The sequence below is a fragment of the Stegodyphus dumicola genome, chromosome 11 (genome assembly GCF_044657685.1).
Source record: "Stegodyphus dumicola isolate Sdum_Otavi_A_Nest chromosome 11, ASM4465768v1".
Classification (NCBI taxonomy): Eukaryota; Metazoa; Arthropoda; class Arachnida; order Araneae; family Eresidae; genus Stegodyphus; species Stegodyphus dumicola.
Window position 1 is genome coordinate 129,336,719 of NC_140778.1, and position 72,089 is coordinate 129,408,807.

Genomic DNA, 72,089 nt, shown 5'->3' on the forward strand with positions numbered 1-72,089 from the left:
CGTCTTTTTAGAGGTGCTATGGGTCCGCAGTTCCTTTTCATGGACAACAATGCACCATGTCATCGCACAGTAGCTGCCGAATAGCTCTTAGAGAGCGAGGATATTGAACGTATGGATTGGCCGGCATGATCTCCGGAACTCAATCCCATCGAGCATGTATGGGATTTTCTAGGCAGACACTTGGCAGCTCGTACCTTACCACCAGTAACGATTCCGGAGCTTCGATTGGCGCTGCAAGACGAATGGGCAGCAGTGCCTCAACAACTCATTGACACCCTCATTCTCAGCATGGGCAGATGCTGTGAAACCTGCCTAGCAGTCAGGGGAGATCATATCCCCTATTAAAGACCGGATGTTTCTTGCTGGACACCCATCACAGTGATGTTTTGGCTTTCAGTCGCATTGCGTTCCATGCTACTTTTCCAATAAAGCTTCTTTTTATCCCTCTGATTTCTCTTTTAGTAAGTGTTGCTTACATTACTCATGTCCTTACGTATTGGGGATCTTACAGTGTTGATTTGGAAAGCTTTTGTACAAAGTCATATTGAAAAAACCGTCTCGTCCTTAATTTTTGCACACCAGTGTAAGTTAAAATTCTTATTAGTAACAACTTGATAAGATGAAATTGAGACAAATAATATAATAGAAATCAAGATGCTTTTATTAACTTTATTTGCAAGTACAAACAGAGTGATACGACTAGATAAGTTGCAAATTCAGACTAAAGCAAGATACTCAGCATACAAGAGCTTAACGACATACATTTGCAGAACCTGAAATTTATATTAAAAGGACACATGAATGTTCAATTTTATAAATAATATGACAATGAAAATGATTATAAAAAATACAGCATATTTTTAAGTACCCACAATGTGCAGCAATCCCAATCATTTCCTATTAAATTTAATTACCACAATCAATCACATAAGAATCGAGACTGCTGATTCTTGCTTCTGGAGTATTTATTACTACTAAAAAACAGCATCAAGTAACTCTAAAACATGAGTAACAAATAGATAACTAACTTTTAAGATGTAATGGTATAAGATAATAGAATTAATATGTTACTTTTACATTATGAAAACAGCTCTTCACGAATAGAAGCCACCCCGTGTGCACATACCTACTTTTTCTGTGATATTTATACAGAGTATCTGAAACAGTTAACAGTGTGAAATCCTACTGTAAATGCTGTTGATGGATTAAAAAGAATAACAAAACTTAAAGGAAAAAAAACTGTTCCACATCACAATAGCAACAGATCTATTCCAAGATCTTAAATAATTCTTTAAAGCATATGTTATTTTTCACATAAGGAAAAAAAAAAAATTAACAAGTCTGACATTTCTGCACAAAAAAATGACTGATAAATAGTTTTTGTATATGAAATCATCTCTACAGTGGCATGCAGTTAAGCAAAGCAAAATATACTACATTTATTTATCACCTGAAGATACCTTTTTTAAAATTAAGAATGCATAAGTAAACACATTTTGGGTTTCCATTAAATACTTACAATCAAGCACCTGTGCATTCATGAAGCAATAAAGTACGAACTTCAGTGATACAGCTTTGTTTAAAGATCCCACATATATAAAATATCAGGCAACTAAACTTTGTTAAAAAGTATATTCACAATATTCACAATTTAAAATAAGAACAACATAATTCAATCTTTTTTAAAGCAAAAAATGGAAAAAAAAAAAAAAAAAAAAAAAAAAAAAAAGCTTACTGAGCTGAGTAACAGGGTGGGCGGACGTATATATATACATACAAATTTATATACTTTTGGTGTGGCCGATTGCAACCAAAAAGGGAGGTGCATAACTACATATTAAAACAATCCTATATACAAAATTTCAATGTTCTGAGGCTACTCGTTTTTGAGTTATGTGAGATGCGTACATATGTACCTACAGATGCCACAAAATATTCTCTTCCATTTTAAATCAGTTTTATAATTCGTTCGTTCGTACAAGAAAGTAAAAATACTATTTCTGAAATAGCATGATTTAAAACCAGATGCAGTACATATTAATAGGAAATTAAAACAAAATAAATTGCTAACTTCATCTTATTGAACTGAACACTCTATTATTTTATGAACACAGTTACTTTTCACAAATGCATGTAAGTGGTTCTTAGTTCATTTATACATTTTAAAATTTCATCAAGAACAAAGTTATAAACTTTAAACACGGTATTTTGTTTGCACAATCCTAAATTATTCTAAATTGTAAAGCTGGTGCATGATTACTAGAATTCTGGCTGATAATGAAAACCTCACTCTTTCTGAATAGCTTTTTTAGAACTATTTGCGAGAAATAAAGTTATTTTACCGAAATATTTGTTTCAAAAGTAATTAATAACTCAGAACACATCTGTTTTTATCTCATTTATGGAAAAACAAGCTAAAATAAAACATAAAACTTTTCTTTTTACACAAATAAAAAAATTCAAATAAAATATTTAACATATAACTGTCACCTTAAACTCTACTTCTAATTATATTTTACTTACCACATGCCACTGCAGTTCTATATATATACATATATATGGCATTTATTTTCACAACTTGCACAACATATTAAAATCAAAATATCACTTTATATTTCACACACATGATAAATTTTTTGTTTGTAACAATGTATAAGAATAAGCTTTGTTATAATTTTTAAAGATTCACCTTAGTGGTGCAATGAAGGCACTATTTCCAAGTGGGAGGTAGGGAACATTAAAACAGAAGTATATACATAAAATACTTATATAATGCCTATCACAAAAGAAATAAAAATTAATTTCAAAGGAACCAGTGTTGAAAATAATTTCTTCAAAGCACTTTTCTTTCCTCACACAATTAATAGATTCTTATGCTGTTCAATCTTCATGGAGGATACAGAAAAATTTCAATTTATGAAAATTAGATGGAATATATTTCCTAAACTTACAATTTGTCTATAAATTAAGCTAAACTATTTTTATACATACAGATATATACATATATAAAAAGTCTACAAATTGTAAAACATTTAAAAGAAATAAAACTAAACATAATTATCATGACAATTTACTTTACTATAATACTCATAAGAAGAGCTTGCAGGACAATATCTGTAATTATCTGAAAATACACAGATCTGAAAATATTCAGATAATGAAGAACAGACATGTAAATCTTAGATAAACCTAGGCCAAAATCTTTAGCATACAATGTTGTCTAATACTGAACATGAAAACAAACAAATAATGTTCTCAAATAATTAAGTATTGGCAAAATATGAATACCACTGCAAAAGTTTCAATATTCCTAAATCTTTCACTCTTAAAGGGGGGGGGAGAAGAAATAAATTTCATACATTCTTTGGGAATCAAAATCCCATAATATTTCTCATGCTTAATATTAGAGATAAAATATTTTCTCCATTGGTTCCCTTAAAATAGTCATCTTCTTTATGTAACAAGCAGACTTCAAGTAAGCACTTTAGTCGAATTAAATTCTCAGAATAGGCGAGAAGTTGAGGATGAGTGAGATCCCAGCCAGAAACAAGTTTAGATATAAAAGTGTCTTAAACATAATATCTAACAAAGCAGCACAACAATACATACAGACAAATTTAAAAATTACATTCATACTTTGGAAAACATGAAATAAGGCACAAAATTGAAATTTAAATCTGAATTGCAAAATAAAAAACATACTGAAACAATAATAAGGAAAATAAAGGCAGGGAGCAAAATACACATACCAGAAATAGTTGATTATTAAAAACAAAGAAAGATAGCAATCTTAAAATATTATTACAGTATTTCAATGCCTTTAATCATTTTTGTCAGGTCTTAAAATTACACATAATTTTACAATACTGCATAATTTATTATCAAAAAAATTTTCAGAAAGGAGGGAGGTAAAAAGTCATAGATAACAATAAGAAACAATGATTTCCAGAAGATATATATTCCACATAACTTTTTAATTTATTTTAAAATTGGTTTAAACTTGATTAAAAAAAATTTGGATACAATGATAAAAATACAATGAAACTTGCTTATAAACTTAAAAATTTTTATAGATTGGCATTTAAAAATTATATCTTACAGATACTGTTTTCTATTCACTGAAAGAAAGAAAAATTTCATTTATATAAACCTACATTTTTTTTTTCCTCTGATGATGTATATATCCATAATATGGAATAAATTTAATGAAACAAACTTAAAAAGATCAGATGTACTTTCATTAATACATACATACTTACTTTAGCACTGGAAAAAAAAAAATTGCTCTTTAATGGAATTAATACAGATTAATTCATTAGCATCTTCAAAGTTATGATGTGTTATAAATGACTTTTCCCACATTTGTAAAATTTATATGTAATTTAATTATTCAAAACATTTCAAAGTTAGTAAGTTTTATAATTAAAATGTTAAAGAATGATATAACACAGCACATACTGTAAAACAAAATGTTATAATGAACTTGTTTACTTACAAACACAATGCTTGGCAATTTATTTGAGAAAGGCATACATGAAATTGTTTGTATTACAAACTGTACACATTACAAACATAAAATTTAAATAACTTCATGCATGAAACATGAAAACACTTTTTAATCACAGATCACTTTAACCTTATTTGAAATAAACGACTGAAAAATATTTCAAGAATTTCATTTCACAGAAAGACAACATATTCTTTCTAAACTTAAATTATGAACATTCTGTTATTAACAACAAACAAACAAAAATACATAACAAAATTATTTCTCATGAGTATTACATTAATAAAATCACACTAAGCAAAATAATGTTTCTCTGAACTGCAAATTTTATATAAAACTTGGATATGAGAATTTTCTTCCATGTAAAGTCCCCCCCCCAAAAAAAAACTTTTAACAGTCATTACCAAAAAAACACCAAAAATTACTTCAATTCACATGTAAATTGTTAAATCTGAATACAGAAGGAATTAGAATTTCACATGGGCTCAAGAAATGTTTAATAATTGTGGATATAAAGAACTACATAAGTATTGGCTAACTATAAAAAGTAATAGCTATACAAATATTGGCTTGTTACATAAATACCTAGTCTATGGCAAGTGCTTTTTCAATTTTTTTTCAGAGCAAAATAATTCCCAAACTTTATGAGTTTTGAGAATTATTTTGCTATTTTATGAGTTGACTTTTATGAGATTCATAAAGCTAATTTTAAATAAGCATTACCTGTTCTTCAGAATGCTTTTTTCTTTAGACAAACTCCCTCCCCCTCAAAAAAAAAAAAAAAAAAAAAAAAAAAAAAAAAAAAAAAAATTAAAAAGACATATGGCTGAAAAAATTTGAATTGTAAAGGTTATCTTGAGAGGGTAATCTTGCAATGATAGAAAAGCATATTTAGGTATACAGATTTGAATTTAGAGAATGTGTGAAGAGGAAAATTGCATATTATTACTGTTGAGATTTTGATTAGGTTACTTAAAACTAATCTCTCAACAACAGTTGACTGAAGGACTCAAAACAAACCATTATATTTAGAAGATGTCATACCCATGACCAACAATATGCTATACATGCCTGAAACATACATGGGAGTTTACGACAAAAAAAAGCATTTCTATAGTTTTTCAGTTCATAATAAAAAGATTTTACTTTGCTGTAAAATGGCAACAAATATGCAACAATTTTTTTAATTGTTAAAAAAAAAGGGGGGGGGGAATAATGATCAAGTGCTTGTGAAATTTTAATTCATTCTAAAAGAAGGATAAAAAACACTGATTCTTACTGCAGCATGAAAAAAATCACAGCAAAGGAATCAAATAGATGATAAAATTTATACAAAAATGAACTTCAATAGAGTGAACGTAAAAACTGAACCAATTTAGCTGCATCATTGCATTCAATATCATATGAGTACATTCACACTCTAAAGCACTTGCACTCCATCCTGTTAGATATTCTATTCTTATAACATTTTTTTCAGGAACTCTGATCTTTGCAATAAAATAATCTGAAATACAGTACTTTTCTTTCTGCCAATTTTTATGGCACACTAGAGGCATTTTTTCAAGTTTTTTCCCCACTGGTTGACTATTTTACAAAGTAATTAAAAAGCAAATAAATATTATTTTAATGAATAAAAATAATTGTATAAACTGAAACACCACAAATAAAATCAAGCAAAAAATGAAAAACAAAATTTTAATTCTTCAAGGAAATGTGTTGGATAATTATTTGATGCACCTGAACAGAACTTTACACATGAAGTTCCACTGTGGAATATTTTAAAAGTTTAAAATAATTTGTACAGAATTTTTCAAAAATATACTTCTTTTAATATTTAAAAACAAAAGTCTTAATAAAGATATTTGCTTTAGTCCATTTATTAATTATCTCAACATAATAGCTCTGCTATGATTTCCTTTTAAATATCCACACTTTAAAAACTGGTTCTTTGATGAAAAATGCATTATAAAATGAGGCAATATGGCAGACATTAAATAGCTAGGAACAGCATTTTAAAGATACTTTCTCAAATTTTGATAAAAGTCTTATAATCTGCTATATTAAATATATGCATCAAATTACTTTTCAAGAAAGCTAACAGCAAAAGTATAAAAGGAAGTATTTATGCACATACTCATCTTGAACAATAATAATGCCATATTTGTTAAAAAAATAGCATTAAAATACACTCAGTGTACACTTTATAAACCATTTTCCTCCTCCTAAAATTCAACAAAGCAAACTATATAGATAATTTAAACAGTTTTTTTTTTTTTTTTTTAATATGGGGGGAGTTACTGGAAATTAAAGATAATTTAAGATAACAGAAAATTTAAAAACCAGAAAATTTTTTAAATTTTTATAACATATTTTGTAATATGTTATCAAGCAATTACACTGAAACAAAATGAAGCCACTTTCAAAAACATGTTTATGACATTTACTGAAGTGCCTTAAATGTGTCATTATTTAAAAAGATATTATTTCTTATATGAGAATATCTTTGATATTTATCCGCAGTTTACATTACACATTTTTATTACATAGTTTTTTTTTTTTTGGGTTAAATCTGAGAGAGAGAGGCAAGGAAAAAGAAAAGAAAACCATTTTTGAAATAAACATAACTATATGACAAGAATAACAAAAAATATAACTTTTTCATAAATTGTACAAAATAATTTTTTTTAAAAAAAGGATACCTTGTACATCTACTTATTTAATGCATATCACTACAAATATCAAAATAATCTTCAGAGTATGTAAGTAACACAGCTTTGTCTGGCTGATTCTCACTTATTTCTCATATATTACTTCTATTTTCTCAATCAGTTTCAGACAATTATGCTATTACAATTATTTATTCTCAGTAAGCTTCCAGAACAAAGAACTTGCCTACATTCCATTTAATTCTACTCAGAATCTATATTAAATAAATAAAGATTATGTTTAATTTTTCCACTGAAAGTTACTTATCTTTTTTTCAGTACTTCTCCCCTTTTTGCTGAACATTTACACATTATTCTAATTTCTTCACCACACATTATAAAATTTTACTTTATAATTATTTGTTGTTTACTTATTTTACTTCTAAATATCTGCATTAATTTTTGTTCAGTTTAGTAGCATAACTACCAATGTTCACAAATTATTTGCACATAACCATTTACACATTACTTTTGTGAAAACTTTTTGCACATAATGATTTTAAAAATTTCCTTGTTCATTTTCTCATAAATTATTAAAAAAATAAAAACCACTGCAGAAAAGATGGGAACAGTCCCATTAGGAGATCAAAACTAGCAGAATCCTGATATGTCATATCACAATTACACACCATTTTTTACAACTTGAAAATTAAAAGAACAATGCCTTTAAAAGCACAAAATATAGATGCACATGGTATCTATTTTTAGTTCCACACTATTAATACTTTAACGATCTGGATATTTTAGATTTTAACTTTTTCACATATAATTTTATTGAATATACAGTAGTACCCTATAACTGCTTATTATACTTTCTAGGTGTAATATGGTGTAATGCTAGGTAAAGCAAATTATGACAAATATTAAAAGTTAAAAAAATAATTTCTTACACATGGAAAGCAAACATTTAAGATTTATATATTTTAACACAACCCCCAGAAGATGAGAGAAAAATAAAGAAATGCAGTACCTGTATTGTGCAGTGTAATATACTGTTCAAGACGGTCAGAAGCAAAAACCATTCTTGGGTCAGTTTATGTGGGTATTGAAAAAATAGATAAATAAAATATTTTTAAATTCTCCATTTTTTTAAAAAAACTTTTTCTTCAAATTTCCATTTGTAAATTAAATTTTATGATGTTAAGAATATAATCTGCATATTCCAAATCTTTATTCTCTTTTAACAGTAGGGGGATTCATTTCTAACAGCAGGTAATGAATCAGTGAATACTAGGGCATAACTGTATTCCAGACACACTTTGGCTAAACATAAATTATACAATTAAAAAAAACTTTACAATAATTAAACTATAATTAACAGATAAAATTATTTGAAAAGAAGTCAGCAAAAATGCAAGTTAGGAATGAATCATACACTAAATATTTTAGTTGGTTCACAAGCGAAATTAATGAGGTAAAATAAGGGAAAAAGTGCACAATATCATAAATCTGAACTAAAACATAAATTTTCCTGAAGTTCATACAATAAAAACATAAAAGGAATGACAACAATAAAAATATAGTAGTAATAAGATAGCATCTTTCCTAATACAGACAAGTTTATAAAATGCAAAGCTGCAGGGCAGTTAATTTAATTTGTTTGCAAAAATTATGCTTCACAAAAGGCAACTTTTTGTTACTTTCAGTTTCAGTATCTCCTGACAAATATCTCTGCATGATAATGCACTAAGAATAATTTATTATAATTTAATTATAATAAATTATGCTATCTCATCCATATATTCCATTATGCATATTATGGAAACTATATTTGGAACTTAGGACAAAGTTAAATGTTTCAAATACAACCTTGATTTTTATGCTGAAGAGGGTAAAGGGTACAAGAGAGTTTCCTTATAAAGTTTGGAAAATAAATCTATGAACATTTAAATATTTTTATGCTCACATAAAAAAAGGGGGGAGGATTAAAAATATCTAATTCATTCTTTCAGTTTTCAAATACGATATGGAATGCAAAATAAAACCTGAATAAGGTTCAGAAGATTTATTTATCTGAAGAACTACATTTAAACAAAAAGGCATTGTGAATTTAAGTAGTAATGTAAAACTATAGCACAAAATAAGTACAAAACAAAAACAAACTTAAAAAATGCTCAAATCAGTCAAAATATATGTAACTATGAGTATTAAAAAATCTTTGTGGCATGTGAGATGTTTAACATAAACTTCATTTTACAAGCAGTAAAAATATTTTTTAAATTTGACAAACAGATGCAAATCTAATATTCGGTGAATAACAAAGAGATCAGATATAGTGCGCATCAGAAAAACAATTGTTTTTCAAAGCAATGGGAATATTTTTCCTTTTTTTTAAAATTTTTTTACACCGGCAAAATAATTATTCACACAATTTATTAATATTATAACAGTTCCCATACCACGTGCTAACGTAGATGAACATGTTTCACAGCAATGCTCATGAATTCTTTGGAATAAAATTTAGGCTGTTACTATGAACAGCGGAATGAACTAGACAAAAACTGCAACATTTCAAAGTCAGGATGTCCTTTGGGTGGTACTGTTTTCTTGACTAGAAGTACCTTTGGCAGTATCTTCAGATTCACTGCTGCTTCCTTGTTCACTGTCACTACGCAAATCTTTAACCTAGTTAAAATTTGGAGAAACATATATATATAGAGAAATCAAAAACTAAATTTTACCAATAACTGAAAAAAAAAAAAAAAAAAAAAAAAGAGAGAGAGAGAGAGACTGCTTAATACATATTACTTACCCCAGGATTTTTTGATGAGATAGCACGTAAAGCAATTTTAACAATCATCCATGTCCACACAATGTGCAAAATTTGCAAAGCACACAGCAATGAATTGAATACATAATAAGCTGGAAACATTGGCACAATAAGAAGTGCCTCATACATAGTGCTATAAATTATCCTAAAAATATAAAAAATTATTTTACACTTTTAACCAAACTTGCATAATTTATAAAGATGACAGATTCAACTGCAGTACATAGGAAGGGAAAAAAATATTCATATTAACTAGTAGTGCATTTAATTGCAGTTTTCATTCACATGAAGAATATTTTTTGAGGAGTATTAAAATTCACTATTTCTAATAAACAAAAAGCTTTAAAAAATGAAGTTTATTACAAAATATTTTCTCTCCCGTGATATACAGATTAGCAAAGACACATTTCTAAATTTAGATATGAAAGAAAACCAAATTTTAAAATACATGCATATGATTTATTTAATAATATTTCAAGGTATTTCTTACTTATATGGATAGAGACCAAGACGAGAAATAATCCAAGCAACAGTGAAGACAGCAAAACAAATATCAGCAACTCGTTGATTTTCCACATATTTTGCCATTTTTGCTGCCTGCATGAAGAAAAAGTTTAATATCATCTGATACTTCATATATGTCTCTGACACACAGTAAAGTTCAGTCAAAGTGATAAAATAATTAGTAAGAAATACAAAATTAGACATTTATATTTCTCGTACAATATCAACATACCTCAAGAGGAACATCAGCAAAATCATGTATCACAAGAACTAAGCTGCCAATGCGAAAAAGATTTGATGTCCATGAGAAACTTAGAAGCATTATAGTTACAATGTGATGAACAAACATTTGCATAAAATCCTATGAAGGGAGAAAAAAAATCTAAGCATTTAAAACATACATGTAAACTATACACAAAAAGTAATAAATAATGTATTACATGAAAATTAATCTATCAAGCACACATGAAACGAAAAGTACTTAAAACATAATTTTAGTTTTTCATACACTCTGATGCAATATATTTCAGAAAAATTATCTTTTATCTTTATCAATACATAATGAAGAATCTACATGAATATATATTCTTTTCACTGTAAAAAATAGGCAGCATTTGCAGCTATCAAGTTTTGAACACACTTAATGTTCCACTAGAAGATATGAACTTAAAAGCCCCAACACTGAATATAGATTTTTTGTAAATTTCAAATTTTATATAATTTTAATGAATTTTCGATTAAAAAATTTGGTGATTTTAAAGCAATGTGTTGTCACTCAACAAAGCACCAGATACTTATGATCAAAATTTAATCAGAAAACAATTTCAAAGAAATGTAGCGAGTAGTAGTAAATTTCTTTCAAATTTAATCAACAACTTCAGCAATTTCAAAGAAAAGTGTTGCCACTGTAAAAAAGTATTTTTATCTTTCAAATATCAGTATATTGCCATTTGGCATAGCATAAGATTAAATTTTTCTTTAAAATTTAATTTGTTGAGTTAAAATAACAGCTGAATGCAATTACTCGAGGAGTTAAAGCAACAAGAATCGGCATAATATTCACAAATTTGTATGACTTGTTTCAGAGGTTTAAGTTTAGAACCTTCGAAACAAGTCCTGCTGATTTATGAATATTACACTCATTCTTGTTGCTGTAATTCCTCCAATAACTGTATTACTGTTTAACAAACTAAGCGATTTAAAAGCAATAAATGCCGTTCTTCATGTCTGTTACTAATAATTACCAGCTGGACTTAAACCATATATACAGTGGTGGCCAAAATTGTGGACACTTGGAAATTTTTATGTTTTTGAACTTTGTATGCTTATAAAAAATGTTACGTTTCGCAAAATGCAAACTTGTATATATAATTTTAAAGAGAATTTATAACTAAATTCAATTCAAAACACAAAATTCAATTATTTGCAATACAAAAAAGTTATATGTACTTTAATATAAATAAAAAACACAGTTATGAAGTGGTTTGTAATGTCTAGCTTTCCTGGCCAATCACTGTTCTTGTTCTGAGCACGAATCAAATGTTAGTAACTGCCAGTAGAAGCAGACATCATGTTTACACTTGAAACAATTCATTATTTTGCTTTGTTCTGTAGAAGGAGGACCTGTTTCTTATACACTGCAATTACAAGTAGGAATTTTTATAAAAATTTTTAATATTTAGTCAAGAAGCAATGACATTGAATAAAAGAGTAGATTCGACACCTAGAAAGAGATGTAATATTATTGTGTTACGAGAAAGTGGTCTTTCCTATGCTGAAATTGCAAGACAGGTGGGTGGTTCAGTGACTACAGCTGGAGTCTGAAAGTTTTGTTTACGATATCAGGAGACAAATTCAATAAAAAATAAAGAAGGAAAAGGCCGAAAAAGGTGCACCACATTTACTGATGACAGAAGAATAAAAAGACTATGTCTCCAAGATAGAAAATGTCATCAGCGGCCATCAGAAGTGATCTGAATGATGCTGGTGTTTCTGTCAGTTCAAGAACAATCAGGAGAAGATTAACAGATGTTGGACTGAGAATCAGAATTCCACGAAAAAGGCCTTATCTTAATTTTCAGCAATGGAAAAAAAAAAAAAGAGACTACAGTGGGCAAAGAAACACGTTAATTGGACAGATTTTTTTGATTTTTATATTGATTTTTTTGTGTGTTTCACTCTCAAGAGTACGGAAAGCATGCAGGGGAAACTCAGAGGCAAATGTGAGACTCTCTGTGATCTTCTTCTTTTTCTTTTTTTTTTTAAAGGAAATTTATTTAAAATGGTTTAGTTTCAAAGTGCCCACAATAACGAAACATGTTATTTGGCACTCATTAATCGTTTGGTGTTTCATAAATTTACCCCTTGACAAGTTTTTTTTAAACATGAAATAGGGGAGATTAATATTTTGATTTTATCATTTTTTAGACCAAAGAGGCAACTTGCCTAGAAGAGCTATTAATTTCATTTTGGCATTTTGCGTTAATTCACTATAAATGGTGAATCACTTTTAAAATTTTTGCTACCAAATATTAGAGCAATGTATTATATTTAAAGAAATTAAATAATGAAGAATCTGCATAAATGTATGTATGTTTCTCGCATTGTGATAAAACAACAGTACCTAGAGCCATTAAATTTTGAATAATGTACATCTCCAGCCGAATACAGGATTCTGGAAGTTATTTTATTATCTATCTCATATTTTGTAAAACATTTCTGAGTTTTTGATTAAGAAACTAAACGATTTCGAAGCGAGCAATGGAACTACTGTACCGGGGGTTGAGGGGGGGGGGGACATTTTAATCTCCAGCGCGCAATACCTTTCGTCTTTTTACCATTTTTCAAATTACATTGCTTCTTATACTAACTTTTTCAGTGCTTTTAATTTTAAAGACTACACTATTGTTCTAAGTTTCAACTTCCTGTACAAAAAGATTAACTTGATAATTTGGTCAACTTTAAAATTTCACACCATAAATATTTACCATACACCTTTTTCTTCAGCTAGAATAATCAGGATTTCTTTTTCTAATTTCGCAAACTTTATATATATATATATATATATTCTTTTTTACAATAACTATTTTGAGTAACTGGTTATGCAAACAGTTAGTTATTATTAATAATAATGATAATAAATTTATAACAAAGTTCTTCATTTTGAAACAAAGAAACAATTCACCACTAATTTTTAACAACACTAACTTTAATAATAAATCAATATTAAAATATTTCTCTGAAAGAAAAACCAACTTTATGGGGAATGTTAATTGAAAATAGATATAATTACCTCCAACATAACTGAAGGTAAGCAAGTCATTCTCATTACCAAAAATACATACATTAATGAATTTTGTTGAACTTTTAAACATAGCTTTATCCTGAAAGGTAGTACTTTAGTTTCTAATCTATCTGAAGTTAAAACCATTGGTAAACCACTTCTCATTCTTCTAACAATAAAAAAAAATTTCATTATAACTATACATACTGCTAACAATTTTAGATTTCACATTTTTACTGACAAACATAAATACCATATTTCGATTTTGCCCATAATTTCTAATTCAGAAATTCATTCATAAGCCTTACATGTATAGCCAAATATTTAATTATGAAGTTTTTTTCCCATTACCTTTCAATAGCATTTATATTACCAAGAATTTTAGATAAAGAATAAAAACTCAGCATTTTCCTCTATAATTCAAAGATATTTCTTAAGAGTAAACAACTATTTACCAGCATTCATATATGAAAGAACACTGAAATATCTTAAAATAATTATTATATAATTCTTTTTCTCACATGCTGAAACTGGAGAACAGATCTATCTTGCTCTAACTAGAAATCAGGCAAAATGTGACTTCTTGAAAGAGGTAAAACCTATGTCAGACTCCCACAACATGGATACTTTTTTCTAAAATTCTTTATTTTCAACTGTCTTAGCATTTTTTGTCATGTGCACTAACTGCTGAAAGTGCTCACTTTCAATATTTCCCTGTTACTAACAGCTAAATAGAAAGGAGAAAATTTATCTATTCTGGGTTTAATAGGGATGTAACAGAAGTGATGGCCATAACCTTACGGAATAATTAAAAGATGGAAAAAGTAACACTTTTTGCAATATAAGCAATATGAGGCGGAATGTGAAATGCCAACAAGGAAACACACACATAACAGAAAATAAAAAGTTGTTTTGATAATGGATATTTACAAGAAATAATGTTTGATATTAAAAAATAAATAAATAAAACAGCTGAAATGAATAATGACCATTAACAGCATATACATACTACAATGACAATGAAATGATCAGCATACATTTTGGACATGTCATGAACTTCTGCAGCAATGATACTAATTTTGGTGACAAGGTCATTAGGAAAGTCAGTCTGTGTCATAAACAAGATTCATCACTGTTGTTATGCATATATTGCAGTCAGTTGTTTGAAAAATTCTTGTAAGTTAAACCATTATTTCTTGAAAATATCTGTGATTAAAATGACTTTCATTATCTATATTCTTCATACTTATTGTGAACACAGCAAATTATGAAAACTGTCATTCTTTCTATATGCTACTGGCTCTTGAGTTTGTGACAATCAATTCTGATATATTTTGTATCTATTTTCAAATTTTATTCTTAGGTTATATTCACAGCTAGCTGAATTGCCGATGAAAAATTACACACTCTCATATTTACTTCGAGTGACCTAAGCAATCATTATTCAGATAAATTAATTAAAAAAATAGCAGAATATGAATCAAAATCAGAATGAGCAGCTATTTAAAATAATACATAACAAATCTAGGTAGACTGATAAAAATGTTACAATCTTGTCACCCTGTTGACATGATGATACAGAGCCAAACCTTGGACCCATGTTTGAACACCAAAGAAGGCATAAAAGAATGTCAAATATAGTGTTTCTTCCGCATAATACTGTTAAGACCACTTGAAAGTTTAATGGCAGGGAGAAAAGGACACAAGTAGAAGTGAGTGGAACACCAGAGTTTCATCACTGGTCTTACAGTATAATCCTGTCTCACTAATTGTGCAGCTGAATCTCAGTTTCGATGGAGAATAACCTCAGGGACAGATCTCACGGCACCTCATCGCTGTACCCTACCACCAAGTCATTTGAGATGGCTTTTGGTTTACTAGTATTATGAAGTGCACACCATACCACAGAGGCACTATACATTTTCAAATGTCTATGCTTTCTCCAGGAGTTGAACAGGCTCCAGTGATGCAGCAGGCAACATTATTTAACACTATTCGATCAGGATGGCATGGGAAAAAGAGAGGAAATCTCCAAATCCATATTTGGAGGTGTTTTCAATCATAACTGGGACAGAACTGGCCAAATTCATACTCTCACCTATAAGGTGTCCAATACAATATAAGATGTTCAACAACAGGCACAATCCTATCCTTATTGGTCTCTAAATTCAGATTAAGATAATGAGACACAATATAACCTAGTGATAGAATATATGTATTCTTTAGCAGAAATACATAAATGCTTTTGTTAGAAAACAAATTCTAGCTCAAAAATGCTCAATAATAATAAATCATCAGAGGATACATAGTTTAGCCACTGCTGAAGTCTCAGTGATTAATAGAGTAAGAGTTATCTAATTTTTTGCTAATTCTAATCTCTCTGTATATAGTACAACAGATAATTACACTAATTACAAATGTTCCACACAATAAAACGATAACACAGGCTAAGATTACATCTCACCCACAATTATCATTAGGCTGCTTAGATTCGTAATCTGAAAAGTTTTGAATCTAGTTATTATAAATAAGCTATAATGGATCACAGTCTTTTATTAGTGACTTAATAAATACTCTGAGTGCAACCAAAAAGTAAATACTTTTAAAAAATAATAATTTCATAAATTCAATGGTAAAAATCAAAATTTGATTTCTGCAAATTTATTGTAGCCATTAAATCAAATCTGGTTGCCAGTCCGATGGAAGGAAGTAGGATAAGAATTTTTTTTTTTAAAGAAAATGTACTGATTTTGGCAATGCTAAAATTGCAACTGGGTTGGATTGTATTGCAAGATCAACTGACACGAACAATCTACTGTCATATTACTTATAGAATAATCCCTTTAACCATATTTATATACACTACAATACAAAGATATAAAAGCACATTAGCTGCATTTCTTACATAATAATATGAGATAATAGTTGTGGTTTTTAACTACACAAAAATCTGAGATCTTATTCCTTCAATTAAGGTATAGATTAGTTAACCTAAGTTTCAAGATCCTTTAGAAAAGCTTTTGAATCTTTACGATTTCTTACAGAACAGCATAATATAATTACTATATATTTATAGAATTCCAAAACCATATTACAATTAACAATGTGCATTTCTAATATAAAAAATTATGTAACTTTCCTTTCCCTTGAATATTTGTGACATGAATTTCTTAACTACCTTATTTCCAACAAACAACATTATATCCCCTCCACTATGTCTTTTTTACATGCTTCAGCTATTAATGCTATAAAAATTTCTGATGACAGAAAGTACAACATTGCCTGGGCATAAGATACTCTGAACAGTTTGTGAAATAACTGTTTAAACTCAATTAACTGCATAATCTATTACCTTTCAACAAGGGAAATGAGATTTCATAACTTACATGGAAATTAATGATAAAACAAACAAATGAGTAAAATTTAAGGGGGGAAGGGGCAGGGAGGTGGGAATTTTATGCACAATATTTGAATTACTGTAAAATACATAAATTTCCTTGTAATGATCAGTTTAATAAAATATAAACTGATTACTACAAGAAAAAATTAAGTACTTATGTACACTCACGTTTGTGAAAATTGCAACACCATGAAGGACTTACGCGAGTGAGCTGAAATTTTCAGGAAATGCAAAGTAGCGCATGATATGCAAATGATTAGAATTGCAAATCCGTAGCGCATGCGTATGCTGAGCAGCGCCCTCTGAACGGCTGATGGATCCGAATAAATAGACGGCTGTAGCGAGGCGTGTATGGTTATCGGTGTTTATCTGCTAGTGGTAAACGTTAACTCAATCTGTACTTATGCCTCGTTGACGAAAGAGAGCGAGATTTGAACAACTTACAGAGTTTGAACGAGGGAGAATCATCGGCCTTTGTGAAGCTGGATTGTCATATCGTGCAGTAGCCTCTCGTGTGCAGCGTAACAGCAGCACAGTGATGCGCGTTTGGAAGCAGTGGACGGACGAGTGTCGGACAACTCGGAAATCCGGGAGTGGACCCCGAAATGTGACGTCAGCTCGCGATGATAGACACCTGGTCCGCATGGCGCGGACGGACCGTACAGCTTCCTCTAGACAATTGGCAGCACTGTGGTCAATAGCTACAGGTGTTTCATTGTGTGCTTCATCAATTCGTAGACGTCTGCTGCAGTGTGGACTGCGCGCACGGACTCCTTTATACAGGATCACCCTAATGCACGACCATCGCCGCCTGCGGCTACAATGGGCCAATCAGCATAGAGACTGGCGTGCTGATTGGCAGCATGTCGTGTTTTCTGACGAATCCTGCTTTAATTTGTGGTACCATGATGGCCGCATTCGTGTCAGACGCTATGCCGGTGAACGCCACCTTCCGGAGTGCGTTATCGAACGCCACAGTGGACGAACACCCGGAGTTATGGTCTGAGGCGCCATAGCATATCATAGACGATCTCAATTGCTACGAATTGTGGGCAATCTGACAGCAACAGGTATATCCGTGAAGTTCTACAGCCCGAAGCTGTTCCCTTCCTTCAAAGCTTGCCAGGCGCTGTATTTCAACAGGACAATGCCCGCCCTCATACTGCTCGGATTGTTAAATCCTTCTTTGCAGCGCAGCAGGTACAGCTTCTTCCTTGGCCTGCGTGTTCCCCGGATATGTCGCCAATTGAACATGTGTGGGATGTCATTGGTCGGCGTCTTGCTCGTGATCCTCGTCCTGTTGCGTCTGCAGACGAACTTTGGGTACGCGTACAAACGATATGGAATGCTCTTGCTCAGTCAGACATTCAAACTTTGTTTGACTCCATGCCACGTCGTGTAGCAGCACTTATTGCGGCGCGTGGTGGCCACACAAAATACTGATTCTGATCTCTTGTTCTTGTTTGTTTGCTTTGAACATTTAATCATTTATTTATACCACTACCACTCAACTGTGTATTAAATTGCATTCAATTATGACGATTCCTTCTTGGTGTTGCAATTTTCACAAACGTGAGTGTATTAATGGTATGGTTTGTTGACTTTTTATAGAAGGAAAAAAAAAAGTTATGATTAAAAATGCCCCACCCCAGAAAAAACTGCTTGTTATAAGCACATATATTTTTATGTTTTAACTGAATATTTATTCCTAAAATTTACTGATTTGATGTATAAATACTCAATTAATTAATTAATTTCAGTTAATTACTAACCGGAACATAAACTAACTAAAAAAAAAACAAGCTGGCTTTTATTTCATTTGTACTGGTGGAAATTTCATGTCAATTATTTTAAGAACAGATTCACAGCAATTGTTCCTTCAGTGATTCTGTGGCAAAATATTTTATTTTTGCAGACATATTACTACAATTTCTTCCAGTGCAAGCTAATCCTGCAAGTGCATCTTTTAAAATATCACACGTTATCAAGGAAAAAGTACTAGAACTTGTAACATAAAGAATGCTCATGGAATGGCATCTTTGTTTGCTAAAATTAAAGAATTGTAATGTGCACGATTACTTGAAGAACTGTTGCATGATTGCCAGAGTATGGTGTATTTTGAATATTTGGCAACTTCTACAAGGTGGTTGAGCTAATATAAGCACAAAGAAATATTTTAATAAAACTGAAATACTTTATATACACAAATAATCAACTAAACATAACAAAACCAATTACCTTCCTTTTAGTATCCATAAATTGTGACATGGTAAGAGACCAATAAAATCCTAATTCCAGCATATAATACCACCAAACATCATTAGTTACACTCTAGATTAAAAGGAAAAATATAGTATAAAAGCAAAACTACAAGTCAAAACAGGAATATGTTTTGCAACTTACCACGCTTGGTTTATACAAAACTTTGCAGTTAAGCAGCAAGTACAACAGCAATTATTTTTAAGGACAATATATTAAACACGACATGCAGTGTATTCCAGCTGTTTAACATGGACCTTCACATAAATGACCAGTAATATGGAAATTCTATGATTAGACTGATAAATGTAAAAACTTTTAAGGTCACATATTTACACTAGAAACCTGCATATTTCTTGTATGAACCAGTGGCATTGTTCAAGATAGACTCACATCCAAAATTAACTTTACATACATGAAATCAAAGACTTCGCAGAAACTGTTAACTATAATTTTATGAATTTATGTGAAAAGATACATAACGCGTAGGATATAAATAGAATGGCAAAACTTTATGAGCAAAACATAAGATATAAAACTGTCGCAAGAAATAATAAAAATGGTAATAATATGTCCTTTGATTTATATACACATATAACAAAGTGTTTTTATCAGTCTCACTTTCAAAGAATTTGTCAATGAGATTTGCTTGATGTGAACAAGTTTTATCATCCATAAACCAAATGTCAGACCTAATGCATCTTTGAAAAATCTTACACAACGTTCTAAGACTTCATCCGATACCTCTGGTTGGTCACAAATCTGCTGCTGAAAAACATGAAGGGGTATCCATCCATCCATCATTATTCCTCCCCATACCATAACACCTGCATCACCAAAATGTTTACGATTCACACTATTTTTGAAGAAAAATTTTGCATTATCCTAGGGATGTAAACATGTTCAGAATCAGACTGGGAATTCACACACAGCTGCACAACCAAACATTTAAAAAATACATTAAAATAATTTACCCCTAATCCTTTCATATTAAAAAGACAAAGCATATTTTTCAGTGCCTTCAACAGATCAAGCTTGTATGTATGAAGCCATCTTAAATGTAATTCCCCCCCTTCCTTCAGCAAAAAAGTAAAAATTTTGGTAATCATGTGTATAAGGACATTTCATATTTGAATCATTACAGTACAAATCTTTAATACCACAAAATGTATAGGCTACTGTGAAAGACCGAAACTGGTGAATGTCAACACATACCAAATACGTCGGTGAAAGACCAAATATTTCATTATATTCTTGTACATTCAGACCATTACCGGTGTATGCTGACAATCATAGATTTACTGTGGTGGGGAACAAAAAGAGAAGTTGAGGTCAAAAGAGGGGCGACAGTCTGTCACCAAGATATGTATTTGTTATACTCTGGAATACTGTTTGTCAGTCTTACACACGGTTTGACGGTACAAGCAACATTTTCTTAAATTTTGTTTTTTTTATCCGATACCCTAATTTATGTTGAATAGATACTGCAAATAATCGTGAACTTTTCTTTGAAATGTTAAATGCATTAATTGTGAGTAAATAAGAAGAAAATTGTCTTTATTTTTCACAAGAAAAGTACTCTAAAATACTTTCTGAAGTGAAATAAATGCAGCACACCTTTGGATTACAGATAATTAAAACGTTTTGATGATTTAAAAATTAATGATGAAGAAAAATTAATTGTACCTTTAAAACCAGAAGAAAACGAATATCCAGTGTTATGTTACTAATGATAAATTGCTCAGCATACTATTTGAAATTCGCACTAGAATAGGCCATGGAGGAAGAACATGTATGCTTAAAGATTTTCAAGGTAAATACAAAAACATTACATATTACATTGCATTTTAATTTATGTAAACGATGTCAAATGAAGCATAGTGCACCTAAGGGATTGTTGTAAAATCAATGGTCAATTCTGAGTTAAACTCAAGATGTCAAGTTGATCTGATAGACCTGCAGTCACACAGGGATGGCGAACGTACGTACATAATTGTGAATCAAGATAATTTAACTAAGTTTGTCCAGATACCATTGAAAGTTAAGACAGCTGAAGAAGTAGCGTATCATTTTCTTAAAATATTAACATTTGGCGCTCCAGCTATATTGAATTCAGATAATGGTAGGTAACTGAGTAATCAAGTCATATCCAAACTATGTGCCATTTCGAAAGATGTTAAGGATAGATAGCTCATAGAAAGCCTTGTCCTAGTCAAACACAAGAGTCAATTGAAAGGGCTAATCAGGATATACAGAATATATTAACTGCATGGATGAATGATAACGATACAAATAAGTGGTCACATGGTTTTGTTCAATTTGCCAAGAATCATGAAGGAATACACCAAAGTCCTTACGAAGCCATGTTTGGCATTAAACCAAGAAGAGGTATAGTATCATCTTTTTTGCCTGGCGAACAAATAACAAATATTGAAAAGGAAGAACAAGTTGAAGAAACTGTTAATACTTTTGAAAATTTGAGCAGTGGCCATACCAAAAACCATATTCCAAAGAAAAATATTGAAGAGCATCTACCACGTCTTCATATCAAGCCCTGACTGAATAACATGAGTTAATTTTTATAAAAATATTGGACGCAAAAGAGAATCTTCTACTGTAAGGAACGAAAATTTTATGAACCTCAAAAACAAAATTTCCCCCTGCTCAAATTTATGAGACTGTATGCATACAAGTCCCAGATGTCAACTGTGGTCATACAGATGGCCGAAGTGTGCTACCAGTTGTTGTTGGAATAAAAGACTTAAACTAGCAAATAAATACTATAAACTAGCAAATAAAAATGGCATATTTAAGAGCTTTATACCCATAATCAGTTCATAGTTTGTAAAGAAAAGTTACTTTCCATAAATGAGATTTCTTCTCAAGAAATGTTAATTCAAGAAGTGGACGGCAAGGCCATACATGCTGTCATTGCAAAATGAAGTATTCCACAACTAAATGCAGTTTTAAAAGTAAGGGACTCTTGTGCAATTCAAAATGTCATAAAAGTTTAAAGTTGTTGCAATAAATAAGATTTCAATCCCGTATTATTATTATTATTTTTTTTTGTATTATTTTCTTTTCTCATTTAGAATGTACTGTTTAAATTCCAAAGTCTATTTACATGTGCTGTTACTTAAGCTTTTTCATATTTTGCTATACAGTCAAAAGTCGTTAATTCAGACACCCATAATCCGGATCTCAAAGCTACAAACTTTCTGTGCATGCGTAAGACCTTTATGGCTGCGAATATGCGTTAAATTATCTGATTCAGTTAATGTTGCAGATTGCGTTGTTCCTTAATCTTCTAATTGGATCCGGCTTATTATTTTTTGCAGACTGTTAGAGCAATTTTATAAAAGTAAGCTTGAACTTTCGATTACGTCAAATAGAATTTCCGATATATATTTACTAATATGTAAAGGATCTACAAAGTGAAAGTATGTTTCGAAGTCCATTAAACAAAAAGTGGAATTGCTGCAAAAAATAGATAAAGGCATAATCCTTTGTTTATCTAACCATTCCAAAATCTGTTTATCAATTTCACGCTGCTCTGCGGCCGGGGGGGGGACGCCGTAGTGTGCAATGAATTGGAAGTTGATCTGTCAGCACTATTCTTATCTTCAGGGCAGATGTTTTTATTTTATTTGGCTTATAATTCCTTACTAAATGTAGTATTTTACCTTGATGTACTCCGTCTTTGATATGATTTAAATCAAATTCCTCGTCATTATAATTCACTTCCTATAGTGAAGAAAGTGACACAGAGGTTATTGAAAACGAAAAAATTTCGATTGACAAATTAGTCGGTATTCACGACACCACAATTATAGGACTTCAACAGTAGAACTTTGTAACTGAAGAAGAACTTATGTCTGTTTATAGAATTAAAGAGAAAGTATTATCATATAAAATGAAGCAACTTAAACAACTTACATTGAAAGAAATGTTTAATAAAGTAAACAAATAAATATTAAGCTTTTTTTTTTTTGTAAATTTTGATACCCTTTAGATCATAATTGTTCTTAATTTCATAAATTACGGTTTCATATTTTTAATTTTATAATTTCTGCATGCCATCTTACAAGATTTAAACTGATGATCTATAATAAGGAAAAATCGATAATCCGTAATCGCTGAAGCCCCAACGAGTCCGGATTAATGACTTTTGACTATATATAATATCAATGCAAAAGTTTAAAATAAAATAGAAGAAAGAAAGAAAGAAACGAAGTGACTATGTGAATGTCTACATTCTCCATATTTCGGGCTTTCACAGTAACATATACATAAGTAATGCACATTACAGCCACCATTAAATATCCTAGTAAAATGGATTTAAATTTTTTCCCACCAATTATTGTTGCTAAAACAAGCAGTTGTTATAGTCAGCGTAGACTGCATATATTTTCTACACGTTACAATCCAATAACACTTCTTTTCACAAACTCGGCTGTTTTTTCTCTCATTGTACACATTTAAAAATAAAAGCCATCATGCACATGACCCATTTTATGCTCAGAACCTAATAATATTACTATACAGGATTATACAATTCATACATTACTATAAATTTAATGCAACATTTTTTTTTTTTTTTTTTCCATACACAACATATTCATTCTTCTTTACACTTACAATCTATACAGTTCATGCTCATGATAATATGCCTTATATACGATAGATAAAGGGGATTATAACAAATGGTTGAATGGTTGCTGTAGGAAAAATTAATGGAAAATGGATTTAATATACATTTCATCAAGTAGGAAATTTTTACACCAATCATTTTAACCAATAAGCATTTAAACTAATCATATTCATTTCAAATACAATTACAGCAATCAATTTAAAAACCATAAAAAAGCTTAATAATGTCATCTTGGCTAATCCCTGCCACCATAATTGTTACAAGCAACGCGTTTGTTGATTTCTCATTAAATAATTATTTCATCTAAGCACAAAAAAATTGACAATTTACAAGAATTCCCAACAGAAAAGGAAAGAGCTCAAGGAGACTGTGGATATTAAATCATTCCTCCTTGGCACCTAGGAATCAATTTACAAAATCACTTGCAGACTAAATGCTAAATCACAATTCAACCAACAACTACATCTCTCAGCTGATTAAAACTTTACTCACACCAAGCTCTCTGAGCTGCATTTATACAATGTAGCAGAGGCTTCTGTAAGAATCAGCCATAGGACTTTGAAAATGTGTTTTCTCGAATTTTCCAGACCATCACACAGTTGGAAAAAAAATCAACAATTGTCGCCAAGGCCCATTAGTGGCATATTTGCTCATGTCACTTGTTTTGCTTCAGCTAATTTTACTATTTAAATATTGCACACATAATTGAAAGATATATAGTTTTATGCAAAAAAATAAACACTTAAGTATAGAACATGCAGCCACAAATTTGATTGAATAATATTATCATAATACCCTAATATTATCACCCTATAAGCAACAAATAAATTTAAAAAACTGAGTAAAACAATGCACATTATTATAACAATATAGAAAAACAACAACACAATGAAAATAATTTATATACACTCCAAGACAAAAAAAAAAAAAAAAAAAAAAAAAAAAAAAAAAAAAAAAAGATGCACCAAGAAGAAGTAATGCAAATTGGACACAACACGTTGGACAACAGAACGTGACGACAGATCAGTCCTAACTGGTACTTCAGTGACAGCAACGATCATTAATAGGCAGCTCAGACAAAGAGAGCGAGATCATGCACCCCTTGCATGGACTACCATTGATCCCTGTACACCAATAAGCCCATTTGAATTGGTATCAGGCACATTTGACCTGAAATGTCACTGACTGGAGTAGAATTGTCTTCAGAGGTTAATCCCACTTCAAACTGAGACACGATGACCAGGGAAAACATGTCTGGAGACCCCCGTACAGCGGTGGGATACCAACCTGCCTATCGCTCGCCAATCAGAAGTGATGGTCTGGTGTGCCATTTCAATGAATAGCAGGACCCCCTTCGATTATCATCTGCGACACCCTTACAGCATAGCGGAACGTCGACAATATTCTTTGCCTTGTTGTGTTGCCTTCATATCACAACATCCTGGGCTTACATTTCAGCAAGATAATGCCCGCCCACACATGGCGATAGTCCCTAGTGTTTGTCTTCATGCTTGCCTAACACTATCTTGGCCAGCAAGGTTGCCAGATCTCTCCTCCATTGAGAATGTTTAGAGCATTATGGACAGGACTCTCCAAGCAGCTCGGGATTTTGCCAATTTAACAGAATTTGGCAAAATATCTCACAGAAGGACATCCACCAACTCTATCAATGAATGCCAAGCTGAAAGCAGCTTGCATAAGGGCCAGAGATGAACCAAGCATTACTGACTTGCTCAATTTGTGAAGCTCTTTCTCTTGAATAAATCAAACAATTTTTCTGAAATTGTAATCACTTGTTTTTCTGCACATGTACATCACATCTACCAATTTTCATCCCATTTCGATAACTCATTCTTTGTGCTTCTTTCTTTCTTTTTTTGTCTTAGTGTATTTACAACAATATGGAATTAAATCGGGTGAAATAAGCAAAACCAATCTTTGGATGACATATGCTGGCAACTTTTTGCAAAATATTTGCTTGGTGATGACTAATGATATGTGTTAGTTTGCTTCAATATTGAAAGAACAAGTTTATCTCCAATACTGCCTAAATGTTGCCAATATTTGCCAAAGACAATCTGTACCCCCAACAGAAAATAATCAAAAATATACAAATCTTTTCATACATAACACACTAAATTACTGGAATAGTTATGATAGTACAAAAAAAAATTGGAAAAACAGAATTGTGGCTGATTTTGGCACGAGTTTTATGGATCACATTTTAGAAGCCTCAGTAACACTTTTTTTTTACTGAAGGTATTTAAATATTTTGACATAATTGTAACATCTAATAATCCATGTAATAAACAACTCATTTTCATCAAACTAACAAAATTTTATATGCACAAGCCATTTATGAAAATCATGCTATTTGACTGGAAAAACTTAAGGTCACCTACCGAAATTCATTTTTTAAGCCTTTAAAACATCCATGAAAAACTTTAAAAAACGGTTATGTAAAAACATAAAATACTTACATGATGTGGGTAATCATACCAACAATAATTGGTAATCCATAACCAAGGTTTCTGAAATATTTAATAACATAATGCTTATAAAAGAAACTCCATACACCAACAGTAAATAACAGAGCATTATTAATTTTTTTCAAAAAAAAAGTTAAAAACACATACTATATTTATTATACAAATGATAAACTTTTAAATTCGTATTAAAATGCATCAGAGCACATGTTGGTTGCTACATTTCTACATGCTATAGTTCTTTTTCACTCAATGTGCACCGTCTAACTTTGAAATTTTCATCTCTTCAAAAATTATTTGAACATGCATTAAATTGAAGATAATTGAAACCACACATATAAAGATTAAAGCAAAATTAATATTCATAAGTAAATTAAGATGACGAAAATTTTCCTAATGCAAGAAATCTTACAACTATCACTACATAAATATTTTGCTAGATATTATTAAACTTGCACCTATAAATGAAGAATAAGCTAGTGTTATATTAACTAAACCAGACTGCAATAACTAGAATTTTAGTAGCCTTCAATTATACAGCAGCCAAAATGTGTGCAGCATATCAAATACATGGGTAACTCTGAAATTTTTTAAGATAGGCTCAAGCAATGTGCGCTACAAGAAAATTACCTGTTAGATGCATAAATTTACACTATAAAACCTTATTTTTCATAGATTCTTACAAAAGGGGGGAGTGGCTTGAAGCATTTAATCTTTGGAAAATTTGCTTTCAAAAGTGCACTGATATTGGAAAGAACACTCCTAAGATTCAGTAATTTTAACTTATACCATTTAACTGTATTAAAAAATTTCAGAGTGACTTTCATATAACAATATTACATCCTGAATCACATCAAATATTGTAACTCAATATATTTTGACATATAGTGGTGGCCAAAATTGTGGACACTTTTGGAAAATTTATGTTTTTGAAATTTGTATGCTTATAGAAAATGTTTCGTTTCGCAAATTGCAAACTTGTATATATCATTTTTAAAGAGAATTTATTACTGAATTCAATACAAAACACAAAATTCAATTATTTGCAATACAAAAAAAGTTATATGTACTTTAAATAAAAAACACAAAGAGGTTTGTAATGTCTAGCTTTCCTGGCTAATCACTGTTCTTGTTCTGAGAACCAATCAAATGTTAGTAACTGCCAGTAGAAGCTGACATCATGTTTACACTTGAAACAATTCATTATTTTGCTTTGTTCTGTAGAAGGAGGACCTGTTTCTTATACACTGCAATTACAAGTAGGAATTTTTGTAAAAATTTTTAATATTTAGTCAAGAAGCAATGACATCAAATAAAAGAGTAGATTCGACACCTAGAAAGAGATGTAATATTAATGTGTTACGAGAAAGTGGTCTTTCCTATGCTGAAATTGCAAGACAGGTGGGTGGTTCAGTGACTACATCTGGAGTCCGAAAGTTTTGTTTACGATATCAAGAGACAAATTCAATAAAAAACAAAGGAGGAAAAGGTCGAAAAAGGTGTACCACATCAATTGATGACAGAAGAATAAAAGGACTACGTCTCCAAGATAGAAAAATGTCATCAGCGGCCATCAGAAGTGATCTGAACGATGCTGGTGTTTCTGTCAGTTCAAGATCAGGAAAGATTAACAGATGTTGGACTGAGAGGTAGAATTCCACGAAAAAAGCCTTATCTTAATTTTCAGCAACGGAAAAAAAAAAAAAAAAAGACTACAGTGGGCAAAGGAACACATTAATTGGACAGATGATCAGTGGTCACATGGAGTGATGAAACTAAGATATCGTTATTTGGTAGCGATGGGCGAAAATATGTAAGATGTAGAATAGGAGAAGAGCTACATCCTGACTGCATTCAAGCAACTGAGAAGAACCCAGTTAGTGTTATGATTTGGTCATGCATGTCAGCAGATGGTACTGGTCGCCTTCATGTTATCGATGGGACACTGAATTCCAGAAAATACATTGACACTATTCTAGAACCAAAACTTCTACCTTCGATCAGAGATCTCTTTCCCAACAATGCTTCGTTTATATTTCAGCAGGATTCTGCTCCTAGCCACACGACCAAAATATCGAAAGAGCGGTTTCGTACAAAGAGCATTAAATTGTTGTCATGGCCAGGAAACAGTCCTGACCTCAATCCTATCGAAAATTTGTGGCACCGTTTGAAAACTCTTGTCCGAATGAGGCGCCCATCAAATAAAAGGGAACTAATTGAGGCTATAATTGTTTCCTGGCATCATGTAATAATGAAAGAAGAGCTTAAAACTTTTGTCAGCTCAATGAAACGTCGACGTGAAGCTGTAATCAGAAATAAAGGGTACCCTGCTAAGTACTGATAACTCACTGCAATCATCACTATCTAATGTATATCAATAACTATTATCAGGGTTCATAGCCACATTTTAGTTAAAAAAAATAAGCACCTATAAGCACTTTTCAAGCACATTTTAAGGAAAAAATAAGTACCTGTCTAATTACATTATACACATATTCCTTAAAAGAAAAATTAGACTTGTAATTTAAAATATGAGCAATGCAATATTTATTAAGAGAATGAGCATTACCTTAACAATGGAAAACAATTAGCTTTTTTTTTTTTTTAATTTTAAATGACAGTTCAATTTACAGAATTAGTTTACAATGAGAGAAAAAAAAACTATGCAGAACTAAACTATATTACAAAATTTAATGATGATATTTCAGTTGAAAATATAGAAAATAAATAATAATAAGCAATATTAATTGTATTCGTTTGGCACCTAATAATAAATACGATTTATTTTTCCACTCGTATTAATATTTAAATAATTTAACTTAAATCAAAATTCTGAACATTTTCTAAATTTTCATTGCATAACAGTTTTCCCTTAACATATATCACAAACAAAGTAATTTAAGTAAAAAAGAGGCACTTTCTGAAATCAGAAGATGGGAAATTGCTTCAGTCATCCTTTAACAGTAAAAGCTTAACTAACCCGCGTACTCGGAAATTCCCGAATATTCCGGATAGTAATTGGAAAAAGAGAAGTGGGGGAGATTGTAGCCGTTCTTTAGATTTAAATTTAGGCTAAATAAATGATTTTGACATTTCCATATGTGCATCATATAAAAACCAACGGAACTGAGAAATATTCTGCTTTGAAAGCACAGTAAAACTCTTTTAAGTGTTCATAAACAAATCTCAGACTGAACATCAAAATTAATTATCAATGCAAAATACCGCAAACATTATTGCGAAATACGTGCGGCGTAATGCTTCCATATGTGATATTAAGCAATCGAAATCAACACCTGCCGGTATTCGGAGGAAAAAAAAAAAACTAAATAAAGGAAAAGAAAGAGACTTACTAATCTGGGGTGTTTCTGATTCTAATTTTCAACAGACTGTATTAAATTTCCGGAATAGAATCAATCTTCGCTTGGGTTGGGTAGACCACAAAAACTTTTAATCCTATTCAATCCAGATTGGACAGTGACAAAAAAAAGTCCGCTGCTTCAATATTAGAGATTTTGCGGAGAAACTCCCAACCTCCGTACTGTATAATGTATTGGCAAAGAAAATGAAATTATTTTGACTATTCAATTACTTTCCTTTTATTTAAGCCATTCCGAATATTATTCCTTAGAAAGCTAATCTGTGTAAAAACACACCCATTTTTGGAAGTTTATCTATACTTCAGCAGTTACTGCAACTACGAGGCGTATTCGGAAACTAAGTACCGTTTTGAAAAAAAAAATAGTAAAACAATTTTTTCGAATCCAATTTTATTTTTACATGAAAATACATGTCTTAAACTATTTTTCAACATAGTTTCCGCCAATGATCAAACACTTGTCACAGCGGGTGACCAGTTTTTGTATACCATCGTCAAAGAAACTTCCCGCCAGTTTCGATAACCACGACTCCACACTTTTCGGTGAATGAGTGTGTCTCCACTCCATCGATTGTTGTTTCGATTCTGGTGTGAAATGACACACCCCAGTTTCATCACCTGTCACAATTTAGTTTAAAAAGTTTTCTCCCTCATCACTGTACCGCGTGAGAAATGTCAGGGCACTACCAAGTCGCTTTGTTTTGTGAACATCAGTGAGCATTTTTGGAACCCATCGGAAACACAGTTTGCGATAATTCGAGCGGTCAGACACAATTTCGAACAAAACAGTACGTGAAATTTGTGGAAATGCCTCTGAAAGAGTTGTCATTGTGAAGCGTCTGTTCTCATGAATTGCTTCATCAACTTTCCTTACCAAATCATCGGTGACAACAGAAGGCCGACAACTCCGAGCCTCGGCGTGGACATTTGTTCGACCTGCATTAAACATTCTTACCCACTTTCTCACCATTTCATCACTTATCGCGTATTCACCGTAAACCTGTGTCACTTGACGATAAATTTCGGCCGGTTTAACATTCCTCGCGTTCAAAAATTTAATCACGGCACGAATCTCACAGTCAGCGGGAGAACTAATTGTCTTAAACATTTTGAATGTGCACAGCAAACTGAAAACACAACATAGAGCAACCAAAATGGCGACAATTGAAAGTCAGTGAACAAGAAAGACTAGTGCGCATGCGCGGGACGCCTACCACGGCGCGGCGACGGCGCTAGAATGAAACGGTACTTAGTTTCCGAATACGCTACGTATATTATTATAAATATTCATACATATGCTCATAATATAACTATCATAATAAACACAAATATTAAATATCATAATAAACACGAATGACTACGCGGAATGAGAATGCAAATTATTAAAATCTTGATAGAAATTCAAACGTGTGTAGTATTTGGTTGGAAGGAAAAGAATACCGAATGTATCGGAATTTTCTACGTTTTCGCAATTCTTTGGCCAATAGAACGACGAGCACCTGTCTGTACTCTCGCGCGCACCATAGGTTACGTTAATGTAGAGGAAGGGGGGAAAAGCAATTTTCGGGAGTATGATTCACCATCTGACGTTGCATATAAGGAAGAAAAGTTGTTTATTTAGTTTCGGCTTTGGTACGGGAAAAAAATGCGCGTTCATTAAAAACAAAGGATTAAAAAAAAAAAGCACTAGAAGCAAGAAATAAGCACTAAAAACAAAAAATAAGGGTTTTAAAGAAAAAGTAAGCACCTATAAGGGCCTTTATATTTTATTTTCAAATATAAGGACTTATAAAGCACTTGTAAGGACCGCTACGAACCCTGATTATTGTTTAACTTTTTTTGTATTGCAAATAATTGAATTTTGTGTTTTGTATTGAATTCAGTAATAAATTCTCTTTAAAATGATATATACAAGTTTGCATTTTGTGAAACGTAACGTTTTCTATAAGCATACAAAGTTCAAAAACATAAAAATTTCCAAAAGTGTCCACAATTTTGGCCACCACTGTAGGTATATTTTTTGTAAAATTTCCATGAAGGAACACAGATAGACTTTATGATTTAACAACTATGAAATGATGAAGTATTTGCCATTGAATTCTTTCAGGAGAAAAAAAAAAGAATTAACTACACAGGAACATTTGTTCAAATAACTGTTAATATATTTTGAAGCAACAAAGGGTTTTTATCATCAGGGGTACCTTGGTAAGGCGATAGTTCCATTTCAAACACCTTTTACTTAATGATAATGCTTTTTTTTTTTTTTTTTTACAAATTTCATAACATAGTGTTTGTTCTAAAGCAAATGTATTTTCTTTAAAATGCCAAAAATTGTTTGAAAAATATGATTAAGCAAGGAGGTGAACTGTTTGCGCAGACGACATTTGTGGTGGTGGAAAACTTCCGTTAAAACTCGGTATTTTGATCATTAAAGAAAATAAAATAATTTTAAACAACAGTTCATTTTATTAAGTGATTGAAACTTTCATGACTGCATGAAAGCTGCTACACAGCTCAGAAGTTCAGCATCATTTCACTCTCAGCATATTTGTACAATAGATAAATGAAAAATGTCATTTCCACATTTCTAATCAATGCTGGAACCTCTTCCACATATCTGCAAAATGGCAGATGGCACAATGATTATCCATAGTCACTCAAGGACGGAAACCCTTCTTTATTGCAGTCTCGGCAATTCTATCTTTTGTCTCCTGGGAGTGCAACAATCTCAGGATGAGAATTCACAACCTAATATGAGCGAGTCACAGCCAACATTTAAAATTTCTTAAGAAATAACTAAAATAATTATTTTTGAATAACTAAATAGGTAGAGAAATGTGTAAAAAATTCAAAAAACAAAAACTGGTTAACTAATTTATGAAAACATAAAACGGTAAATACAACAGCAGAACAAAATACTTACATCCCATAAAGTATAAAGGCCATAACAAAAAGCACACAAATAGAAGGTAAATCTCCAACTAATTAAAAAAAAAAGTTTGTTAAGAATGATAAAATTTCTTTTATGTTATTACCACAATTAAAATTTTTTTAAAATTTAAGCAGATTTTACTTACATATAATATAATTATAAAAAAAAAATATTTTTATTTACCTGTTATAGCCTAATCTAAATCTTATTTCTTACTTGAACTGAGAGACTTAAAAAACACTGTTGGTATATTAGATGCAATTTTTTAATATTGAAAATAAAACAATAATATACTTACGCACTTTCCGTGAATTTACTCAGTGTTGACACTTTTCCTCGCGATATTCGTCTGCGAATCCACCTCTCAACTCTTCTCTCACTCCAATCTAACTGTTTTGCTAAGCCTTGAACCTAAAATTTTATAAATCATTACTGAAACATTCAATAAGCAATTAATGAATATTACAAAACAATATGCTCTTTGGTTCATAATATATAATTTTCATAATATTTGCATATATATGATCAATTTTTATTTCTTATATATTGCAAATATCAAAGATTCAGAATTCTCATATTATGATAAAAATCTGTTACAGTTCAAAATGTTAAAACTTTGTTTCTTTAAACAAGCAGAAATGTGTAAGACACCAAAAAAGAAGCATGTAAATAGGATTTCCAAAACTTATATCTAGCACAACTGCTGCTAAGATTGTCAAACAATAATTAATCAGCATAAATCATAGCTAGGCAATTTTAAAATTAAAAATTTAGAGTAATGTGAAACAAGTCTACATAACAGCCTTTGGCTAAGAGTGAAGGTAAACTGTAAATATTAAAATCAAATTATTTGAAAATGGCCTAATTATGTGTTTGTGTGTCAAACGGGCTGGCGGCATGGGTGTTTTCGTGGTTTTTCCCATGTGTAACATGTATAGGAGCCAGTTTCCCTTAGAAAGTCCTCCACGAAGGCATCCCTCCCCTTAGGTAGATAGCCCTAGTGTGCTTTGCCATAATTAAATACACCACCATCCTTGGAACTGGACACCTAATATAGAAAGAGAAGTGAGAAGTTGTTATGGCATGGGTACATATCAGAGATTACAAAATTCACACTGGGTTCTCTCTATCACAAAAACTACTATGTTTTGTTAATGACAGCCATATTTGAAAAGAACTCTCACCAAATACTGCAGTTTAGTGCCTGTAAACATAACATCATGATATAATCATAAGATATCTGCCTTGGTTTTACTTAAACTCAGTTAATTTTTTTTAAAGAATGATATATGTTAATTGTCATTCAATTTGTTCCCCCTCGCATTAAAATAGTGGATCTGCTTTCAGCAGAACAGCATGCAGTGAAAATAACTGAAAAAATACCACAAATAAAAAACTCAGAAACAGAACTGATAGTAATTTAAAAGAAATAATTATTAATTACCATCACATACAACAATTGTAATAGCTAGTTTTCTTAGCGATCATAAAATGTGACTAGATCTACCTCAGCCTGATCCCTGCGAATTCTCACACAGGCCTTGAAGATGAACACAACCACAGAAGGGTGTAAAAGACCCTTTCATTGAACACAAAATATTTAACACGTGACATTATATGCTTACAAAAAACAGCAATTACTTGCAGTGAGAACTTAAGTTAACACTAAATTTAAAGGTAAAGAGTAGTGCAAGACTACACAATTCGATTTAAGCTAGCAGGTTGACTCAGAAACCTACACCAGCAGGATGAATGTGAAGCCAAAAACTCATAAAAAAATTGAGAAGTGACAAATATTTACATATTTTGTGTGGTTTGTTTTTAATTGACCAAATAGAAAAGTAAAGTCACCAGCGCAGAGTATTTTTAGGAACATGAGTCGACAATGCTGTGTTTTCTCAACTGCATAATATGATCAAGGATAGAATGGCATTTTTATGGCTTATTCCATAAAAAGAAATGGTGAAATTTTTTTCCTTTTATTGCTAAAGTTAGCTCATCATGTTGTTTGATATGGGTTTGCATGTTTCAATTTTCAGAGGTCATTTTTTCCTTGGAGTCGAAAATCCACCGTTTCCTTTCAGGTTGGATTTCATGCAATTTATGCTTGTCGTCACAGAAATGCCAGTCAAATCAGCAGCAAAAGTAACAATTTCATCATCGGATTTATTAGGAAAATGCTGCCATAATTTGACAAAAGCACTCCTAAAGATAATCTTAGCATAACTGCAGCATTAGGGTTTTCCAGACTTGTAACATTTTGAAATTATACACATATGTCAAAGATGAAGCAGACGGCATAACAACTGCTTTCTTCTCCTCCTGTGAATGAGTGATTGCTTTTCTCATCGAGAACGAGGTAAGGTTGGGTTGCTGGAATTTGCAGTTTCGCCAATAATGCCCAAAAAAGGGAATATCTTCCTACTGGTCATTGCATGATTGAAACGATATTAGCAAATTTTTAAAGAAAAAAGTATTTTTAAATACAACGTAATTATCTGTTTTTCATTCCATTTCATTTTGCTCAACAATATTTATACAGTCAAAAGTCTTTAATCCGGATGTCCATAATCCGAACCTCAAAGCTACAAACTTTCTGCGCATGCGTCAACACATAATGCATTAACGCATGCACATAATACCTGTTCGCATGCGCATATACATCTACGCATGCATGTTTAATGTATAACGGACGGTATAAGCTAAGCTAAAATTATCTATTTCAGTTAATATTGCAGATTGCATTGTTCCTTAAGCTTCTAATTGGATGTGGCTTATTATTTTTTGCCAACTGTTAGAGCAATTTTGTAAAAGTAAGCCTGAACTTTCGATTATGCCAAAAAGAATTTCTGATTCTGCAGCTACCAAAGGATCTACAAAGTGAAACCACATTTCGATGTCCATCAAACAAAAAGTGGAATTGCTGCAAAAAATGGATAAAGGTATATCCTTTGATTCTCTAACCATTCCGAAACATGTTTATCAATTTCCCGCTGCTCTGCGGGAGGGGAGGGAACCGTTGCGGCACGAAAGGAACTGGTTTCGGATTTCGGTGTTAGAATCACCGTTGCTGTAGAATTTCAACAGCCTTTCTTTATTTTTCCATATATCACACACAATCGTGTCACAATTCCATACCATTCTGCTATAAATCGAGGAGTAGCACCTGCTTCCATCTTTTGCAGAATTTGCACTTTTTGCGTTACCGTCAATGCAACGTGTTTATGTTTTTCAAATTTGCAAGCAGTAAAATCACGAGTGCGTTTTTTTATCTGTCATTGTATTAAAAAGGGCTGAAATTAAAAATATTCTTAATTTATCCACAAAATATCCATATAAAAAAAGGGCAGCACAAAACAATCTTGTGAAATGAAAAAACAAAGCTCAGAAAATACAACAACGTGAATCGTGAAGTTGAACACAGAGTTGAGTGAATCGTCTGCTTTTTTACCTCAATGCAGATTAGACAGGAAAAAACTTATTTGTTTTATCTTATTTTTTAAACTTTTTTATATCAATAATTTGGTATTTCCGTTTTGACTCATTATTATTCGGTAAGTATTTTTTTCTTCGATATTTCGTACTCAATGTTGAGGTTTCCGGAGCCTATAAACTGAATGTTTATATTCTGAGAGGCAACGCGGATTTCAGGTCAGCGGATTTTTGGTATTTGACTGTAGTTATTTATAATTTGGTTTTACGTAAACAGAAATGAATGTTGAAGACGAGCAACAATGTGTACTGTGTATGAAAGTTTTGGCAGTGGAGTGTATGCTACTGAGATAATTGAAGTGCCATTTAAAAGCTAATCACCACAGCATGATTGGCAAACCTCGATTTTTTGCTAGGAAATTAAAAGGACAACAACAACAAGAAACATTTCTTTAAACTGCATGAATGCATCAATACCAAATAATGCTTTGCTAGTATCTTACAAGATGACTTACAGAATCGTGAAATGTAAGAAACCTCATACCACTGCAGAACTTATTCTATCAGCTGCTGTAGATATGGTGAACATCATGGCTGGTGAATCTGTGGGGAAGCTGTTTTAAAAGTGACTTTGTCCAATAACACAATTAGTCGGAGAATGGTGGAGGATATCAACAATCAATTAATTGAAAAAATAAAAGGAGTGGAATTTGGATTACAGGTAGATGAGGCTACAAATAATAATATGGATGCTTATTTGACAAGCTATGCAGCACTTATAGATGAATAATAATAAAGAAGACCTTCTGTTTTTAAAAAATATTACTGCAGTAGCAAAGGCTCAGAATCTGTTCGAGATTCTTGATACATTCATATCTGAAAATAATTTGAATTGGTCAAAGTGAGTTGGTGTCAGCACTCTTGCTCCATGTCTGGCTGCTATGAAGGACTAATTACGAGGGCCATCCAGGAAGTAGATTACGTTTCCGTCTGTGTCCGCTAGGGGTGGGGCTAGCGCGGCCATCTTGGGGTCAGAGCATTGCGCAGCTTAGTCTGCATCTAGCCGTGCTAGTGAGAGGTTCGTGCTGTGCTCCGTTCAGATACTGTAACGGTTTGAAATGTCTGCGTTAATTGAAAATCCCGCGAGCTGCGAGGTGCGCTCAGTAATAAGATTTCTGACTGCAAAAAACTGTAAACCGATAGAAATCTATCGGCAGCTTCGTGAAGTGTATGGGGACAACATTATCACTGAAGGTGGAGTGCGTCAGTGGGTCATAAGATTTCAAAATGGCCGAACCAATGTTCACGACGAAGATCGAAGTGGGAGACCCAGCATAGTGACCGCCGAACTTCTCGAAAAAGTCGATGCTAAAGTCCGTGAAAATCGAAATTTCACAATAACGGAACTTTCTTTGAGTTTTCCACAAATTTCGCGAAGTTTGTTGCACGAAATCATCAGCAAAAAGCTTGGTTACCACAAGTTTTGTGCAAGATGGATTCCAAAAATCTTGACAGAGGACCACAAAAATCAGCGAATGGCTGCAGCGTTGAACTTTTTGGACGCTTACCATAAGGATGGTGACTCTTTACTCGATCGCATCGTTACTGGTGACGAAACATGGGTGAAACATGTGAACTGTGAAACGAAATTGCAATCAATGCAGTGGGGGCACACAAGTTCTCCCCAAAAACCCGACGCACAGCTGCAAGAAGAGGTAACGAAGTGGTTGTAGGCGCAGGCGGCTGAATTTTTCGACGAAGGAATTTCCAAGCTCGTACATTGCTACGATAAATGCCTTAATTTGTATGGTGACTATGTAGAAAAGTAGTATTTGAGTGTGGCTTTCATCTGTATATAATAAAATTTGTTTCCTATACTTTGTTTATTTTTTTATTCAAAACGTAATCTACTTTCTGGATAGCCCTCGTATAAGCACTTACTCAAAGCAAATCACCAAATGCACTGTAGACCCATTGGATTATTTATTCACAGAGATGCGCTTGCACCAAAACATCAGAGTCTTGCACTGAATCAGGTGTTAGAATGTGCGGTGAATATTCTAAATTTTATAAAATCTTGTCCACTGAAAGTAAGGCAAAAAGCTGTGTGAGAATAAGGGAGTTGAATACCCATTTTTCTTGTATTATAGCATTGCACAATGGATCTCCTGTTGTAATATTTTATCATGTACCTTTGAATTGAAGCAAGAATTTTTTATTTTCCTTAAAGAGGAAGGATACAAAGATGCAGAAAATTCTGATGAAGCTGATGTTTTATAAAACTAGCATATTTATGCAACATTTGTGAAAAACCAGAATTCTCATAATCTGTTTCTGTAGGAAAGAAATATGCACCTTTGATGTCAATGGAAAAATACCAACTTTTATTTAAAAAAAAAAAAAAAAAAAGATGCATACTATGGAGAAGAAAATTGAATGAAAATGCAGACAAAGATTATTTTTAAATATTGTGGCAAAGCTTGGAACTTGATCTTTTCAAGATATAAAAACCATGTTTGAAGGGCACTTATCACAGCTTATTATCTGATTTGAGAAATATTTCCAAAATGGAAATTTTGATAGGTTTGCATGGTCTCAAGATCCATTTAACACAGTGCTTTGTCTGAATTTACTTTTGCAGAAAAGAATCTTATCAAATTATCTTGTGACAACAGTCTGAAAGCAAAATTTGGCCACATGGAATTGACAGAATTTTGGATTTCAATACAAGATGAATAGCCTCTTCTAAGTGATAATGCTCAGCAGATTTTAATTCCACTTTTAATGTTGCATTCGTGTATTTATGGCAGTAGCTGCAATAAAAAGCAAGTATATAGCAAAAATTAGAGTAGAAAAGGAAATGAGGGTGGACATGTCCAGTTTAACTCCATGATTTGAGAAAATGTGCAGTGATTGGTAGTCTTGTCTTATCACATTGATTATTAACTTTAAAAAAAGTTACATAAAGATACATAAATTTGACTTTCCCCCTAATCTCTTGCATAACAATTAGTTATACTTGTGGTAGTACGTCATGGAAAAATTTTAATTCAAAAAAGGAGACAGAACTTTGAAAAGTTTGGGAACCACTGCAACAGATAAATAATAATGGAAAATACTATTCTTTTTACTTAATAGTTTAACGTTTTGATTAACTAACAGTTTAATTGAAAACTGTAAATGAGATTTTCTTCCGTAGAAGAATATCTCACAAAAAATCTCATTCCTAGGTAATAACAGCTTTTTTATACGATAAATAAAAATAACATAATAATATAAAACAAAGTTCCTCCAATCTTTTCTAGACACTGACCTCATTGAGAAATATTTTCTCCTCCACTGACCTTCTTTAAATTAAACTGCTTTTACAACTCTTTTGATAAACGAAGTTTGTCTAGATGATTACAGCATATCAAATAATGTGATAATTTATGATAAAAAATATTATGCACATTAATTACAATAACATATACAATAATTAATGAGTCAATTAATGTAAAATGTAAAAAATAATAATGGATATTAAATACATAAAACAGAAGAAAAATATATAATACTGTATAAAATAATTATCTATAAAGCAATCTAAAGCAATCTAATCAAACAGATGCAGAATTGGGGAGGGGATAAGTAAGGTTTCTTTTATTGAGAAATCGGAGATTAGATAATATCAGATAAATATTTGGTTCAAAATTACTTCAAATTACTCTTAAATCATAGCATTCTACAATGTCTATTCTATTTCAGGATTTTCATAAGAAACTGTTTAGACAGCTAAAATAAGCCTATGTTTAAAAGAATGAACTATGAACCAGTATGCACATTTTGACAATTAAGTAAATCATAATATTTTAAACTTTGAATACAAAGCAAAAATATATAAAATTAAATTTAAATAAACATACACATTACTCCACTTTTAGCTGCTCAGTAGAATTTATAGATCCTTCACTGACTCCAAAAGCTGCAATGGATTGTGAATCCCAATTTTAACCATACGGAAATCTCATTTTAAAACATTATCACAATCCCTAATTTTTTTGATTTATCAGAAATGCATTATAGAATTTATCAAAAATAAATATATTTTAAAAGGAAATACATATATATGTAACATTTTTGAAGCATAGAAGAGGAATCAGCTTGCAGTCGTTGTGGTTTATGGTGAAGGCTTATAGATGAAGATAACAAAACAAAGCATGAACTTGATGAATTCACAGTCTTTATTTCTAGGCATATAAAATCATTTCAGTAGATAGATATTTATCCAATCATAATGAAATATGATAAATTGCTATGTATATTGGTTTCTTAAAATTAAGAAGCAGGCATTTTAGATAAGTGAAGCGAGGAGATATTAGCAAGGTAGAAGCTAGCAGAATAATGAAGTAATTAGCTCATCAGGGTATTTATACTAAATCTGAGGTATAAGTAGAGCTAGTCTGCGATTGGCTAATTTTAGTTTTAGTTGCCCTTTTCCAGTAGTGTTACTAACATAGAATATTCTCAAAATTGGGAGAAGAGCTGAATTTAGGGGAAGAGCACCAAATCTAGAAATGTTAATTTTGAAGCTGCTAATTATTTTTAAAGAAGCTATCATATTTTTTTATATCTTACAAATATATATATATATATATAAAACTATTTTGCAAAAATTTGTTCACAGAAATAACTATCAAATTATTTATGATTGCTTTACCTGTTTATAACCTATCTTTCCATTTTCACAAAATGCTTTCTCTAAAACTTTGTTATCTGTTTTCTTAGGAATTTTTGGTTTCAAACCAAGGTAACACCCTATTGGTGAAAATACAAATCTGGAAAAAAATATACATATGATATACATATATAAAATATAATACAGCAAGAAATCTTATCTTATAAAAGGAAACAAGTAAGATAAAGATGTTTTCAGTCACTATGCAAGAATAAATTTATAAATTAGTTTTGTAGTTTGTTCTTAAAATATCCGTAAGATATACAACAACATACAAAAAGGAAATCTCACGAGTTTATGTACTTATTTGATAAATTGTAAAATTCAATGAAATCCAAAACAATTAAAATATTGCTACAACAAAAACACAGCTCTTTTATTACTTTATAAGAATACACAGCTAAGTGCTGCAAGAAACTGATATTAAAAATTTTCACTTAAAAGAAAATGAAGTATAATCTTGATCAGAACTAAATTTCTAAACTGTGAAATACTGAAGCTCTGTAGATGGCCATCAGGAAGCGTAATGGCAGACTGCACATTGAGTTGAACAGTATTAAATGAATGTCGCATACTGCGCATGCCCAGAAAACAATTTGGTGTAATTACTATATTGGCGCGATTTGAAAAGAAGATAAATACGGTATATGGTAGATGTACCGCCATCTGATTGTAAACAAATCTGGCGTTTAAACCTTCGTAGAGTATAATGTAAATGTAAATTAATTACTCTGTTAAAATACTGTTTTTTGCTGTACTGCTCAAACAACTAGAAAAGCTGAAATTATTGCGAAGTAATGTCAAGCAATGTTTGCATTCAAAATGTAAAATATAATACTTATGAAATTCTGCACATTCCTTTGGAACTGTACAAATTTTTGTTCAGAAAAAGACTGAAATTTAGGATATATTAGTCGAAAATTTATTCATTATACTTTTAAGCAATAAAAACAATTCAGAATTTACCATAAGTTCCATTCGTACATAAGAAACACTGAGGATTATAACAAGTGCTTGCAAATAACACTGAAGAAATTTTACAATTCCTTAATGCTAGTTATTAAATTCTTTTAAATGAGAAAATAAAAGCGCGAATATACGCTAACAAACTAAGCGAGATACTCCAGTTTACAATTACTGAATTATAACATGTAAACAAATTACATTTAAATAACAAATTATTACGAACATATGTTAACAAATATTAAATATTAAATGCACTGTTATTGACAAATTAAAATGAAACATATATTAGAAAAATAAGCAAGTGCAATCGGTATGGACGTTAAAATAACTAATAAGCAAAGTTCCACAACATTGCAATTGTAAACATCACTCGAACACACTCGACAGCCATGGAGATCACGAATAAGCTAGCGTAGGGTTGCTTAGTAGCCAATATTTCTCCCCGCGCCAAAAGTACACCATCAAGCATGCGCAGCAAGCGAAATTCGCTTAACACTGTTCAACTCAATGTGCGGTCTGCCATTATGCCATCAGGAATGACAGGTGCATATCCTGATTTTTAATGAAGAGCATGCTGTTGGACACCAAATTTTTAAAAAATTATATTATTGAATTCAAGTTTGAACTGGATGTAGTACTTGCTTGATTTATGCAAATTGTGCTATATTTCCAAATCAGTAAATCAAATATATAAATTCATTATTAATTTATCTCTGTGGCAGATAAAAACTGAATGCTGATATAGTTAATTTAATATTTGCAAAATCAGTGATTCAGCCTTTTAAGTGTTATGAATTCTGCTAGTATTTATTTATACATGGTAGAAATTTATGAAAACATATATTTTCAAACTCAAAAGAAAAACAGGAATTTCAACTCAAATAATTCATAGGATTACAGTTAAATTTCAGAAAAACTTCTGCATAGAGAAATAATGTAAATTATTAATTAAGCTTTTCATATAATTTCTCGACACATTACATTCTCACAATTCAGATTTTACTTTTTTTGACTCTACTCTTATATGCGCCCTAAGATCACCAAATGTGGCGATATGTGTTCTGCGCTGGGTTTTGGCGTGATTCCGTGTTGTTGGATGGTTTGGTGGACGATGCTGTTTGTATGGCAACCCTTTTGATGTTGAAACTTAACTCTTTTGCTGCAGTGGTTTAATTGCTCATTGGTTCATGTCGTGCGTGTTTTGAAATGGCCTATGTTGCAATGATAGACGTAGTAGCAAGATTTCAGTCGCGTATTTTAGATTGTGTGGAAAGTAAATTTAGTATTAGAAGATACGATGTTGGAGTTGTTAAGGAGTCTTTTGTTCACGATTGTGTTTATGAGGATCGAAGTGTATTTTTGGAATTTATGTGAGACTTCTAAAAACGGAGTCCGAAATGAGGAGCCGCTATGAGAACTCGGACGAAGAAGGGTGTTTCTGACAATTCTTACGTGTATTTGCAGTCAAATGCTTGCTGGTAAAGTATGTGGCTATCAGTGGAGTTTAAGATTTGGATCGAGGTTTTCGTGTAGTAAGTTAACTTTGGAGGAAGTTTTTATCGTTACTTTCGAAATTTTGAATCGCAGAAAGACAAGTGATATGGCAAAATCGCTGCACTTTTGTTCACAGACGTTGTGTGACTGGCAAAATTTTATTAACGAATGTATTATGATAAGTGCATTTCATTTTAATGTTTTTATTTTTAGAATGTTACGTTCATTGTTTTTTTACTATGAATTTTTGTTTTTATTGTTGTTTTTTGAACTGTTTGAAATTTTAGTTATTTTAGTTTATTTTGTTGATTTGTGCGCAATGCCTAGATTGTGCAATTTGTAGATTTTTTTAAGGTTTAAACAGGATGCTGTGTGCATGGTATTCTTTGAAATTTATTGTTGTTATGTTAATTTATTAAAGCGAGGAGTGTGTAGTTCATCGTTTCGTTCGTTGCCTAGATTGTGCGATTTGTAGATGTTTTTTGAAGTTAAAACATATCACTGTGTACATGGATTCTTGTCAAATATTTTTCATTAGAAACTTTATGGGGACTTTTTTGTTTTGCTGGCACAGGCGATAAAGTTGACAATAATGGTACTACTGATGCTTAATGGAATATCCTCACTGATAACCTTTTACGCATCATTTTCAAAACAAATCGCAGCCATTTCTTATCAGATTGATTATTTCTTTCAATACTCGCATAGAATTTTTACCAGATAGTTCAGTTTTATGCCCTAAGGCCATTCGCAGTAAGTCAATTAGGATGCAATCACACCGCTGAACCAAAGGCAAAAATATAGAAAAGTCAAGGGTTAAATTCATCAATTCTAATGAGAATGCACCAGCGAAGTAAAGCACTACGGTATTATATTGTTTCTGAGCAAGCTATTCGTATGAATTGAAATAATTTCTTGCATTCCAAATTAAGATTTAACTTGAAATTAATGTAGATGATTACTAACAGAATTATATTTTTGTAGCGTAGTTTACACGAAATGAGATCACTTAGGGTCCTGTGATGTGAACCAGCGAATCAGGATGTTGAACCATGAAAGCATAGTAAATTCTTAAATTAATGTCTTTTTATAAAATTTTAAACAATATTAAAATGTTTCTACCTTCAAAATAAAAAATTCTTAAAACTAACATTTTTTATGTGTATACTGCATGTTGTCGCCAATAAAGTCTGCTTGGCGAGATTTGCGCCGGCTAAACGAAAATGTTTCTGCTATCTAATTTTTTTTGTTTTGGATTTTTAGCTGAAATTGTGTGTTCAAAACGTGGTTTTTGCACTTGCAAAAACTCCATTTTTGGAGAAATTTTAGGCTTAAAGTTTGAAACGTAGACAAAAAATTTAGGTAGTAATATGGCACCGTGGAGTTTCTCGGTAAAAATGTTTGTCGAGAAATTTGTCGCCACTATCTGGCAACCTCAGGGCGCATATAAGAGTAGTTCCCTTTTTTTCAGTAAACATTCTGTTTGTAGCAAGGTGGGAAAGGAACTCATTTTCCTTGTGTACTCGCATTTTGTGACATGAGGCTATGCATTTTGATTGAACCGAGAAATCGCTACTTCCTTTATATGTCCTTATATGAATTTTAACTGCCATTTACATAATTATTCTAAGCGATAATAAATGTGCATGCTATAATGTGCCTAAATTTTCCACTCATATTTAAATTTATTAATATTATGCAGTTCTATCTATTTGTGGAATCAGCAGGCTGATCTAGGCCTCTAGAGGCAGATCTTGTATTACAAAGGCAAATATGTAATTTATAAATCAATTTGATATATATTTTATTGCTTTTTTTATCCCATCTTTATAAAGCTTCACATATCGGCATTTGCTTATTTTACTAAAGATCTGTGCTTTATCGTTTATTTGTGAAGATATTTAAACTTATTCGAATATTACAGCTAGAGCCTAATTTCTAAAATTAGAAATGCCAGAACTCAACAGAATGCCATCAAGAATGGGAACAAAAATATTAATTAAAATAAAAGATAAAACAATAAATTATGGGTACTTACATATTATCGCAACCAGGTTGGCACTATTTGTAAGTTTGAGTAAAAAAGTATGAACAGAAAGAAAATGTACATTTATTAATTACAGATAATTTTTAATAGTTTTTTATATTATTTTGTTTTAAAATATAAAATAGCAAACCTTCCGGTTTCGAATTTGAATAAGTTGCAGAATTATTTTTTCGGCGGAAATCTTTTGGCTATTGCTTTTAGCACTGATTGAAAACCGTATTCGCCATAACCATGTACACGTCGACTTATTTTTACTTAAAAAAACATCCCAGAATTGCACAAAAATGGCATTGCGCACACTCTTGACTTTATCCATGTACACTGCTATTTTCTCATAAATTACAAAAATTTGCACGAAAATGCAGGAAAATTTTATGAATCTCCACATGCTCTTTTTACAAAACTACGTATAACACGTAAGGTTGCCGTAAGTAGGGTTGCCAAATTTCGCGATTTATCCAAATTTTGGCCTGGTTGCGATAATACGTAAGTACCAAATTATGAATAATTAAATAAAATATCAAAGAATAATAGGAACTACTCTGATATGCGCCCTCAAGTCGCCAAATATTTTTGGCGAGAAACTTCATGCGGCGATATTACTATCTAAATTTTTTGTCTACATTTTGAACTTTAAGCCTAAAATGCCTCCAAAAAGACGGCTTTCGCACATGCAAAAACTACGTTTTGAACACACGATTTAAGCTAAAAATCCGAAACAAAAAATTTAGATAGGAAAAACGTAAAGTTTCTAACCAAAAATATTTGACGAGAATCCATGTACACAGCGACATGTTTTAACTTAAAAAAACATCTACCAATGGCACAACGTAGGCAACGAACGATGCTACGAACTACGCACACCTCCCTTTAATAAATTAACATAACAACAATAAATTTCAAAGAATACCATGTACACAGCGTCCTGTTTCAACTTTAAAAAACATCTACGAATTGCACAATCTACACTAAAAACAAATCAAGAAAATAAACTAAAATAAATTTCAGACAATTCAAAAAACAACAACAGAAACGGAAATTCATACAAAAAACAATGAATATAACATTCTACAAAATAGAAACAATAAAATGAAATGCACTTACCATAATGAAAGCTTCTTTTAAAAGCAGAAATATCAATTTCAAACTTCACAAAAACAAAAAACACAAACACTTTTTGCAAATAAACTACAAAGAAATTTTTAATTTTTCCCATTCAACATATCTTACAATTTCTAGAAATTTATTAAAAGCATCTTCTTTAATTTCATGACAGTAATGGAAAAACATATACACAGCCAAATAAAATTCAAAATCACATTTTCTATTATAAGTAGGTAATGAAGCTTTCACATGGTGCCACGTACTTTCTATACTATTTATATGACAGCCAGACTCACTATCCACAAAATTTAAACTATGGTTCACAAATAAATGTTCAAAACCTTCTTTTCTCAAATCCTTGTAGGATTTCCAGCCATCGGAAAAAATAGTTGTACCAGGCTCAATCCACTCTTTAATACACTGCATCAGCATTTCCTTACTTCTATCATGCACAGCTACTAAAAATAATCTCCCAGACCCTCTTTCCATACCTCCAAATACCCACTGCCCCTCAACAGGATGGCCACGATGATATTTCCTTTTGCCGAATTTCGATTCGTGCACTTCCACCACTTTATCTCTCCCCCCTATCTTCTCAGATACAGAGCATACAAAGTCCAAAATTCATTCGTTAATAAACTTTCGCCAATCACACAACGTCTGTGAAGAAAACTTCCATGATTTTGCTATATCACATGCCTTCCTACGATTCAAAATTTCGAAAGTAATAATAAAAACTTCCTCCAACGTTAACTTGCTACACGAAAACCAAGATCCAAACCTTGAACTCCGCTGACACCCACATACTTTATTAGCAACAATTTTACTGCAAACCCACACAAGTCTATCAGAAACACCATTTTTCGTCCGAGTTCTCATATCAACTCCGCATTTCGGACACGTCAAACTCCGTTTTAAAAGTCCCAACTCCCACAGAAATTCCAAAAATACACTACGATCCCCATAAATACATCTGTGAACAAAAGACTCGTTAACAACTCCAACATCGTACCTTTTCATACTAAATTTACTCTGCACACAATTTAAAATACGCGGCTGAAACCTTCCCACCACGTCTTTCATCGCAACATAGGCCATTTCAAAAACACCCGCGACACGAACCAACTAGCAATTTTAAACTACTCCACCAAAAGATTTTTCAACATCGACATGGTTGCCATACAAAACGCAATCGCGCCAAAAAACCAGCGCAAAACACATATCGCCACATTTGGTGAAATTAGGGCGTTTATCAGAGTTGTACAGAATTATATATAAATAAATTAAAGTGATAATAATTAAGTAAATAATGAATACAGTTAAAATGAGTAAATTAATTACAAACTAAAAGTTGAAACAATTAAGAGAAATAATTATTCAAATGAACGGTAATTAAGTTCATAATAAGAAGGTATGGTACAACAGAAGAATGATAGAGAGGACAATATCTAAGCTTTCTTTCTCAGTTTTTTAAAAGACCAAACACTTCCTTTTCAAGCATTATGAATAACTGAACCAATCAAAATTTAGCTGTTTCATCACCGAGAACACTGCACATGGTACACTATCATGGGGGTATGATACCACACTCGCAAAAAGCCGAAAGGGCATATATATATAACCGATGCAATATAAACCCTCATCCTGCAATTCAAATTAGCAGTCAGTTTCTCCTAACCACTGTATAGTGCAAGGGTGTAAATGAAAAGTAAATATAAGTATTCATCACACGACTCTAATACTGTCATAAATGAATCGCATCACAAATGCTCTTTTTGTGGGCTGGGGCTTCTAATCAACTTAAAGACATTTTGAACGAATTACTTCAGTCCATAAAAACTCCTCTTCCTGATTTTGACAAAGAGGGTTGTCTTCCTCGGTTGCTGAAAATTTTCCACTAATTTTGCTCTACCCAGGAAACATCAGCCTCAGTTTTACAAACTACTAAACAAAATGGGGCATTAAAATTTTCTGTTAATATTGCAACTCAGTTGTATGATGGAACTTTTTTATTTTAAGCTCCAGTGCATTTTGGCTAGAATTATACTTTCAATAAAAATATGCAAATATGCAACTTATATATATATAAAAATCTAAATTTAACTATACACATCAATATTATTGAGATCTACTCTTATATACACCCTAAGATCACCAAACATGGGGATATGTGTTCTGCGCTGGTTTTCGGTGCAAAGGATTTGGGGATAATGTTATTTGTATGGCAACCCTTTTGACGTTGAAACTTAACTCTTTTGCTGGAGTGATTTAATTGCTCGTTGGTTCGTGTCATGCCTGTTTTGAAATAGCCTATGTTGCAATGAGAGACGTGGTGGCAAGATTTCAGTCGCATATTTTAGATTGTTTGCAAAGTAAAACCCTAAATCCGAAGGTTTTGAACATTTATTTGTGAACCATATCAATTTTGTGGACAGCAAGTCTGGCTGTCATATAAATATCATAGAGAGTATGTGGTGGCATGTTAAAACTCCGTTCTACTGTTCAAAGTAACATCCATTACAGTAAGTGCATTTTATTTTATTGTTTTTATTTTGTAGAATGTTATGTTCATTGTTTTTTACTAAGAATTTCTGTTTTTATTGTTGTTTTTTGAATTGTTTATAATTTATTTTAGTTTACTTTGTTCATTTGAGCGCAATGCCTAGCTCATGCAATTTGTAGTTTTTTTTTTTTTTTTTTTATAGTTCAAACAGAATGCTGTGTAGATGGTATTCTTTGAAATTTATTGTTGTTATGTTAGTTTATTAAGCAAGGTGTGCGTAGTTCTACGATTCCTTCGCTGCCTAGATTGTGCAATTCGTAGATGTTTCTCTAAGTTAAAACATATCACTGTCTGTATACATGGATTCTTGTCAAATATTCTTCGTTAGAAACTTTACGCTTTTGCTATCTAAATTTTCTGTTTTTGTTTTTAGCTTAAATTGTGTGTTCAAAACATGGGTTTTGCATGTGCAAAAACCGAGTTTTTAGAGACATTTCAGGCTTAAAGTTTGAAACGTATACAAAAAATTTGGCTCTAGTGTAGAATTGGGTGGGGCACCCAATTCTACACGACAATTAGCAATTAGCGACAATTTTTTTTTAATTTTGGCGATGAAACCTCACTTCTGGTTAATAGTTTTTGTTTTAGCTTCCAGATTTTATTTAAATGAAAATAGATTGATGGGTGCATGGACAAATTTAAGGCTGTGCACAATGTCTACTTTGTGCAATTCTAAGATTTTTTTTTAGTGAAAACAGATCGATGTGTACATGAACACAGAGTTTGTGCAATTCTTTGACTTCTTATTTGGTTTTGTGTAGCGGCCATCTTGAAAATGTGCCTTCGTGGCGCTGATCTTGGCGTCAAAAAAGAATTGCCAAAAAACAAGGGGCACCCAATTGTAAACTTTTACCAAAAGTTTAGATAATAATATGGCACCATGGAGAGAAATTTGTCGCCAAGCGAGAGCATATATAAGAGTAGTTCCCATTATTGCTAATATTGAAATATAATTGAACTAGAAAACTAAATATTAAAACTGACACTGAATAATTAATGGTACTCTGCTGTTATGGGGACCAGATTCAGAAATGTATGTATGTATGAGTGCATAAAAGTGTGTGTGTGCATGTACATGCATATAAGAACACACACATTTCTGAATCCAGTTCCAATAACAGAAGAGTACCTAATTAATGTTTACATCAAAGTTACATTTTCCTTGCAAATCAGCAAGTTCAATAGTTGATAAACCTCCTGATTTTCAAAAGTATAATGTGAATATAAAATAATCTACTTTCAAAATTAAATTTAAAAACAGAATTTTGGAATGAAAGATACTATTGCTCATGAAACCCGACTGCCTATGTTACAATGCGAATTTATTTCTGATAACAGAATTACCTGATAAAAATAAGATTTACAAAATCTTGAAATTGTAAAATCGAAAGATATTTTATGTAAAATTAGATGAAACGATGGCAGATTTCTATTTAGAATGTAATGATTAATCAGAATATCAGTCATCAATCATGTCTAAAACAAATAATTCCTCATAATTTCTGTATAAAAATATTTCACATTACTTGACCATTAATATCAAGTTTCTTAATGGTATTATTTCTAAAATAAATGCATATATCAATTACATTATTAAATTATATTTGCCTGGACGACATTCTGAAAATGCTAAGTATTAATCATTTACTTAAAAATTTATACCGGCCGTTATAAGATCCACTATAAATTACAGAAAAAAAAAAAAAAAAAAAAATCTGAAAATAAACTCATACTATTTAAATTTCACATGAAAAATTGATCGTGAACAAAAACTGCGTTCTATTCTGAATGGGAGTTTAACCTACTTAAGAAATTCAATTCATAATTAAGCATGCAACCGGTGTTTGTAATAAAGATTAAAATTCATTAGAATACTAATTTATATCTTCAAAAATAAGAGAATTAATAAACATCTCGCTTATATCTTGCTATCTAAAGGGTTTTTATACAATATAAAACATGCTAATTACTTACTGTTCTAAAATATATCTCACAACCAAAAGAGCTAAGGCTACTTGAAATGCATAGTACAGGTCACTAAATTGCGCATAGTTCACAGTTCTAGTATCTTTGATGTGTTCCCATGTGATATTTGGAGGTAGCCAAACATAATCATTCCAAAACCAAGTATTTATACTTTTTAGTATTTCCATCTATATGTTTACAAACAAGCAAGGAACATTAAAAGAGAAGTTGCGATTAGAAACGCCCAAAATTTAAACAACTTTCAATGAATGCACACAACCATGACTAGTAAGAAGTTGAGTAGGTAATGTCCTACTTATTCTTCACAAGCAACGAATCAGAACTTGGCTACCGGGAAATTCATCAACGCTCGAAGTGGTACAGTGAAGGAAGGAAATCATACGATGATTTCACACGCGCAAGCGTATGTATTTCACGTATTGACAATGATTCAATATTGTGTCAAAGGCTTATCCAAGAAATAATCTCGCTTGGAGATGTGATACAGATTAGAAGATAGTGGATATGTATTCGTAGAAATATCAATGAAATTTTAAAAAGAAAATATTAATATCATAAGCGGAAAGTATATCGATATTAAAAAAGCGCGAAAAACTAATCAAACTATATTTATTATTGAATGTAATCTGTATTTATGAATTATTTTGACAACATAATCGACATGCAACTAAAACAATTGCCTACGTTTAGTAGTTTCTGCAAATATTGTAGAAACGTAGGCAATTGTTTTCGTATATATATATGTATATATTATACAAAAAAAAAAAAAAAAAAAAAAATTCAAAGGGAGCTCCAATACAATACCTTAAAACGTGGATCACAAATAAGAGCTATGTAAATAACTTATTCTTTTAATATTTTATTCTGCCACACTTTCCTTTAAAACTACTTTTAGTCTCCTTGCCATATTATGAAAAAATGGGTTTAATGCGGATATTTGAATTCGCATGCCTTAAGATGAGAAGCCTTTATGGAGAACTTTTTCAGGAAATTAGATGTATTCTAAGGAACAGTTTTGATGTTGAACATGAGGAAAATCTCTTCAGGTATGCTATTTAATTACTGCGAAACGAGAAGGGATGAACTCTCCGTTTCGTTTGGAAATTCAGTAGCCTTAAGTACTAAACCACTGATCGACCATTTTGAGATTTATAGAAACGAATTTTTAACGTAAATTTACGTAAATTAATTGTTATGATTTAATTATTACTGTGATTTCTTATGCAGTAAAATATTTTGAAAAATAACCAGATTAGCTTAAAGATCCTCGTTTTTCCATCTCTAGTTTCAAATAAGCGTAGACAATTCTTTCATATATCTTACATATTGACTAAAGAGTAATAGAATCTCTTCTATTTTTTACTATATTTGGTGAAAAATTCTGAAATTTCTTTTCTCCAAATCATTTACTATTTTCTCTTTCTTCCTCCGATCCAAATGTGGTATACGATATCCTCTGAAAACAGAACTTTTTCAGAAATTCTTGAGAGTTCGTTTCTTTCTACCTTACAAATTTCAATATTTTAATTAGATTTGTTTAACTTATAATAGGATGAATAGAGATGGGTGATATATAAGGAATATTATAAAGACGAATATTTATATATATATATATACATACGATTCACTTATTTAGATGAATTCTCGTGAGGAGTCAAAGAAATTAGTTGACTCATTACGAACGAGGAATTCATCTATAGAATCCAAATCGCTTCGTGCAGTTTGAATTATGTGCATTAATTTTTTATTCAGATGCAGGGTAATTTTTCAGACTTTTGTAGTTCCGTTAATTCCACTTGCAAAGAAATATTTGTTCACACAACTTGCTACGAAACGCACATCATAATAATATTTTATAATATTTTTGATGTCTTGAATGAAAAATACAGCAGTTACTGATGGCGGAATGATAAAAGAATTCGCAGAATTATTCTTTGCATTAGAATAAGTAACTTTATCAAGTTGAACCTCCATCGAGTATTACCTTCGTTTGATGTAATTTAGAAAATTACGTGTGGCAACAGCGGAGGTTTTTATATTTACATTTTAAACTTGTTCTTTTTGTGATAAAAGGAGAAAATGGCTTCGAGTTGCATTTCACATGCATTTTGAGAAATTAACGAGTATGATCTTACGCCATTTATATTTTGAGTGTTGTTTTGAGATGTTGAAACTAGAGTTGTCACTTATTAGATTTGTAAATAAACTGTGTTGTAACGAGATGTTTGAATAAGATTACACTCATCTCCATTACTAATTCTTCTGATGTTCGAAAGCAAAACGAGACAATCTTTTAACTAGTTCACTTGAGTGTATCGAGCTATCATTTTGAAGATTTTGAAAACTACACAATTTCAAGGTATTTACAACTGATAGGGATAATTAGGGAAAACCTGAGGTGAAAAAATTCAGTGAAACGTCCTAAATGCCTCTTTTTACTAAACAGATAGGGGTTATAATCCCTACCGTATCGGAAAAACATTTCTCTGAGTGAAAAATACGAAATTAAGTTTATCTATGGTAAAGGGGAACATACCCATAACACGAACTAACCCACATAGAGGCAGAGGAATATGTAATGTTCTTCAGATATTATAATAAATGAGCTAGAGAATGTTACTCAAAATTTAAGCCCAAAGTTTTGAACAAAACTATTAAATTGTAGCAATGCAGTTGCTTTGAACAAGATTTTAATAATCCAAAAAATATTATAGTTAGTTAAAAGCATATAAATGATATCCAGCAAACTGTTAATCCTAATTAAATTTAAGCATGCCTTCTTTTGTTTTATTGAAGGCATTTATCATGGGAAGAAATTAGCGCGTTGGAGATAAAGATGATTCCCCCCCCCCCGCACAATGCTGCTTTTGCTCGCTTTGAAATTGTTGAGTTTGTTAATAAAAAATTCGTTAAAGTGATACAAAATATCAATCAACGGTCTGTAAGTACCGTTGATTCATTACAATGCGAGAAACATACCTACATTTTTTCAGATTCTTCATTATTTAATTTCTTTAAATGTAATACAGGGTGATTATATTTGGTAGCAACAATTTCAAAACGGATTTTTAACCTTTTGTGTGTTAACTTCATTTATTAAATATCATATTTTCCGCACTTAAATGATAAAATTCAATCCAACTGCAATATCAAAAAATATTTAATCAGAGCATATCTTTAGAATTTCCCATACGCAGTGTCGCGCTGGAGATAAAAACTCCCCCCCCCCATACAGTGTCGCCATTGCTTGCTTTGAAATTGTTGACTTTGTTAATTAAAAATTCATTAAAGTGGTACAAAATATGAAATAAATAATAAAACAAATTACAAATTTGGGCTTTCAGATGCCCATATTCGAGTGGAGGACTACGTTATTCAATATTAGATGTCTCTAGGTACCGTTGTTTTTTCACAGTGCGAGAAACATACTTACATTCATGCAGATCCTAAATTATTTAATTTCTTTAAATATGCTACAGGGCTCTAATGTTTGGTAGCAGCAATTTGAAGATTTAGGAAATTCTTATATTTACTATAAAGGTATAAAAACTAAAAATTTGACTTACGACAAAAATTGCCAAAGATTTCAATTTTTTCCATATTTGACGTCATTTTCAACTTGCTTCCAAAGCTCAGTTAATAAATAAATTAGAATAATTTCAGTTTCGTATTTCCCCTTGAGTGCCATTCAGTGATATTCTTTTCTGATTTATTAGTGCATAACATATAATTTTGCTGCAAATGATTTGCCGGAAGGATTTTCACACAAGTAATTTATAAGTTTTCAAACGCTAAAAAAACGGCATTAGCCTAAAGGGGCGGCAGCCCAAAATGTTTATTAGTCTAAAAAATGGCATTTTGTGGCATTTCGCTATAAACTGCGAATCACTTTTTTAATTGTTACCACCAAATATTATCGTCCTGCAGTATATTTAAAGAAATTAAATAATGAAGAATCTGCATGAATGTATGTATGTTTCTCGCATTGTGTTTTCCACATTGTGTTTCCCACATACATACATACATTTTTATCTCCAGCGCGCTAGACTATCTATCGGAATATTTTGTGATTTTGCTGCTGAATTGAATTTTACGTGGTTTAAGTGCGAAGAACATGATATTTAATAAATAAAAATAACGCACAAAACGTTAAAAAACGTCCCTTGGGGTGTAATATAATTTTTGCATTTTTTAAAAATATTCTAATAACGGTTTATTACTTTAGAGTCATAATCATACGAAGCTTAGAAATAATTTTCACTTCAAAGTTAAGTCTTAAAAAATATTATGAAATGGCTGTATGTCAATACTGAAGCCTATCAGCGTGTTTGAGAACAATTATATAAATGAGATCTACCACTCGGCGCACCAACGGCCGAGCGGTAAAGACGTTAAACACTGGTAGTTCTGTCCGGGGATCGAATCCTGACGAGCAGGCTGTTGCATGGGTGTTTTCGTGGTTTTCCCCATATGTAACGTGTGTAAGAGAAGTTCTCGACGAAGGCATCCCTCTTCTTAGGCAGACAACACTTGAGTTCTTTGCCGTAATTAAATAAACCAAACTTTTTTTAAAAAAATTACGTTGATCAATGGTTTTCAATAACTGATACTGATCAATTAATCCGAGTGCAGGTGAACTCACACTTTATATCTACTTACGTGTAATCCATATAATAGTTTCGGATGATGTTATGGCAGTAATAATTTAAAGATGTGTTGCTTTTAAAGAGTAATATTTGTTTCCGTCTGGCTTTCTGGTATTAAACCTTGATGCGGCCATCAACTACATTGAGTACGGTAAATGTTTGACGATGATATTCTTGAGATGAGCTATCTTTCCAACAGAAGAGAAATGATATCAGAAATGACAACTTGAGATTGCTGGACGTGTTTCGAAGTTATTCTTTGCTGATAGTTGGAGCGACAGGCCTTCCTTTTTGTCATAAACATTATTCCTATTGATGGGTACAATCGCTTCCCTTATTTTACGGAAACAGTTTACAAATACTCTGCATATTCATATATAAATGAGCGTACGCTGTACACATTTTAACTTTCTATACCAGTTGTTTTGATTCGAAATCAGACTTCCTTTTATATCCAATTTATTTCATTTACGAACACATACAGATAAATCCGATTATTTACGTGTTTAGTATAATGATCAATTGATCCGTACATTTTAATGATGAATAACATTCAGTATCTCAGTAACATAACTTACTGCTTAGAATGTGATCAATTGATCTGCATATCTTAATGATGAAAAACATTCAGTATCTCAATAACTTAACTGCTTAGAATGTGATCAAATGATCTGTACATCTTAATGATGAAATACATTCAGTATTTTCGTAACTTAACTGCATGGAATGTGATCAAATGATCCGTACATCTTAATGATGAGCAACATTCAGTATTTTCGTAACTTAACTGCTTAGAATGCGATCAAATGATCCGTACATCTTAATGATGAAAAACATTCAGTATTTTTGTAACTTAACTGCTTAGAATTTGATCAAATGATCCGTACATCTTAATGATGTAAAATATTCAGTATTTCCGTAACTTAACTGCTTAGAATATGATCAAATGATCCCTATATCTTAATGATGTAAAACATTCAGTATCTCAGTAACTTAACTGCTTAGAATGTGATCAAATGATCCGTACATCTTAATGATGAAAAACATTCAGTACTTTCGTAACTTAAACAGCTTAGAATGTGATCAAATGTTCCGTATATCTTAATGATGTAAAACATTCAGTATTTTTGTAACTTAACTGCTTAGAATATGAACAAATGATCCGTACATCTTAATGATGAGAAATATTTAGTATTTCCGTAACTTAACTGCTTAGAATACGATCAAATGATCCGTACATTTTAATGATGAAAAACATTCAGTATTTTTGTAACTTAACTGCTTAGAATGTGATCAAATGATCCGTACATTTTAATGATAAAAAACATTCAGTATCTCAGTAACTTAACTGCTTAGAATGTGATCAAATGATCCGTACATCTTAATGATGAAAAATATTCAGTATTTCCCTGCTTAGAATGGGATCAAATTATCCGTACATCATTAAGATAAAAAACATTCAGTATTTCCGTAACTTAACTAACTTAACTGCTGCTTGCTTAGAACGGGAATTTTCCGATCATTACATTCAAAAACAAAACTGGTTGCCAGATTCATACATCAAACAAAATTACAAAGCAAATTATTAAATAATAAGAAACGGGGAATGCTAAACTTAATAAGAGTCACAATACCAGTGGTGGCGAAACTTTTCTGGGGCTGCGTGCCCAAAATGGAATGGCCGCGTGCCATTCCATTTTTGATATTAAATTAGAATTATTCATAAGTTCCTCAAAATGCTTAGATCTGAAAGCTGGAAGCTATTTAATAATGAAAGTATTAAAACTCATCGGCAGTTTGCAATAAATTTAAATTCATTTAGGAAACATTCTGTTTCAACTTTGGCGTATTCTTTGCTATGTAACAAGTAATACTGGCCTAAACAATTAAAACGCCTTAAATTGGGTCAATAAATATGCATATAATTTCTATGGCGATATATGAAAATCGTATACCTAGGCTTAAGCCCTATGCCAGTGGTATTATTCGATAAGTAAGAAAGTAAAAAATTCAAGAAGAGACTAAAACATTTCTTTAAATTACATAGTGTAATTTTATTGTGTTTGTTGATTAAGGAAGTGATATTTTTTAGTCGAGTGCCGGTTGATAAGGTTCTGCGAGCCGACTGTGGCACGCGTGCCATAGGTTCGTCATCACTTATCTATACTATTAAAAATTTGTGCGCGTTTGTTTATTTGTGGCACATTTCCTCCGGAAAAACGGGGAGTTGAATTTCGAAAGAGGTACCCCCGGATTCCAAAAATTCCTGAGAAGCCATTTTCGACCATTCTCATCTTCGTACGACTTTAATTAGCAGAGATATTAATTAAAAACTCTGAAAACTCTAATTTTTACCCTCATTTTTCCGAGTGGCAACAGACTCGGACGCTGGAGATAAAAATCCGCTTTTTCAAAAAGTGTTGCCACTGCTGACAAAACTGTTCGTTAATGTCAGCATTTTAAACAAATAGCTGCTGTTGCAACTTTTTTCAGGTTAGTTTAACTGACAGGATATATTATTGCCACGTTAATTCTTTTATTAATATTGAAAAAATGTTGTTATATTACATTAAATTGACGTTGTATACGTATTAACCTGAAATGTCAAAAGTTTTTATTTTCTGGATTGGCAATAAAAAATTATTTACGAATTAGTTGTTGCTTAGAAAAATGAACTAATCTCTTTCATACTGAAATGCTTTCATACATTTGCTTTTCTGGGGTACACAGAACTTACAAATTTTGTTTTGGCTGCAGCCCGCTAGTTAACCATAAAAATTCCTTTCGTGATAGAAGAATTCTGATTACTGTGTGATTCAAGCAATAGAGATGCTGCTAGTTTCGGCTGTTTTAAATCACGTAATATGACGAGAGTAAGAATATGTTCAGCAGTGTCACTGGTTTTATAACCAATATGTAAATGCAAGTTTAAACTTAGATATGAGTGCCTTACGTCCTGCTTTTCACGTTTCTTTAATATTTATGATAAACGTGACTAAGATTCATACCCAGCATTGGTTTACCATTTCGAAAGCTTTCAGTTTCCGGTTATTCGATCGTATTTTCACCAGCAAAAACATTTTCTTTTGTTCTCATTTCAGACGATTATTGGCTTACTTACGGGTACTTTTGTTTCTTTTCTTTCCATAATGAGTTCAAGTTCTATGCGATGTATAATTTCCTTTGCAAGGATTTCGTTTTAATGATTCATAAACATACGATTTAAAAAATCTGTGCATTAATTATTTTGTTAAAACACACGCTTAATTTATGTAGAAAATACTTATAAATATTTTTTGCAATTCCTTTTGAATAAATATATTTGTTATATGTATCATATCTTAGAAAATTCAGAAGAAGTTAAAAAAATATTGCTTGCTAATAGTCTAGAACAGAGATTCTGAACCGCTGTGCTGCGACACTTTTGTGTGCCGCCAAATGTTAGAAATGTATATAGTAAAAATTATAATGGGTTTAATCCTAGTATACGGTACACATGAGAAATGGCGAAATTCGGTTTTTAAGACATTAAGAAGCGCGCCAATTTTGGTATGCAAGCAGATTTTACTACCGAATACTTCTGTATTTGAATTAACTTTGAACGAACAGGAAGAACTAATTTCGCTTTCCAATAATCGAGATTTAATTTTAAAATATTCGGAAGAATCAGTTAATTCATTTTGAATTAACATTAGATGCGATTATCCCACGATGGCCGAAAATGCTTTAAAAATATTAGATTTCTACATCTTATTTGTGTGAATTCGGATTTTCAGTATTAACCAACATAAAAACGAAAAAAAGATCCAGACTGTTAAATGTAAAAGACAATATGAGAGTGGCATTGTCATTCTTACGACCAAATATAAATGAAATTATCAAAAACATCAAGCTCAAATTTCTCATTAAAAGTATTCTTATAACTTGTAATTAATCCCTTAATAAACGTACTGCTGTTTTTGTAGTACATATTATTTTATTTTACATTCAAAATTATTATCATAAACTATTTTACACAGTGTATTATAGGCAAGTAAACGACTTTTAAACTTATCTTTTTCTTTGTGTGCCTGCAAATTTTAAAATGATTAAAAGTGTGCCGCGACAAAAAAAGGTTGAGAATCACTAGCCTAGAATCAAGGGAAAGAAGATTGTAATGCAGAAAAAACAGGATCCTAGAAAAAGTTCCTTCATAAAAACATAATTATATAACAAAATATTTAATCTCATTCTTTGAAATTAATCAGATTAAAAAACTTGTCTTGTTACTGGCATATTCTTTCTACACTTATCATTTTTTAAATAGGACTCATTTTATGTAGCAGTGATTTCTCAAGGGAGAAAAATACAAAATTAATTACAGTTGGCTTTTGCGCAATCTCATTTTAACGATAGAAAGTCATTTACTTCTGTTCCGCCATTAGATTTTTTTCTCCCTTATTTTATATTATTGGAAAGAATAGAACGAAAAGGCAACTAATATCATATTTTTATTTCGTATTCAGCTGTTTTTAAGGGAAAAAGAATTAATTCATTCAAAGAAAGAAATTGAAATTTTGTATCAGGAAATATTTATATCAAGAGCGATAGAAAAATGTTGAGTATCAATGCATGGACTAAGGAATTTTTGCTCCTTAATTGTTACTCAGTTACTGATTTCATGTCTTAATATTATATAAGACTAGCGGAAGTACCCGTTTTACGCTCGGATGGCAACCGTCTTTCCTAAACACTTAAAGGCGTATGCAAATGCAACCTAAACACAGAAAGTGACAGAAGATACTAGCGTTTTCTGTTCGCCCCTTCAAACGCGCCGGGTGTCTAATGTCGAATGATTAATGTAGTAATGGATTACAACATTTAAAGTTGTTAAATTGAGCGCTGTACAATACATGCATAATTTATCCATCTTTCCAACGACCACACTTGGATAAAGATTGTAATCACAATTAGCATCGTAATGGAATGCATGAATATTTAAATCAGCATGCAGCGTTGGTCTGGGTTGAACAGTTCGTACTCAAACGCTTTTTTTTTTTTTTTTTTTTTTTGCAGTCTTATTTCCCGTTGCTCGACTGTTTCAGACGAACGGGCTTCAGCAGTGCATACTCGAACGATTTCCAGTCTTGCTTCTCGTTGCTCGTTTATTCCTGAAGCTCGTGATCAAGGCCCGACTTTGCCTAATTGGCGGCTCGAGGCAAAAACTTCTTTGGACTCCCCTTCTGCCTCAGTAATGGAGAACCGAACTTTAGGGAGGTATTTAAATTTCCCCCTCTCTTTGTAGCTACATAGTAAGAAAATTGACTATAATCCAAGATAGCTATAAAGTCCCCCCCCTCCAATGGTCTGACGATGTATCGTTCTGTCCATTTTATTGATTTTCTGACAATTCTATGTTCATCATTAAAAGGATATAGCACATCTGAAAAGCCAAAATTTAACAAAAATTTATATAAATTTATAATTAGAAAACAGATGTTTTTAACAATTTGATTAATTAAAATTAATTAATTAAAAATACCATAGACATGTCCTATGTTCTTAGAGAATAGGCTAAAAAGCCTTTAAAGGAAAGGTAAAAAAAAGTTCATTAAAGAAGGAAAAGGTAAAATAAACTTTCTATTCGATTTGGAGGCCCCCTCTGATGTGGGGGCTCAGGGCAAATGCCCCGTATGCCCCTGCTGTAGTCAGGCTCTGCTCGTGGTGCTTTTTACTTCCTTGTACGAAGTAAAAAGGAAGTATTGTAATCGCGAAAAGTTTCAGGCAACATATTTCAACGAAAATATCCATTTTGACCGCTATCGAATGCAATTTAACGATGTTTTTGCGTGATATCCGTGCGTAAGGACAGAATAAAAGACACCTTTCCTCCAAAAAAATTATAAAACTGCTTTAAAATTAATTCTGAAGAGAATTTTTCGTGGCGTCTGTACGAACGTACGTACGTACGTATCTCGCATAACTCAAAAACGAGTAGCCTCTTGAAATTTTGTATATAGAACTGCTATAACATGCAGATGTGCACCTCGTATTTTGGTTGCAATCGGCCGCACCAAACGTATATAAATATATTTATATATATATCCACTCTGTTACTCGGCTCAGTGATCTCAGTTTCTTTACTTCTTATATGTTTGTAAATTGTACATTTTTTGCTTTAAGAATGATTGAATTATGTCGTTTTTATCTTCCGGTTAAGGTTTTTATGACTTTCGTAATTCTGGAAGCAATATTTGTACAATTATCAACAATTTCAAAGCTGTTTAAGGGCGGTTAAGTTTTAAATAACATGGCGGATATACTTGTTTAGATTTGAAACAGTAGAATAGTAGATTTGTTGCCAATCTAGAAAGACTAAGCTTCGCAACGCAAAAATAACGCCTTCATTTATTATTGCGAATTAAATCATGCTTAATTCTTTCTGAAATGTTTTCGAGGAAATAAGTGTTTAAGATTTACTTCGTAATTTTTAATGCAGATATTTTGAGTTTTTATGTATTTTTGCCTTATCGCGAAGGGAGAGCTGAATTAATTGAATGAGAAATACTAAATAGTCTGTGAAAAACTGTTTCGTTTCTGTTTTGTTTGTTTAATTTCTTTCATACATTGTTTTAGCTTTAGTATTTGAATAGAACATGTGGCAACGATAATTCTTGAAATGATATAAATTTTGTGCATTCAGAGTGTCTTTATAGTAAACAAATATAGTGAATTTTAAAGAGTGCATTTATTCTACTGTGGTTTATGCGCTGTCGGCGAAGTAGATTTAATTCAATCCAATCAATTTAAATGAAATTCAAGAAAAAAATGCGTATAATTTAATATTCCGTACTAGGAAATCATGTGGTGTACACATCAGATTTTTTTCTTTCGTGCTTTAGGTGTAGATCGCGCAATCGAATTTCGTTTGATGCCATAATTGATTTCATAGCGAAAGTAATATGCTTTGTAACGACTATTACAAATTCACTTTCAAAAAGCAAAGGAAAATGCGGGTGATACAACAATATGCGTGTGAATGCGTGGAAAATTATATAATTTTCGCTTTGTTGAACGATAACACACTTTAAGGTATTTTAATTTGGGCAGTGGCAACACATTTCTCTTAAATAGCTGAGTTTATTTATTAAATTCGAGACAAATTAATATAATTGCCTTTCCCCGAGTGGAAACACTATTTATTTTATATCGCCGAGTTTTTCGATTAAATTTCAAACGTATATATCTTACGTTTTGCAGAGTGGCAACGCAAAGCTGAGTTTTTAATCAAAAGTTCGTTAAATCAGCGTAAAATAAAATATACGTCGATAAAGAATGCGGGCCCCATGGACTGGTTTTTGAGAAATCTTATATAGACAGTAACCTTCTTCTTGTATTGAAGGTCGAATGTTGGAAGTTTCATAAAGATCAGAATTAAAACTGATCTTTATGAAACAAAAAAACAACAAGCATTCATTTATATATATATCTAGACAGAGATTATAAAATTTGTTTTCGCAAGTTGGCAACACCTCAACATTCAGTTGTTTTTCTGATAGTTTTTAATGAATGGATTATACGATTTATATGATTAAAAGGCATTTATATAATTAAAATGTATGATACTGAGGCATATCATAACCATCTTTTTCAAAAAGCTAATGAAGCAATAATGGTTTAAAATATCACAGAATTCAAGAATTTTATTTCTGAATGTAAATTATTTATATAGGAGCTTAATTTAAAACGGAGCAAAAAAATTTAATTATATGAGATAATAAAACTATTGCCCACACGTTTTTCATTATAATTTAAATTACTTTGAAATTATGATTTTAAATTGCTTACTATATTTGTATCGTAAATACAAGCCAGTTTCCTTTAGAAAATCCTACATGAACGCATCCGTAACCTTAGACAGATATCCGCAGCGTGTTTTACTACTTTAACCAATTGACTAGTCATTCAGATACCAACGAGGGCTTATGAAACAGAAAAGGTATTAAAGAATCATAAAGATCCGGTTTATATGCCATAGTAAGTAGAAAGAAAATGTCATTCATTCTCTTTGACGTCGTAGAGTCTTCAGTAAGCAATTTCCTGTTATGTGATTTCCTATTCGGTACACATAAGATAGTTTCATTTCTATTTCAGTGACTTTTCATTTTATTAAAAGTGGCAACACCATTTAGATCAACTGATTGTGAAGCAAAGAAGAACAGTCTCCATATAGTCCCAACATAATATCAAGTTATTTTTGGGCTTTTCGAGAGCATAAAAGACAACTACATGGGAAAAAAAACTCATAATCAGATCAGGAAACGAAAAACGGCACAGCTGCAGAAACCAACTACCGTTACTAAGTGCCATATTTATCCTTTCGCTTATTTTTCCTCCTAAAATATCTTCAGCATACAATTTAGAAATTTATAATTATTACAGCAAGATGCAAGGTGTGAACAGATAGCAAAGTGTAAGTAAAAGTAAATAATAAATAAAACGAAATTGCACTGAAAACTGTAACTAATACCTTCGAAATATAGAATTGAGTAACATTAATGCAACTAATTTATTTATGCTTTTTAATCTGCTGAGTTCTTCCTTTAGCCCCTCTCGTTAGAAATGACACACACCGCGTAATTTTTCCTTTCAATTTTTAGAAAGTAAAATTAATAAAAAGGAGGTTAAAAATACAACAGGTACATACGGTATTTTCAGTCTTTCATAAAACTTTGTTAAATGCAAAACTCAAAAAACGGGGAAATAATAATAAAAGAATAAAACCTGAAAGGTTTCAGATTACGTCCAAATGGACTTTTTTAACGTTTTGTGTTACCTTTATTTATTAAATATCTTTGCACTTAAACCATAAAATTCAGTTCAACAACATTGTGGCAAAATAATTTTAAAATGAACGTATCTTTAGAATTTCCGATACACAATTCCGCGCGCTGGAGATAAAAAGGTTCCCCCCCCCCGTAGAGTGTTGCCATTGCTCGCTTTTGCATCGTTGAGTTTGTTACTCAAAAATTCTTTAAAGTTTTATAAAATATGAAATCGATAATAAAACAAATTCAAAATTTCAAATTTGGGTTTCAGGTGCCCATATTCGCATTAGGATTACGTCATTCAAAATTGGATAGCTCTAGGTACCATTGCTTTATTACAATGCGAGAAACATACATACATTTATGCAGATTCTTCATTATTTAATTTCTTCAAATATAATACAGGGGATAGTTTTTTGTGGCAACGATATGAAAAGTGATACCGCCTTTTAAAGTTTTCAACGCGAAATCTCAAAACGAAAACAATAGTCCTTCAGGGACAAAGCCCCTTTGGACTAAAAATGCAGTTATAGAAAAAAAAAGGGGTTCATATATTTAGCAGATAAAAGAATCAGCATTAAAACTTTTCAATCAGCCGTAGATTTCTTTTGCATTAAATGCCGTAATTACGGATAATATATTCACAAAACAGATGCTTTCGTCGAAAGAATGAAATAAAAAGGTTATTCTGTATTTTGTTGTTGTTTCAAATGGCTCGCCATTTACAGTTTAATGCATTCATCGTGAATGAGGGATAGCCATTGGTCATTTAGCCGTCTCATCATAGCCGTACATAAAAATGTACAAATCGAAACGTACATAATATGCAGGAAAAGCTAGAATATGAATTATTCTACAATTCGTTTTGGCAAAAACAGTTCTTTATTCTGTCCGTACGTACAGATGTCACTCAAAAAGATCGTTCAAATGCTTTCGAGAGCGGTTGAAATGGACATTTTCGTTGAAATATAATACCCGAAATTTTTTGCGGATACAATACTACCTTTACTTCGTAGAAGGACGTAAAAAGATTAAAGCAGGGTAACGTACTGGGATAACAGTTGTAGTCTTACGGAATCCAAAAGCTAACCTATCAGGAGAGTAAATGGAAAACTTCAAAGAAATTCTGCCTCCATACCTTTCATTATTTGCAAACGTTTTCTAGAATCTTCACAGAAATCTGTTCACACAAGACTTAACGACTTCGAGTAACTAAATCTTTGAATAAACGACATATTTTTATTAATTATCGGCATTAAAAGAGTCAAAGCACAGTCGAAATACTTCAGTTGAGTTAACGAAATGCTTCAGTTGCATTAAATAGTTGAGGAAAAATTTGCAACACTTTCTATTGTTTCTGACTTTAATGGCAACCTTGTACGTGTATTCTAATAAGCCATATAATTCTCTTTTTCAAAAGATGTAGTTTATTTAAAATAGCGAAGAGTTTTTCTTGCGATAGAAATTAACAGGCGAGGATAATTAGATGATCTTTGCTAATTTTACGGTTGAATAAGATTTTTCTGTCAATATCATTTCCGTGTTAAGCACGCTTTGGAAGAAAAATCGTGTTCTGTCTCTATTAAAAATAATCGGTGTAATTACCTAATTGCTCATATTCTTATTAGTTTCTTTTTAATGTATGTTTACTTTCTTTAAAAGCATTTTTAAAAGAGATGTTACGTTTCCTCTTGTGTTCTTCCAGTTAATTATTAATACTAAAAGAACCAAATGTTTCTATTCCAGGTACGTAAATATATGGCGCTATAAATATACTTTGTTAATTACAGTGACATATATTATTCCATTTTAATTTGTGTTAGTTAGATTTAATGAATTAAATGGCTTTTAGATCACTTGTTTTATTATTCAACTACCATGCCTGCACGACAAGCTGACCAAATATTTATCGTAAATATACATTAAATAAAAATAAATTTAAACACATAATATAAAATTTTAACTTTTGAAATTTAATTAATTATGCGCTAAAACAGCTGTTATCAAAGCCTTAACTAATTAAATAACTAATAATAAATTATTGAGTACTTTTCAAAACGAAACTGGAATAAAACACATACAATAAATCGTGTTAAAGAGGATATGCTAATGTACTGAATTCGAAAGCTTTCGGGATTGGACATTAATAAAAAATTCTTAAAAATTAAGTTTAACTAACAAGGTAAATTAAAGTTTAGAAAAGGAAAAGCTGAAAAAACAAAATTGCGTTAGATAAAACTTATTTATTACTAGTCTTTTTGTTGTATCATAAATTATAATACGACGTTTAGCTTAAGAGAGCTTCTCCTGACGCATGTGCCGTTCGCGTTTATCCGCGCGGTGATGATGATGACTTAACTGTTTATTACGTATGTATGTATATGTATACCGTTCTTACTTCTTCGCCCTTTTTCTCTGCTGTACGCAACTATGTTTAAGTTAATCTCTGTCATTAAAAATTTTCATTGATATTACAATCTATTCAGGCTCATTTATTTCTTCACTTTTATTATCATTAAAAGACTGATTTGTACTAGTTTTTCATTGTCATTACAAGACTGATTTGTACTAGTTCTTTATTATCATTGCAAGACTGATGTGTACTAGTTTTTTTATTATCTTTACAAGACTGATTTGTACTAGTTTTTTATTATCATTAAAAGACTGATTTGTACTATTTTTTTATTATCGTTAAAAGACTGATTTGTTCTAGTTTCTTATTATGAGAACAACGCAGATTTAATCTAGTTTCTTATAGGAAAGTATTCAATAATTTATTTTATGCTCAAAGGGACAATTTGCCCAGACAGGTTGTTAATTTAGTTTTGGCATTTTGTGTCGTCCATTATAAAACGTCGTTTCACTTTTCAAATTGTTGCCACGAAATACTAGAGGCCTGCATTATATTTAAAGAAATTAAATAATGAAGAATCTGCATGAATGTATGTATGTTTCTTGCACTGTGAGAAAATAACGGCACCTAGAGACATCAAATTTTGAATAACGTAGTCCTCCACTCGGATGTCCTATGGGCATGTGGAAGCGCAAATTTGGAATTTGGAGTTTGTTTTATTATCTGTTTCATATTCTGTAAAACTTTAACGAATTTTTGATAAAGCGAGCATTGTACGAAAAAAAAATTTTTTTTCATCTCCAGCGCGCGAGACTACGTATCGGAAATTCTAAAGATATGTTCCTTTTAAATACTTTGTGATATTGTTGTCGAATTGAGTTTTGTGGTTTAAGTGCGAAGAAAATGATATTTAGTAAAAAAAGTTAGCACTTAAAACGTCAAAAACAAAATAACGCCCCTTTGGGCGTTTACGCTGCTAGCTTTAAAAATCCACTTGTTTGTTGTCGTATCTTTATGACTGAGTATTATTTCGCAACAAATTTTTCAGTGCTTGATATTCGTGTACTGTTACAAATAGTATATCACTTGAAATTTCAGTAACAGTTTATGCTGCTAAGTTTTAGAAATCCGCTTGGTACTAAATTTTTACGACTGAGTGATTTTTATGATTGCACAACAATTTGACTGCAATACTGTCTTTCTCACACATTTTATTCCTGTGTACAAAACTTTTATTCCTGATTTCATCGATTATGTCAGAGTTCCGAAGACAGCCACTTCATTTGTTATGGTGAATATTTCTATTTCTCGAAATAAGGTCACCAGCTGCAAAATCATTGTCGTGTTAAGTTCATAAATATTTGAGAACTCTTTAAATACTTCAACAACTTTTCCATAAGAATGCTTTGCCAACTAATACACAGGTACAAAATTTGCTCTGCTTGAGAAAAACTCATTCCAGCTTGTACCATACAATCAGTTTATAAAGTTAATAACAGAAAGTGCTTATTAATTTAGAATTCAAACAACAAAAATCAGCGTCTAATTTGCAAACTTTCGCAGGACTAGTTTCGATGATTTTACCGAACCATCATCCTCAGCTGCCAGAGCATAAATGAACGAGACAAGATACAGTGATTAGATAAGGTAAAATAAGAATGGGGACAAGAGTTAAGCTACTGGCGCCATCTTTTGATGGAAACATAATTTCCTTAAAGGCTGAAGGTAAAGATGGATTGGAATTAGGGTCGAACAGAAAGATGCTTTTGAATGTGAAACGCCTCTAGAAAATCTAATTCACCAATGGAAGATGATTTCTGAATAATTTTGGCTGTCGAAAAATTGAAAGTGTGATTTTCTGACTAAAAATGCTGGGCAACAGAGGACTTCTGTGTTTCCTCTTTTCTAACATATGTCTCATGTTCCTCAAAGCGAAATTTTAAGGCTCTCCTTGTTTGATCAATGTAAATTAAACCCCATTGGCAAGGAATCCTGTAAATACCCCAGGAATTCATATCAGGAATGGGGTTCTTGAGTATGGAACTCGGAATTTGATTGATAGGAGAATAAACGACCCGAAAGTTAAATTTCTGTATAATACGTACAATTTTTATAGCTAATTGACGGAAAGAAAGAAATGCAACAGAATTCTTAGAATCTTCTATAACAAGAGTGTGCCTTTTAACAATGAGAATTTTTAATTGCTTGATTAATAATGTTGGGTGAAAAGTCCCTGTCAATAGTTACTGCTTTTAAATAATCAAGAACATACATAAAACATAACAATTAAGACACAATAACACGCCGAATAAATACTAATTCAGAAGTCAAACAACAAAAATCAGAAAGATGTTAGAAAAAAGGAAACACAGAAGTCTTCTGTTGCTCAACATTGTTGGTCCGAAAATCACACTTTCAATTTTTCTGCTGCCAAAATTATTCAAAAAACATCTTCCATTGGAGAACTGGATTTTCTAGAGGCATTTCACATTCATAAAAATCTTTCTGTTCTAGTTAACGATCCTAATTCCAATCCAAATTTGCCTTCGGCTTTTAGAGAAATTATGTTTTAGTTCTGGTTTCGCCAACAGATGGCGCCACTTGCTTATTCTTGTCCAGGCTTTCTTATCTTATCTAATCATTATTTCCTATGTTGTTCATTTGCGGTTTTGCAGCTGAAGATGATGGTTCGGTAAAACCATCGAAACTAGTCCTGTGAAAATTTTGTGAATATAACGCTGATTTTTGTTGTTTGACTTCTGAATTAATAAAACATAACAATCTGAACATAACGCGTAACTGAAACTTCAAGTACTATAATACAGTACTATAATACTTGTAACAGGATAAGAGTGTGGTCCGTTGAAACCATTTGTCATTCTCATCTATTATGAAACTTCCAGAATTTTTGAAATTTTGATTGCACAACTTTTGGATTACCCAGGATTAAAGTAATATTACATCTTTCTACGCAGAAACATGATAGTAACTTCACCATTTTAAATATATCCAATTAATGATTGTCTTCACCATTTTAAATATATCGAATTATGATTGTCTTTCTCCATTTTAAATATATCCAATTATGATTGTCTTTCTCCGTTCTTAATATCAGTGCTTCCCAAGCTTTTGCACGTCATGGCTCATTTCACAAGCATAAATAATGCCGTGACGTGCTGTGAAGGAGACATATTTTCATTGACATGAATGATTTCTTCTATTTCCTGCTAAGGATTCAATTAATAAGACCTATATTTCAAATATTTTGTATTTACGTAACACATACACAGATATTTGGGTCAGATAATCTTTTCATTCCTTCACAAGTAAAAAATAAATAATCGAAATATCAATACGCAGTTCATGATCAAGATTTTTTAATGATGATGTCTTTAAATTCGTAATAGAGAACATAGGAGATAAATTTTGCTCACACATGGGTATTGTAGAAAAATGTTTATAGCTTTTTTTCAGTGGATGGAATGCCAGTGTTTGCAGTTACACAAAATTCAGATAATGGAACATTCTTAAAGCCAACTTCAAGGTCATGATGACGTTTTAAGTTTAAAAGCTCCTCTTTTTCTTTCACATAAATTGAATTCCATGTGACTTAATGAAGATGCAAATGGATTTCGAACCCAAAACCGAATCGAATTCCTTTGTCTGCATTCATTCAAAAGTAGGAACAAGCTTCATCTCAAGCATGCAAAAATGTTGATCAACAAATTCTAGGCAGTTCTTCTTTTTTATGATTCGAACTACAATACCGATTAAGCATTCAAAGGGTTCAATTTTCTCCACATTTTTAATTTTTACAAAGATAAATTTTGTTTCTGTGAATGCGTTAATTTTATCAGCGTAAATATTTTCAGGTGGTCCTTGCACGTTAAGGTATTCAAGTATATTAGTTAACTGGGCTATTATTTACAGCTAATAATTCTCTTCCATCTTAGCTGAATAAAAAGAGACACCCTAAAAAATATATGAACTCTGAATAGTACGTAAACTTATGTAATTTTTTCATAAAATTTTGTTTTGTAACAATATTCAATGAATCATTTTCAGTCTAGTCTTCTGGTACTATCTCACCAAAATCAGAACTTCGCGATTATTGGCTGGGACTGATTTAAAGTTGATAAATTAAAGAAGTAGATTCTGAGTAGAATTTGGTCTTCTAAGTTGTTGAATATGCTGCTTCCACAAGTTGGGTACGTGCTTTTTTCTGGTTGCCATACATTTTGCCGTTGCGCAAGAGCTACACTGACTTTTTTTTTTTTAAATATGTTAAATAGTCAAGGAGCTCTACCAGTAAATAAGGAATTTTCAACAAAACACAATTTCTAGAATTTCAATCTAAATTCAATTTTGTCTAAATTATTATATACACACATACATACACATATAAAACATGTCCATAAAAAATCCTCTTGCTGTTTTTAGTCATAGACATGCTACAATTGTTAGTCATATATATGTATTTACAGTTACAAAAATCTTTTAAAACACGCAGATATTCATTTGCTAAATTTTTATGTTAGGAAACTTGTCAAAACTGTAACATTTTTTATGGTTTTTTTAGTACATATACTTATTTTTATTGAATTTTTATACGCATTCTAATAAACAAAGCACAGAAGTTTGATTCTTCCCTACAAAAACTGACCGAGATACGAAGTATAGGACTTTTTAGAGTTTTAAATGCCTAAAGCAATCTTTCTTTGAGGAGTTGGTTACGTTTATTTCCCCAGTGGCAGAGAATAAGACAAACATTATACAAAGAGAACAGAACTTTGTGAACATACAACCTTAAAAAGTAAAAATCTTATCATTTGGAATCTAGCGCTCAAGTACCTCTCCACCTCAGAGACTCCAAGCAAAGAATCTCTAAGCAAAGAATCCTTAGATATTCTTTGCTCCAGCGTCAGGCACCTTCTGATGTGGGTCATGATGTCTAGTCTGATGTGTCTTCTGTATTACTGGACGGCAATGTCGTGTAGGTAATGCAAAGCTAGGTATTTTATGTTGTAAACATGTTATGCTCTAGATGGAGCGGGTCCCGAACTATACCTGATTAGTCTTTGAAAACCGTCCGGATGTC

The 72,089-nt window shown here is 31.6% G+C and overlaps 1 protein-coding gene across 1 annotated transcript; it reads right to left on the minus strand.

Annotated features, from left to right (window-relative positions):
- Nucleotides 1-640: 640 nt before the first annotated feature.
- On the minus strand, nt 641-51,541 carry schlank (ceramide synthase schlank). Its single transcript, XM_035361497.2, has 10 exons — nt 51,174-51,541; nt 41,008-41,125; nt 33,175-33,287; nt 32,868-32,925; nt 26,560-26,610; nt 19,408-19,500; nt 10,719-10,847; nt 10,473-10,579; nt 9,965-10,127; nt 641-9,837 (listed from the first exon to the last, which is right to left on the minus strand). Exons 1-10 carry the CDS (start codon nt 51,350-51,352, stop codon nt 9,730-9,732), a joined length of 1,119 nt encoding a protein of 372 aa, XP_035217388.1. The 5' UTR covers nt 51,353-51,541; the 3' UTR covers nt 641-9,729.
- Between the last annotated feature and the right edge of the window lie 20,548 nt (nt 51,542-72,089).

Bases quoted from the DNA above. Each gene is read 5' to 3' on its own strand.
- schlank (XM_035361497.2), bottom strand. From the start codon at position 51,352: ATGGAAATACTAAAAAGTATAAATACTTGGTTTTGGAATGATTATGTT. The intron at 19,501-26,559 runs GTAAGTATTTTA...CTTTTAATCTAG, and splicing joins GGTATGATTACCCACATCAT to AGTGTAACTAATGATGTTTG. The intron at 9,838-9,964 runs GTAAGTAATATG...AATTTTAACTAG, and splicing joins TCTCATCAAAAAATCCTGGG to GTTAAAGATTTGCGTAGTGA.